The sequence below is a fragment of the Homo sapiens genome, chromosome 4, assembly GCF_000001405.40.
Source record: "Homo sapiens chromosome 4, GRCh38.p14 Primary Assembly".
Classification (NCBI taxonomy): Eukaryota; Metazoa; Chordata; class Mammalia; order Primates; family Hominidae; genus Homo; species Homo sapiens.
This window is the reverse complement of record NC_000004.12, coordinates 181,375,122-181,429,055: the sequence shown is the minus strand read 5'-3', so window position 1 is coordinate 181,429,055 and position 53,934 is coordinate 181,375,122. Positions and strand designations below refer to the sequence as shown.

At 37.8% G+C, this 53,934-nt stretch overlaps 2 long non-coding RNA genes across 2 annotated transcripts; both read left to right on the top strand.

The window, feature by feature from the left end:
• Positions 1-1,748: 1,748 nt before the first annotated feature.
• Positions 1,749-39,855, top strand: LOC124900822 (uncharacterized). The gene is made up of 4 exons (XR_007058402.1): positions 1,749-1,825; positions 34,482-34,550; positions 38,206-38,317; positions 39,779-39,855. It is a non-coding gene; the product is annotated as an uncharacterized LOC124900822 (long non-coding RNA).
• Positions 39,847-53,324, top strand: LOC107986205 (uncharacterized). The gene is made up of 5 exons (XR_001741489.2): positions 39,847-39,905; positions 41,643-41,764; positions 43,506-43,636; positions 51,115-51,155; positions 52,729-53,324. It is a non-coding gene; the product is annotated as an uncharacterized LOC107986205 (long non-coding RNA).
• The last annotated feature ends 610 nt before the right edge of the window (positions 53,325-53,934 follow it).

The following is a 53,934-nucleotide window of genomic DNA, read 5'->3' as shown; positions in this document are numbered from 1 at the left end:
TTTCTCAACATCCTCATGAGTTATCCAATTATTGGGACATTTCAGGCTTCTATACTTGGTTCTTTGCCTTTCTCAAATACCCTTCCTGGATGCCCTCATTTTATCCCATGACTTCAGCCTCATCAAATCCTGATGATTCTGTCTCTACCTTCAGGTATTAGCCCTCTTCTGAGATCCAGAGCTGCATTTCTGTTGCCAACTGGACATATCAAATCTGGATGCCTTTAAGTACTTGAAAGCTAAAATGTCATAAACTGGACTCCTTTCTTTCTTTCCACTCCACCCCTCACTTCCCTACCATGCCTGCCTAAGCTTGTTCTTGCTACTCTAGTCTTCACCTTGGTTAATGGGGCAATTTTCTGCCCAAAGTGTTTATCCTGTGGTCATTTTCAAAGCTCTCATCCTCTTCCCTAACATCCAGTGTCATAAGAGTCTGTTAATTCAACCTGAAACACATCTCTCTGATCTGGTATGGCCTCTCCTGTCACCTTGCTGCTACTCTCATCCTACCCATTGCCTTACCATCAATCATTTGCAATAACTCTGGTATCTGATTCCTCCATTTCATGGTACTCACCATGTGGTCCAAGAAGGGAAGCATTAGCATCACGTTTGCTAGAAATAGAAATCCCTAGGCCCCACGCACACCTGTTGAGTAAGAAACTGGGTGAGGGGCCTGGCAATATGTGTTTTTAACAAGTGCTCCAGATCATTCTGAGGAATGCTCAGTTCGTGAATCACTGATGCAGTTGATCTCTGCTCTGCTGGCTGAATAATTCCCTGTATAAGAAACCCAACTGTGTCATTCCTCTCATGCATAAATCTGCTTGTAACCAATAAAATTAGCCAGTGTCTTGTGAAAAGCTTGTGTGATGGCCAATAGTGCTGTTTACCAACCTTCAGGGCACATGCTCCCCTTCAAAGTTAGGAATGCCCATGTATATTGTTTTGGTTAATGAAATTTAAAGTAAGAGATTTCTTTCACTTTTGGTGAGTGGTTTGTTTGTTTGTCTTTTTGAGACAGAGTTTCACTGTGGTTGCCCAGGCTGGAGTGCCATGGCACGATCTCAGCTCACTGCAACCTCTGCCTCCCTGGTTCAAGCTATTCTCCTGCCTTGGCCTCCCGAGCAGCCGGGATTACAGGCATGTGCCACCATGCCCAGCTAATTTTGTGTTTTTAGTAGAGATGAGGTTTCTCCATGTTGGTCAGGCTGGTCTTGAACTATCGACTTCAGGTGATCCACCTGCCTCGGCCTCCCAAAGTGGTGGGATTACAGGCGTGAGCCACCGTGTCTGGCCGGTGAGTGTTTTTTAAATAACCAGTGCACAACTTGCCCCGTCTCTTTCTCCCTGTCATGGTCTCTAGCAGCATTCAGGTGGTGGAGGGTCTGTTAGCCTGGGCCCTAGAGAAAGGATGATGAGGAGCAGAAGTGTGAGCTGACTGTGATGGCTATGTATGGGAGTGAGAAATAAACCCTTGTTTCAAGTTACTGAGATGTGGGAGTGTCTGTTCCTGCTGCACAACCTAGCCTATTCACAATGATTCACTTTACTTTCTTGTTCTTGGCCCCCACTCAGTAATTCTCCTTTCCTATAGTTTGTGCACAAAGAATAATAAATTCACTGTTCAGTCAATCTGCCAAGCTTCTTTATGACATCACAGCTTTGCAGATCCTACTCTCTGTGCTTGGAAGACTTAACATACGTTTTTACCCAGAAAATTCCAGCTCATTCTTTGAGTCTCAACTCAGATATTTAATCTTCTGGTTGTTTTCTACTGACTTCCTGGGGCAAAGTCAATTGCTCCATCCTGTCGGCTATCACGGTAATCTTTGCATGCTTCTGGCATATTTTGTATCATGGTTTAGTATAATTTAATTGTCCAGGCTTTTGCTCTTCTTACTAAATAGTAATTTTCTCAATGATTGGGGCTGTGACTTACTCATTTTTAGTCCATCAGGGGAATTAGTTATTTTAAAGGAACTTTAAATATAAAACATATAAAATATAAATATAAAACATCTCTTATATTTTTCTAAAAATAGAGTAACCTAAATCTTCTACAGCTATCACAGTACATATGTGTGTGTCTGTGTGTGTGTGTGTATATATATATGTCTATATATGTACATATGTCTATATATGTCTATATATGTCTATATATATCTATATATATCTATATATGTATGTGTGTGTGTGTATATATATATACACATTCAGTAGTTCTTTAAACTTTTTTCTTGTATTCTTTAATTTTTTGGTTGTTTTACCCAATGTCATATTGGTTTAAGGTCTTCATGAAACCGTCAGCAATAATCCCCATGTCCTTTGCTTAGGTGGCAACAATGACTTGGTATAATTAACCCCTTGAATATTGAAACTACAAATTTATATAGCAGAAGTGACAGTTTTATGAGCGAACTCACCATGCTAAAATTACAGTTTTTATCTCTTTCACCTGAATGCATTATCTTATCTGACCATAGCATCATTCATCTGCCACTTTTTGCCCACTCCACAATTTTGTGAGGACTTCTCGTACTTTATTCGTGTCAGTTTCATATGTCACTGCCTCAAGCAGTTTAGTTCCATATGCTAACAAATATTTCATCATGGGTTTGCCCTTTGTACATCATAAGTAAGACTGCTTTGACACATATTCCTTGACCTGGACTTGCCAAAAAATGCTGCTTCGTCTGGATGCAGCCCATTCTGTTGATGATGGCATCATTGTTCTGAGACATCCAGGACACCATGTGACCCCTTCATCTTCTTCTTCTTTTTTTTTTTTTTTTTTTGAAATGGAGTCTCACTCTGTTACCCAGGCTGGAATGCTGTGGCTGGATCTTGGCTCACTGAAACCTCTGCCTCCTGGGTTCAAGCGATTCTCCTGCATCAGCCTTCTGAGTAGCTGGGATTACAGGCGCCGCCCCCCAACCACACCCAGCTCATTTTTGTATTTTAAGTAGAGATGGGGTTTCACCATGCTGTCCAGACTGGTCTCGAACTCCTGACCTCAAATGATCCACCCACCTCAGCCTTCCAGTGTGCTGGGATTACAGGTGTGAGCCACTGCGTCTGGCCCCCTTCGTCTTCCTGGCTCCCCATAGCTGATCTAGTATCCAATGCCCTTCACACTTATTTCTTTTCTCCCGTTCTATGTTTAAAAATTCATCTTTCTGAGTTCTTCTCTATTTATCCCCCTAAAAATTCTGAGAACAAAACAACAAAACTAGATTCTTAAAACAATACCAGCTCACTATTTCTTTGCCCTAAGGCCTTCAAAAACTCTTACCGTCAATATAAAGTCAATCTCCTTACTGAATTATATAAATAACTCCACAAATGGCCTTTACCTTCCATTCTACTTTCATCTTCCACGCATCTCCCAATTTAACCATCTTCATTTTAACACCTCTCTGTGGCATTTCACCAGCTGGACTTATTCATTCCGACTTCTGTTCGTTTGCTCATAGGCTGCCCCTCGACTAGAATTCTTTTACTTGTTCTTGTTGCCTTAATAACCATACTCATTTTTCAAGATAAAGCTCATTTCTCTCCTTCATTAAGCAAGACCTTTCTCGCCTATAAAACTCTTTCCTCATTTAAACTTAAGGCACCTACAAAATACATTATTCATTGAACAATTACGAAATAACATTCTTACTTTTTAGTCTCAGTTTAATTGTCTCCCTGATCATAAGTTTGCTTACTATTGGGATGCCTTATAATTTTTCCCCAGGAATTTTTCTCAAATACTTAATACTTAGGATGATTTCAACAACTTATTGAGCACATGTTGTATTGGACGGGCCAAGCAAGAAACTGTCTGTTACAGTTTTGTCTTTGCTTCAGGCCTCTGCCAAGGGCTTCCTTACCCTTGGTTCTCTCTGCTTTTTTCCATGTGACACTCCCTCCCTAGAGGTGTGCAAATGTCCAGAAGGCAGCCAATCTGTGGGCTGACCAGCAGCCTTAGATTGGTCCTGACCATAGAACTCGGTTTATCATGGTGTTGAATATTGGACCAGTGGAGTCAACCAGATCCTTCTTCTCTGTAATTTTGAACTTTAGAGATGAAAAACAAAAGCATTATTTAACACAATAGGCAGGCAAAGCAGAAATAGAGAATAGCCCATTTACTACAAAGGCAGAGCCCTAGAATTAGGAGATGGCCTTTGCAGAGAAGACAAGCCAGCTCGGCTGGTTGTGTCCTGATCTGTGCTCCAGGCTCTGACAGGCCTGCATGCAGGCTGAGCTATATGTCTCATGGGGCACTCTAAGCAGCTGACCTGGGGCCTGTAAGACTGTATGGGCCTACAAAAAATATACGAAACCTAAAAAAAGTCTAAAGGGCTAAAAAACACAAACATGAAACTAATACAATATGTATAAAACATCACAAGAGTTGGTACATTTGGTATTTGTAATAATTTTGTTACTTTTGAAAACAGTGTACAGGTTAGATTTTCTCATGTATGCATGATATATTTCTCCCTATGCTTGCTTGACATATGCAGCTTTGTGACTCATGTGACTCATGGACAAGTTATTTTAATAGTAGAATTATAATAATAACTTCAATTTTTATAAAAGTTTTTATTTACCACAGATTTTTAAATTCATTTTTATACCTTTGCTATGACATGAAATTGAGTATCCAAGTCAGAAGAGCTCAGGACTTTGTAAATTCATTAAAAAAAAATATTGTGCTCCTATAAGGAACTATTAACTGAGATAATTTTAGTTTGTCTTAATTTCCTTGCATGTAAGACCCTAATATACATACTATGAATCAAATGCTTTGCCCATATTACTGCCAATCCTTACCATAGGCCCATGAGAAACCTTTATTCATTTTGTAAGGGAGTATATAAAAAATAAAAAAATTCTCAAGACTTGGGGATTAAGTTTAGCTTCCTAAAGCTAGGACATGGCAGAAGCAGATTTATGCTCATCTGTGAGGCTCCAGAGTTCTCTCTCTACCATGCTGCTTCCTCATTGTTAGTTTCTCTCCACCATTATAAAACCTTTCTCTCTTTCTTTCCTTCTTTCTTTCTTTCTCTTTTTTTTTTTTTTTTTTTTTTTTTTTTTTGACAGAATCTTGCTCTATTGCCCAGACTGGAGTGCAGTGGTGCATTCTTGAATCACTGCAACCTCTGCTTACTGAGCTCAAGCCATCCTCCTGCCTCAGCCTCTCAAGTACTGGGACTACAGACCTGTGCCTCCATGCCCAGCTAAATTTTGTATTTTTTATAGAGGTGGAGTTTTGCCATGTTGGCCAAACTGGCCTTGAACTCCCAGGCTCAAGCAATAGACCTGCCTTGGCCTCTCAAAGCGCTGGGATTACAGGCGTGAGCCACCATGCCCGGCTGATATCTTTCCCTATATTTTCTTTTCCTTTATCAGTCAATTATCTAACAAACAATTAAAAAATAGGGACAGCAGAGGAGAATAAATCTGATTGATGCTGGATGGGCCTATCATAATAGGCTGTGGACTGACTTACCATTAGCTCACGCATTTAGTGTGTTCCTTTTACTTTTTGATACTGTGTTGTGTGAAACTCTTTTGTCCTTTGGTTTGGTTTTTTGTTTTTGTTTGGGGGGGTGTTTTCCCCTCCTTTGCCCAGACTTCTCCTTTAACACAGTTGTGTTAGCCTGTGGCTAGAACGCCCTCTTCCTACCTCAGCCTCCCCTCACTTGTCATATCCTCTGACACGCTAACATTTCTTTTGTTCATCTCTGTTGCCCTCACAGAAAGGTCCCAAAAAGAACCAGTCAGGGTTCCTCCCCAATGCCTAGGTTTCTGGGATAGGTTTCTGTTACATCTTCTTTAATCGCCTCTTAAAAATGTTTAGAAAATCTGGAGCTCAAAAATGCATTCGGCCATGTTGATAATTTAGTAAGTTAAGAACATCAAACATCATGACAGGGCTGCGTTAGAGGTTACTTACTTGTGGTAGCAGGACTGATTTGATTGAAATTGCTACCATGTGCATTGACACCACATAAATAATCAACCAGCCTACTGGGTTGCATTGCACTTTCTACCCGTGCATGAAATTTATGAGGTTTCTTCTTAGCTTTGTATCATGGCCAAAGAGGTACTATTGGGTTGCTTGATACGTGCAAAATAGAGGAAGAAGGCATTTGGTCTGGCAGGTGTGTCAGATGGGAGAATGATGGGGGCTGAACTGCTGGGAGAGGTCAGAAGATACCCATGCTAAAATGTGACTATCCTCATGTTTATCCCAAACCAATCTTGGGCTTTTCCATTCATTGGCTTTCTTTGTTTGACCCTTATTTCCCTTGAAGGTTTTATTAAGTTCAACTATATTCTGTCAACTTTTCCAGTTTCAGTAGACTCTTGTATTTCTGGTTCATTATAACGAATTCTTCCCTCAAATCCACCCAGGATTCTTTCTTTATTTGGGGCTCTTCAAAATGCTATGGCTACTTTAACAATGTCTTCATATACCCCTTGTATAGGTGAAAGAGTCTCCTTCTTCCTATTTGTATAAAAGTTCTGGAGAGAAAAAAAATATTTCCCCAATCCAACCATAAGTTACTATATGTCATTATGTGTAACTTGGTATTTTAAACCTTGGATTTTAGGAATGGTGTCAGGATCAGAGAAACTGAGATAAGGCAACAGTTGAAGGAGACACAACAGTGACCAGAGCAGCCCAGATCAAGGTTAAGAACACTCCAATCCCAGGCCTGGAGCCAAATGCACAGTGCTGTTAGGTCCCAGCCCTGCCTTCGGCCTAGAAGTCCATTAAATAGCATCTCACTATACAATCGGCCAGATCAAAATGAGTAGCAAGGTGTTCTCTTTTTTTTTTTTTTTTTCCTGAGACAGAGTCCCTCTCTGTTGCCCAGGCTGGAGTGCAATGGTGCGATCTTGGCTCACTGCAACCTCCGCCTCCCTGGTTCAAGTGATTCTCCTGCCTCATCTAATTTTTTGTATTTTTAGTAGAGACGGGGTTTCACCATGTTAGCCAGGATGGTCTTGATCTCCTGACCTCGTGATCCGCCCACCTTGGTCGGCCTCCCAAAGTGCTGGGATTACAGGTGTTCTCTTAAAAGGAAAAGTTGTAAAAGAGAAAGGCAGACCATGGGTGTGGGCAGGACAGAGGAAAGCTCGTCCCTCCTTGTGTGGTCTTGGTGAGAAATTGAAAAGAGAGAGGGTGGTAGACTGATTGTCTATGTAAGCCTCTGATATTTTTTGTTTGCTTGCTTAATTTAATATCTTAGTATTTCTTTTTTTTTTCAGCCTCCTTGAGGTTTAATTGACAAATAAAAGTGTATGTATTTAAAATGCACAATGTGATGATTTGACGTATGTGTAATCATAAAATGGTTACCACAATCAGCTAGTCAACAACATCTCACCTAGTTACCTTTTTTTGATTGTTTGTTTTATTTTTGTGGTGAGAACATTCAAAGGGTACAAACCTTCAGCTATAGCCTATGCTCCAGCTAAGTGCTCCCAATGACTGCACTGACTCTCATTCCTGGATAAAAAATTAGAATCCATTAGAAATATTTTTTAAACGTTTGCATTCAGCACTGCCCCTCCTTCCCTACCCCACCCAGGTCATGCCTTAGCTTTTGAAGGGTGAAACCCAGGCTTCAGTACTTTCAAAGCAAAAACCTCAATTACTTTTGCACCAGCCTAATAAAAGATAGGATCTGAGGATCTCATGTACAGCATAGTGACTCTAGTTAATAACACTGCTTTGTATACTGAATTTGCTAAGAGAGTAAATCTTAAATAGCCTCAGATCATTTGGTCATTGAGCTAGAGACTGCCTAGCTACTAAATCAGAGAATGTGGGACCAGTAAGGACTGGGGTTAGGGACAGCACCAGGAAGATGGTGGCATCAAGCATGTGGTCAGTCCAGATGAGAACCACAAGCTCATTTTGAAAGTCAGAATCACATCTGCATACTCAGCAATGACAGATTCTGAAAAGAAGGAGAAAACATCAAGTCAGAAGGGCAACTCAGACCCGGAATCCGTGAAGAAAAGTCAGGACAGGAAGTGTGAACAATGGTTCAGGAACTTAGAAAAAATGGGCCACAGAAATAGGCCTGCTGCAGTGGACAGGGCTTGTATCCTAAGCTACATTTCTGCGGCAGTCACAGAGTTTTATAGATTCCTGATGGGAAATTATAAGCAACATAGCTTACTAAGGATGCCAAGAGCATCCTCAACCATTGCTGCTTATAGAAGTCACTGAGAAATATTTAAATAGTACTGAAGCCTGGGACATACCCTACAAAAACGAAGTCATGACCAGGATGGAGTAGAAAAGGAGGGGTGGTGCTGAGTACAAACATTTAAAAATATTTCTAGTGAATTCTAATTTTTTGTCCAGGAATGAGAATCAATGCCGTCATTGGGAGCACTTAGCTGGAGCATAGACCGTAGGAAATGAGGAAACCCCAGCAGTTTCTGGTAGGTATACTCCTGTTTATTAATGTGACCTCAGATTACAAGGACAGAGATTACAGAAGTTATGTGGGAATCGCAGCACTATCTATACACTATACATTTATTCCCATGAGGTTAGGGACCATGCCTTCTTGTTCTCCCCATTATATTTTTAGCAACCAGCACAGTGCCTGGCCCATAATAGATGCTCAGTAAATAATATGTGGAATGAATGAATGGATTCCCAGCAGGAACTGGCACTTGTACTTCGAGTTTACTAATTTTATTGATGTCTACAGTGCATTTTTGGTAAGAGCATTGTGCTTATTTTTGCATTTAAACTTTCAGGTAATAATTTACATCAGTCTGGAGAAAGTTAGGGAAAGAACACAAACTGTTAGTCTGCATTTAGGGTTCAAATCATAGTTCTGTCTCTTCTAAACCAGGCAACACTTGACGATTCATTTAACCTCCCTGGCTCTGTTTTGGTTTTGCAAAATCAACTCATGACTTAGAAGGGCTGTTAGGAAGATTAAAGATAAGTACGTAGCCAGGTGTGGTTGCTTATGCATGTAGTCCCAGCTATGTGGGAGGCCGAGGCTGGAGGGTTGCTTGAGCACAAAAGTTTGAGACTAGACTGGACAACATAGTAAGACCCCATCTCTGAAAAATACTGTTTTAAATAAAAAAGATATAAGTACGCAAAGCACACAGAGAAGCACATGCTGATCAGGAAGTATTGTGAATAATGAATGATTATCATTATTAATAAATGCTCTTTCATTCAACAGACCTATATGTAGTAGCTCCACTTTTATCGGGTATGAAGTTGACAGGGATCGATACTAACAATAAATTAATGAAGTTATAAACCGAAGGAGCAAACACCCACTACTAAGAAAACTGTCACCTTTCAAATATATTTGAACATGAAGGAAATAAAATACTTTTTTATATTGGGATGCAAATATTATCTTTCCTTGTTGCTCACGGTATCAAGACAAACATTCTAAATAAGGAATAAGGAAGTTAAATGTAATAGTCAGAGAACTTAGAAATGTACCAAACCAGCTGGGCACGGTGGCTCATGCCTGTAATCCCAGCACTTTGGGAGGCCAAGGCAGGTGGATCACCTGAGGTCAGGAGTTCGAGACCAGCCTACCAACAGCGTGAAACCCCGTTTCTACTAAAAATACAAAAATTAGCTGGGCGTGGTGGCAGGCAGCTGTAATCCCAGCTACTTGGGAGGCTGAGTTGGGAGAATCGCTTGAACCCAGGAGGCAGAGGTTGCAGTGAGCCGAGATTGCACCCCTGCACTTCAGGCAAAAAAAAAAAAAAAGTAACGTACCAAACCAGAATATTCCTTGGGTGCTCTGAGAGGAAACATTCCACAATTCTGTTTGAAGAATTACAGTCAGGCAGTTTACAAAAGTGTAAGTATGTTCAAATTTCTGAAGCTTTGCCAGAGACCTAAATGTCATAAAAATGAGAATAAGGAGTTCAGTATAAATCTTATGAAAATATTATAAGGATTTTTTTCCCTCCAATTAGTCTTGTTTACCTGACACTGGTGACATTTTTAATTTTTCAAAATAATTTTAAGAAGTAACTAAATCTACACTTTGGGCTAGGACTATACCTTTAAAATAGTAAAGTATTTACAGGTATCTTAGGACTTGAATCTTTTCAAGCTTCAGAATAATTTCTGATTTAATCTTATCATCCACATTTTTGTAAAAGAATATACAGGTAGAATCTGCTCTGAAGTGGATTCTAGGGACCAGCGGCAAACAAGAAATTTCAGGGGCTGAGCAGTTGATCATTGTCCACGAGAGTCCACTTCACACATGAGTGAGTGAGTGAGAGCCCGATTAATGATGTGCTCAAACATAAGAAAAGCCCAGGCCTCCCCGGCTGCAATTGCCTAACTGAAATGAGGGTGAAAAAATAGCAGAGGGCAGACAGAGAGAAGCGTGTTTGTCTACTGGGGGAGCAGTCTTTCTAATGTCACTGTGCGTGGAGCTAGTCTTTTTCTCCGTATGCATTTATAAAGATCGATCAGCTTTAGAACAGGCTGAATATATTGGGCCAGTCTCACCAGTGAGATAAGATGGACAGGGAAATTAATACGAGGGAAAACTGGCCATTTTGGCTGGAACATAGCCAAGGAGGACTCCTGGAGGGTAGGCTAAGGTATGTCCTTAGAAGATTAAAGCAAATGTCCACACCGCCACCATCTTTCATAATGAAACATTAGAAAAATCATAAATATCAGTCAAAAAGTGTTTAAAATATGGTATTTCTGAATAGTAGATATTATGTAGCCTTAAAGATGGTATTTTAAATGGACACATTTTATTTTCACAAATTTTAAATGGACACATTTTATTTTCAGAAATAATAACATGCAAATGTTTCACAATTGTTACAAATGAAAAAGTGGACATAGAATTATTCTATTAAATATATATAATGAAAGACCTTTATTTAAATAAATGTGTGAGCATGTATAAACTGACATAAATAAGCACGCATTTATGCACACTATAGTAAACAAAACAGCAAAACAGAAATATCCTAGAAAATAGTTTTTTTCAGATTATGGAATTATAGGTAACCTTCACTTTTTTTTTTCCTTAAATATCTAACATCAAGGACTTGGAAGTTTAGTGGAGTTAGGGTCAAATTCCAGCTCCTGAGCTTTCTAGCTGTATAACCTTGAGGAATAGACTTAACTGCTGAATCTCATTTTTTTTTTCCCATTTATAAAATAAGAAACAACCTTTGCACCCAGGATTATTTTGGAAATATTTTAAGATCACGTTTGTAAAGTGCTTTCCACAGAGTCTTGTATGGAACAAATACTCTTTCAAAGTAAATTGGTATTATCTTTCATCCTACAGAAAATTTGAATTGTAATTAAGAATGTTTTTTTAAGTCTATTAAAGATGAAATAAAAAGACCGTAGGAACAACAGAATAAAAACACAGTGTGGGAAGAGAGCTGATAGGAAGGACACAAGACAGTGTCTGGGGTGTTTGACCAGGCAGAGTTTAGAGAAGAAAAAGCAAGTCCCGGTGACCCCTGACCAGAGAACAGAGGTGGGAGAAGCAAACACCTCCAGAGCACTTATTATTATTATTATTACTATTTACCCTTGAAATCCGATCAGACATCAGTGGCTTTCAGGGATCAAGAAATAGACAAAATAATCAAAGGGGAAGACAAAGGATTCAAGTGTAAGACCAAGAGTTGAGCTACTCCTGGGAGAGACACAATCACGGTCTTGTTGAAGAATCCACATTAGTTGCAACACTACTTTTATTGTTTAGTAAATCTTTATATAATTTATCTTAAGTGTAATTGCTTATTCCATAATAATTACTTTGTTCCCAGAGTTCCCAAATCAAGAGTCCCTTTCTGGGAGCATTCAGAGTGCACACAGAATGTTCTAAGCCACAACCTGGAGTCATGCCAGGCAAAATTTTTCCCTGGAAAATTTACAGCCTGGGCAGAGGCATTTTGTCTAACTGTGTCCTGACTTTATTCTTCCTGAGCAGAATCAACTAAAAAAGGTGCTGCTCTCATGAAGAAAAGCCTAGATTATTTTTTTTCCTTTATCTCTGCTTAGCAGGTAAGGATACCTCCCAGAATTAGTACCAAAAGTGGAGTGCTTCTGTTACATGAAGACTAAAAGTGGTGAACTGGTATAACTCAAATGAACAATCTGAAAACCTTGACTACAAATTTTCTGACACCTCCATCACCAAAAGCAGCTCCCTGTGAAGTTGAAACATCAAAGATCAAGTTTAGTGTGGTCAGATATTTATGAAATATTTTTCCTAGGGGAGTTTCCTTTCATAGATGTTCAGGAGACAGATTCTGCTCTGATAGGGTGAATACGAAAACAGAGCACATTATTTCAAGGTTATGAAGTGAACATATTCTTTAACCTTCAAGCAATAACATGTTACAGGTTCTGCACATTTTTCTTGGAACTTTAGTTAAAACAAATAAAATGTTATTATTGACGAGGAATAGTCAACTATGAAATAGACATCGCAATTTGGCAACTCTTCTTTCAGGCATTTTTCTGCCAGGATGGGGGGATCAGAAAAAGTAAAAAATAAAATTTAGCAAGATGACATAGATGCAGCAACTTATGGCCTCACAAAACAATCCAGAAAGTGCTCTGGCTTTGTATTTACTTTCATTAGCACAAGCAGATAACAAGCTACTGAATTCTTTATCCCTCCATTCCCACTGTTTTCATCTACCTACTGGTGAAACCATCCATAACTAAGCCAGTAAGACAAATTTTATTAGTGAGTTCTAAGAGTTAAAATATAGCTGAATCCCCCTTCTCATTTTAGCCCCTTGCTCAATTTCTTAAAACTTCATTCATTCATCAATGTGTTCAATAAACATAATAGAGGCTTGCCATGAGCTGAACATTGGCTAAGCAAAAAGACAATCTCTGATCTTCATCTCCAGGTGTATGTATTCACTGGGGATAAAGACACATACACAAAGCAATAGTTGACATGTGGTTTGGAAAGCATTAAGTTAGATTCAGGGATGCCCAGGATTCTCCACCATACAGAAGAGGATGAAGTGGAAGCGGGTGATGGCAGGAACGACCTACCAGAGAATTTGGCAGGTTAAACTTTCTTACAGTTATGTAGAAGCCATTCCGGTTTGGGATGGAGAATTAGCTACAGGCATTTACAACTGAAGTAAGAAAAATTGACTGTTTTGTTCATAAACTCACATAGATTGAGATAATTGGTAACTGACTTAGCAGACCTGGGAAGGCTGGATCTTCCATCAGCAGTGGAGAAAGCTTGGAAGTGGCCTGATTTATACCATGGAGTCACCAGAGGGCACATGTATTGGCCGCACCAAGTAGCCCTGGAGTTGGTACACAGAGCATTGGCTGAAATCTGCTTAAGTAGCAGTTAGGCCTGCAGATCCTGGCCTACAACCACGTTACTTCCTTTCATTTTTCTCTAGCACCCCAGGAATGGAGGTTTCATCTCCGGAGATGACAAAACGCTAGGGTGATTGAGAAAGGAGATCACATATTGGAAATACATGTCTACACGATGAATGTTGAGTGAAATTCCAATTTTTTAAACTCACTTAACTCAGTATGCTGGCAGCAAGACTTTAAATTTCCAGGCAGGACACTGAAAGAACCTTCTCTGGTGAATCTGGCCAGCCCTAGAGAAAATACACTGACTCTGGGGGTTCTCCCAAGGAACTGCTCAGTCAGGCCAACCCAGTGTGGGAACCACAGCAAACACACCTACCGAAGCACAGAGAGCTTGCATACAGTTCTTCCTTTCTACATTTGTAGGTATAAGTTGATGGCAAAGGTTTCTAGTCTTTGAGGAGAATATGTAAAATGAAAGGCAAAGACGAAAACAAGAAAGCCAGCATACTAGAAGTCATGCAAGAAAAAAAGAAAACAAGACCCATCAATTAACAACAGTAGCTTCAGAGGAACAAGAAAATATATGCACTTGTGACAAAAGAATAGAATATTATAAAAAAGAAAAACACAGACATTTTAAAATTGCTTTGAAATTGAATGTACAAGGTAGGAGGAGTCTTGGCAAACAAAATGTTATAAGAAAGTTGAAAAGACAAGAGATGGGAAAATGGAGACAAAATATAAATGATTAAAAAAAAAACATTTGAGGGAGGAGCCAAGATGGCCGAATAGGAACAGCTCCGGTCTACAGCTCCCAGCGTGAGCGATGCAGAAGACGGGTGATTTCTGCATTTCCATCTGAGGTACCGGGTTCATCTCACTAGGGAGTGCCAGACAGTGGGCGCAGGCCAGTGGGTGCGCGCACCGTGCGCGAGCCGAAGCAGGGCGAGGCATTGCCTCACCTGGGAAGCGCAAGGGGTCAGGGAGTTCCCTTTCCGAGTCAAAGAAAGGGGTGACGGACGCACCTGGAAAATCGGGTCACTCCCACCCGAATATTGCGCTTTTCAGACCGGCTTAAAAAACGGCGCACCACGAGACTATATCCCGCACCTGGCTGGGAGGGTCCTACGCCCACGGAGTCTCGCTGATTGCTAGCACAGCAGTCTGAGATCAAACTGCAAGGCGGCAGCGAGGCTGGGGGAGGGGCGCCCACCATTGCCCAGGCTTGCTTAGGTAAACAAAGCAGCCAGGAAGCTCGAACTGGGTGGAGCCCACCATAGCTCAAGGAGGCCTGCCTGCCTCTGTAGGCTCCACCTCTGGGGGCAGGGCACAGACAAACAAAAAGACAGCAGTAACCTCTGCAGACTTAAATGTCCCTGTCTGACAGCTTTGAAGAGAGCAGTGGTTCTCCCAGCACACAGCTGGAGATCTGAGAATGGGCAGACTGCCTCCTCAAGTGGGTCCCTGACCCCTGACCCCCGAGCAGCCTAACTGGGAGGCACCCCCCAGCAGGGGCACACTGACACCTCACACGGCAGGGTATTCCAACAGACCTGCAGCTGAGGGTCCTGTCTGTTAGAAGGAAAACTAACAAACAGAAAGGACATCCACACCGAAAACCCATCTGTACATCACCATCATCAAAGACCAAAAGTAGATAAAACCACACAGATGGGGAAAAAACGGAACAGAAAAACTGGAAACTCTAAAACGCAGAGCGCCTCTCCTCCTCCAAAGGAACGCAGTTCCTCACCAGCAACGGAACAAAGCTGGATGGAGAATGATTTTGACGAGCTGAGAGAAGAAGGCTTCAGATGATCAAATTACTCTGAGCTATGGGAGGACATTCAAACCAAAGGCAAAGAAGTTGAAAACTTTGAAAAAAATTTAGAAGAATGTATAACTAGAATAACCAATACAGAGAAGTGCTTAAAGGAGCTGATGGAGCTGAAAACCAAGGCTCGAGAACTACGTGAAGAATGCAGAAGCCTCAGGAGCCGATGCGATCAACTGGAAGAAAGGGTATCAGCAATGGAAGATGAAATGAATGAAATGAAGCGAGAAGGGAAGTTTAGAGAAAAAAGAATAAAAAGAAATGAGCAAAGCCTCCAAGAAATATGGGACTATGTGAAAAGACCAAATCTACGTCTGATTGGTGTACCTGAAAGTGATGCGGAGAATGGAACCAAGTTGGAAAACACTCTACAGGATATTATCCAGGAGAACTTCCCCAATCTAGCAAGGCAGGCCAACGTTCAGGTTCAGGAAATACAGAGAACGCCACAAAGATACTCCTCGAGAAGAGCAACTCCAAGACACATAATTGTCAGATTCACCAAAGTTGAAATGAAGGAAAAAATGTTAAGGGCAGCCAGAGAGAAAGGCCGGGTTACCCTCAAAGGGAAGCCCATCAGACTAACAGCGGATCTCTGGGCAGAAACCCTACAAGCCAGAAGAGAGTGGGGGCCAATATTCAACATTCTTAAAGAAAAGAATTTTCAACCCAGAATTTCATATCCAGCCAAACTAAGCTTCGTAAGTGAAGGAGAAATCAAATACTTTACAGACAAGCAAATGCTGAGAGATTTTGTCACCACCAGGCCTGCCCTAAAAGAGCTCCTGAAGGAAGCACTACACATGGAAAGGAACAACTAGTACCAGCTGCTGCAAAATCATGCCAAAATGTAAAGACCATCCAGACTAGGAAGAAACTGCATCAACTAACGAGCAAAATCACCAGCTAACATCATAATGACAGGATCAAATTCACACATAACAATATTAACTTTAAATGTAAATGGACAAAATTCTCCAATTAAAAGACACAGACTGGCAAGTTGGATAGAGTCAAGACCCATCAGTGTGCTGTATTCAGGAAACCCATCTCACATGCAGAGACACACATAGGCTCAAAATAAAAGGATGGAGGAAGATCTACCAAGCAAATGGAAAACAAAAAAAGGCAGGGGTTGCAATCCTAGTCTCTGATAAAACAGACTTTAAACCAACAAAGATCAAAAGAGACAAAGAAGGCCATTACATAATGGTAAAGGGATCAATTCAACAAGAGGAGCTAACTATCCTAAATATATATGCACCCAATACAGGAGCACCCAGATTCATAAAGCAAGTCCTGAGTGACCTACAAAGAGACTTAGACTCCCACACATTAATAATGGGAGACTTTAACACCCCACTGTCAACATTAGACAGATCAACGAGACAGAAAGTCAACAAGGATACCCAGGAATTGAACTCAGCTCTGCACCAAGCGGACCTAATAGACATCTACAGAACTCTCCACCCCAAATCAACAGAATATACATTTTTTTCAGCACCACACCACACCTATTCCAAAATTGACCATATAGTTGGAAGTAAAGCTCTCCTCAGCAAATGTAAAAGAACAGAAATTATCACAAACTATCTCTCAGACCACAGTGCAATCAAACTAGAACTCAGGATTAAGAATCTCACTCAAAGCTGCTCAACTACATGGAAACTGAACAACCTGCTCCTGAATGACTACTGGGTACATAACGAAATGAAGGCAGAAATAAAGATGTTCTTTGAAACCAACGAGAACAAACACACAACATACCAGAATCTCTGGGACGCATTCAAAGCAGTGTGTAGAGGGAAATTTGTAGCACTAAATGCCCACAAGAGAAAGCAGGAAAGATCCAAAATTGACACCCTAACATCACAATTAAAAGAACTAGAAAAGCAAGAGCAAACACATTCAAAAGCTAGCAGAAGGCAGGAAATAACTAAAATCAGAGCAGAACTGAAGGAAATAGAGACACAAAAAACCCTTCAAAAAATCAATGAATCCAGGAGCTGGTTTTTTGAAAGGATCAACAAAATTGATAGACCACTAGCAAGACTAATAAAGAAAAAAAGAGAGAAGAATCAAATAGACACAATAAAAAATGATAAAGGGGATATCACCACTGATCCCACAGAAATACAAACTACCATCAGAGAATACTACAAACACCTCTACGCAAATAAACTAGAAAATCTAGAAGAAATGGATACATTCCTCGACACATACACTCTCCCAAGACTAAACCAGGAAGAAGTTGAATCTCTGAATAGACCAATAATAGGAGCTGAAATTGTGGCAATAATCAATAGTTTACCAACCAAAAAGAGTCCAGGACCAGATGGATTCACAGCCGAATTCTACCAGAGGTACAAGGAGGAACTGGTACCATCCCTTCTGAAACTATTCCAATCAACAGAAAAAGAGGGAATGCTCCCTAACTCATTTTATGAGGCCAGCATCATTCTGATACCAAAGCCGGGCAGAGATACAATCAAAAAAGAGAATTTTAGACCAATATCCTTGATGAACATTGATGCAAAAATCCTCAATAAAATACTGGCAAACCGAATCCAGCAGCACATCAAAAAGCTTATCCACCATGATCAAGTGGGCTTCATCCCTGGGTTGCAAGGCTGGTTCAATATATGCAAATCAATAAACGTAATCCAGCATATAAACAGAGCTAAACACAAAAACCATATGATTATCTCAATAGATGCAGAAAAAGCCTTTGACAAAATTCAACAACCTTCATGCTAAAAACTCTCAATAAATTAGGTGTTGATGGGACGTATTTCAAAATAATAAGAGCTATCTATGACAAACCCACAGCCAATATCATACTGAATGGGCAAAAACTGGAAGCATTCCCTTTGAAAACTGGCACAAGACAGGGATGCCTTCTCTCACCGCTCCTATTCAACATAGTGTTGGAAGTTCTGGCCAGGGCAATCAGGCAGGAGAAGGAAATAAAGGGTATTCAATTAGGAAAAGAGGAAGTCAAATTGTCCCTGTTTGCAGATGACATGATTGTTTATCTAGAAAACCCCATCGTCTCAGCCCAAAATCTCCTTAAGCTGATAAGCAACTTCAGCAAAGTCTCAGGATACAAAATCAATGTACAAAAATCACAAGCATTCTTATACACCAACAACAGACAAACAGAGAGCCAAATAATGAGTGAATTCCCATTCACAATTGCTTCAAAGAGAATAAAATACCCAGGAATCCAACTTACAAGGGATGTGAAGGACCTCTTCAAGGAGAACTACAAACCACTGCTCAAGGAAATAAAAGAGGATACAAACAAATGAAAGAACATTCCATGCTCATGGGTAGGAAGAATCAATATCGTGAAAATGGCCATACTGCCCAAGGTAATTTACAGATTCAATGCCATCCCCATCAAGCTACCAATGACTTTCTTCACAGAATTGGAAAAGACTACTTTAAAGTTCATATGGAACCAAAAAAGAGGCCGCACTGCCAAGTGAATCCTAAGCCAAAAGAACAAAGCTGGAGGCATCACACTACCTGACTTCAAACTATACTACAAGGCTACAGTAACCAAAACAGCATGGTACTGGTACCAAAACAGAGATATAGATCAATGGAACAGAACAGAGCCCTCAGAAATAACACCGCATACCTACAACTATCTGATCTTTGTCAAACCTGAGGAAAACAAGCAATGGGGAAAGGATTCCCTATTTAATAAATGGTGCTGGGAAAACTGGCTAGCCATATGTAGAAAGCTGAAACTGGATCCCTTCCTTACACCTTATACAAAAATCAATTCAAGATGGATTAAAGACTTAAACGTTAGACCTAAAACCATAAAAACCCTAGAAGAAAACCTAGGCATTACCATTCAGGACATAGGCATGGGCAAGGACTTCATGTCTAAAACACCAAAAGCAATGGCAACAAAAGCCAAAATTGACAAATCGGATCTCATTAAACTAAAGAGCTTCTGCACAGCAAAAGAAACTACCAGCAGAGTGAACAGGCAACCTACAGAATGGGAGAAAATTTTTGCAACCTACTCATCTGACAAAGGGCTAATATCCAGAATCTACAATGAACTCAAACAAATTTACAAGAAAAAAACAAACAACCCCATCAAAAAGTGGGCGAAGGACATGAACAGACACTTCTCAAAAGAAGACATTTATGCAGCCAAAAAACACATGAAAAAATGCTCATCATCACTGGCCATCAGAGAAATGCAAATCAAAACCACTATGAGATATCATCTCACACCAGTTAGAATGGCAATCATTAAAAAGTCAGGAAACAACAGGTGCTGGAGAGGATGTGGAGAAATAGGAACACTTTTACACTGTTGCTGGGACTGTAAACTAGTTCAACCATTGTGGAAGTCAGTGTGGCGATTCCTCAGGGATCTAGAACTAGAAATACCATTTGACCCAGCCATCCCATTACTGGGTATATACCCAAATGACTATAAATCATGCTGCTATAAAGACACATGCACACGTATGTTTATTGCAGCATTATTCACAATAGCGAAGACTTGGAACCAACCCAAATGTCCAACAATGATAGACTGGATTAAGAAAATGTGGCACATATACACCATGGAATACTATGCAGCCATAAAAAATGATGAGTTCATGTCCTTTGTAGGGACATGGATGAAATTGGAAATCATCATTCTCAGTAAACTATCACAAGAACAAAAAACCAAACACCGTATATTCTCACTCATAGGTGGGAATTGAACAATGAGATCACATGGACACATGAAGGGGAATATCACACTCTGGGGACTGTGGTGGGGTGGGGGGAGGGGGGAGGGATAGCATTGGGAGATATACCTAAGGCTAGATGACGAGTTAGTGGGTGCAGCGCACCAGCATGGCACATGTATACATATGTAACTAACCTGCACAATGTGCACATGTACCCTAAAACTTAAAGTATAATAAAAAAAAAATAAAACCATTTAGAGGACTTATTTAGGAGGCACACCATCCAAAGAATAAGAATTTCATAAAGGAAGACTTAAGAAAATTGAGATGGGGGAGTTTTCAAAGGATAAATTCAAACAATTTCTATCAAACTAAAGAATGTGATTTTACAGACTGAAGTACCTTACGCATGCTCAACACAATGCATAGTAATAGATTCATGACCATTTGATTCATCATTATGAAATGTCAAAATTTCAGAAAACCAGGAAAAAACAAAGAAGGTCCTATAAACTTTCAAAGAGAATTAAAAAAAAAGATTGGAGCAAAATCTTGAAAGTTTTGGGGAAAAATATTATTTCTAACCCAGATTCTATACACACTCAAACTGTCAATCAGGTCTGAGAATGTGGTGAGATAGATTTCTTCAAGATGAAAGTGACAGAACATCTTATTATTAGAGCACAATGAGAGAAATTTACCCAGTGGGGGAGAGTTTGAGGTTGAATTAATGATATGTAAATAGAAAATTAACCAAATTTTTATATGGTTAGAGTATGTTTAGTTTTGTAAGAAACTGCAAACCATACTATTTTGCATTCCCACCAATAACAAATGAGACTTCCTGCCGCTCCACATCCTTGCCAGCATTTGGTGGTGTGAATGTTTGAATTTTAGTCATTCTACTACGTATGTAGTGGCATCTTCTTGCTGTTTTAACTCCCAATTCCCTCATGACCTATTATGTTAAGCTTGTCTTCAAATGGGTATTTGCCATCAGCGTATATCTTCTTTGGTGAGGTGTCTGTTCAGGTATTTTACCCATTTGTTAATTGGGTTGTTGTTTTCTTATTGTTAAGTTTTAAAAGGTTCTTTTGTGTGTGTACTTTGGATGCCAGTCCAATAACCTTTATCAGATATGTGTTTTGCTAACATTTTCTTGCAGCCTGCAGCAGGTACTTTCATGCTTTTAGCAGTTTTTTGTTCAGATAAATTTTTGATTGAATAAAACGAAATTTTTAAAAATGTGGAATAACTTTCCATTTCAAAAGAAAACCAAACTTTCTAGAAAAAAGAAAAATACTAATAATACATCTCTACTCTTAGTGTTTATATAGTTTAACTAACGTGAACAATATATGTATTTAACCAAATTATGATATAATTATATTAGAAGAATTGTGGAACAGGAATGTTTGTGCGTCTGTGTGATATTAATGCCAGTGAAAGACACTAAATCATCTTCTTCCATTTTGAAAACTGAAGAGACAATGCCCAAAATCAAATAATCAAGAAACAGCAGTATAATCATATGATTAAAAGTTATTGGCCGGGCATGGTGGCGGCTCACGCCTGTAATCCCAGCACTTTGGGAGGCCGAAGCGGGTGGATCATGAGGTCAGGAGTTCAAGACCAGCCTGACCAACATGGTAAAACCCCGTCTCTATTAAAAATACAAAAATTAGCCAGGTGTGGTGACGGACGCCTGTAATACTAGCTACTTGGGAGGCTTGAGGCAGGAGAATCGCTTGAACCCAGGAGGCAGAGGTTGCAGTGAGCCAAGATCATGCCACTGCACTCCAGTCTGGGCAACAGAGCGAAACTCCATCTCAAAAAAAAAAAAAAAAAAAAAGTTATTGCAACAAGTCCCAAAAGAATCTACTGCAAACATCAAAAATAGTTGCTTCTAAAAAGCAGGAGATTGGAGACGTGAAGGTGAACAATTTTTTTTAACAAGCTTTGTGGAATTATTCTTTATATACATACATAATATATAAAAAACTAAATGTTAAAAATGAAGATGAATATCTTCTCAGAGAGAGAATAGGGGGCGCGGGACTGTGTTCTTTGCAGATTGACTTGCATATGAGCAAATATGAAGATGAAACAGATCTTAGTCTTTCAGATTTGTGCCAACAGTCACCATGTCTGGTATAGAGATGGTTGTCTTAGATGGGTTTTTCTAGAAGCAAAATTTGACACAAGGATTTGAGTCCAAATAGTTTATATGGGAAATAGTGAGAACACTGGTAAGGCATTGCGGAAATCACACAGGGAAATAAAGCTTGCCAATAAGGGGAACTCATTAAATCAGCTACCACAGTGGATGACAACAGCTTAATCATGTGGGAGAAATTCTGGTAAATGGTGCAAAACTGTGCGTGATGTACTGAAAGATCAGAGGGATAGGGCAAGGCACCGACAGAGTCTGCTATGATTGTAACAGGAGGAGGTAGAAATTAAACAGGAATGGTGACTCCATATAATTTGGCTTCCTATTTCTGTGACTCTACACACTGAAGATATCAATCAAATCATAGAGTGCTATTTTAAATAGAAGGAAGCTCAATTTTCAATCACATATAACTGAAACCATAGTATAACTTTTTAAGTATTTTAATTCGTGCTGTTTGGGGTATTCAAATATATCCTGAATTTAAACTATAGTAACCCTGAACCCAGTATTCATTTGCAAAAACTATCAACATCTACATGATTAAATACTATTTTCCAGCAAACATTCCAAAAAGTTGCTTCTGTGAACAGTATGAATAGAAAAGTCTAGAGAAAGAGGTAAAACTTTTAAAAATAAACTATAGGCTGAATCCATAATATGAGACATTCTATTGTACAAGATATCTATGTCTTGAACATGTGAATATCATGAAAAAATAATCCATGACATTCAAAAAACAACATGAGAGAGGCTGAAAAACCAGTCTAGACTGAAAAAGATGTAACACCAAAATGCAATGCCTAGACAGTGACTGGATCCTTCTGTAAGAGATATTTGGGGACAATTAAGTAGTTATTAACATGGACTCACTCACAGCTGGTATTAAGAAATCTTTATTAACTTGGTGAGGTGTGATGATGGATTCGTGATGCCATTTTATATGATTTGACTATGTGTCCCCACCCAAGTCTCATCTTGAATTGTAATCCTCACTTGTCGAGGGAGGGACCTGGTGGGAGGGATTGGATCGTGGTGATGGTTCCCCATGCTGTTCTCATGATAGTGAGGAAGTTCTCATGAGAACTGATGATTTAAAGTGGCAGTTTCCCCTGCTGTCTCTCTCTCTATCTCTTCTCCCTCCCTCTCTCCCTCTCTCTCTCTCTCTCTCTCTCTCTCTCCGGCCACCTTGTGAAGAAGGCACCTGCTTCCCCTTTGCCTTCCACCATAATTGTAGCTTTCCTGAGGCCTCCCCAGCCATGCAGAACTGTGAGTCAATTAAACCTCTTTCCTTTATAAATTAACCAGTCTTAGGCAGTTCTTTATAGCAGTGTGAAAATGGACCAATACAGGAAATTGGTACTGAGATAACCTGAAAATGTGGAAGTGACTTTGGAACTGGGTAACGGGCAGAGGTTGGAACAATTTAGAGCGCTCAGAAAAAGAGAGAATGATGTAGGGCAGTTTAGAACTTCCTAGAGACTTTTGAATGGTTGTGACCAAAATGCTTATGGTGATATGGACAGTGAAGTCCAGACTGAGATGGTCCCAGATGGAGATGAGGAAATTTTTGGGAACTAGAGTAAAGGTCACTCATGTTATGATCTAGCAAAGAGCGTAGCAAAATTTTGCCCCTACCCTAGAGATCTGTAGAATTTTGAACTTGAGAGAGATGATTTAAGGTATCTGGTGGAAGAAATTTCTAAGCAGCAAATCATTCAAGATGTGACCTGGCTGTTTCTGAAAGTGTTCAGTCATATGTATTCACAAAGAGGTGGTTTGAATTTGGAACGTATGTTTAAAAGGGAAGCAGAGAATAAAAGTTTGGAAAATTTGAAGCCTGCTCATGTGGTAGAAAACAAAAACCCATTTTTCTGGGGAGAAATTCAAGCCAGCTGCAGAAATTTTCATAAGTAATGAGGAGACAAATGTTAACAGCCAAGACAATGAGGAAAATGTCCACAGCACATGTAAGAGATCTTTACAGCAGCTCCTACCATCACAGACCTGGAGGCCTAGGAGAAGAAAAATGGCTTCATGGGCTGGTCCAGGGACCAGCTGCTGTGTGTAGCCTTGCGACTTGGTGCCCTGTTTCCCAGGCGCTCCAGTTTCAGCTGTGGCTAAAAGGGTCCAAAATGCAGCTCTGCTGTTCCTTCAAAGGGTACAAGCCCCAAGCCTTGGTGGCTTTTATGTGGTATTGGGCCTGTGGGTGCCCAGAGGTCAGGAATTGAGGCTTGGAAGCCTCCACCTAGATTTCAGAGCATGTATGGAAATGCCTGGATATCCCTCCGCTAGGGCAGTGTGGAAGGAAAATGTGGGGTTGGAGCCCCTACACAGATTCCTTACTGGGGCACCACCTAATGGAGTTGTGAGAAGAGGGTCACTGTCCTCCAGACCCCGGAATGGTAGATCCACTGACAGCTTGCATTGTGCATGTAGAAAAGCCACAGGCACTCAATGCCAGCCTGTGAAAGTGACCCCAGGGGCTGTGCCCTGCAGAGCCACAGGAGTGGAGCTGCCTAATGCCTTGGGAGCCCATCCTTTGCATCAGCATGCCTTGGATGTGAGACATGGAGACAAAGGAAATCATTTTGGAATTTTAAGCTCTAATGATCGCCCTACTGGGTTGTGAACTTTCATGGGGCCCCTTTGTTTTGGTCAATTTCTCCCATGTGGAATGTGAACATTTACCCAATGCTTGTAACCCCCATTGTTTCTTGGAAGTAAGTAACTTGTTTTTTATTTTACCAGCTCATAGGCAGAAAGAACTTGCCTTGTCTCAGATGAGACTTTGTACTTAGACTTTTGAGTTAATGCTGGAATGAGTTAAGACTTTGGGGGACTGTTGAAAAGGCACAGTTGGTTTTGAAATGTGAAAAAGACATGAAACTTGGGAGGGGCCAGTGGCAGAATGATACGGTTTGGCCCTGTATCCCCACCCAAATTTCATCTTGAATTGTAATCCCCACATGTCAAGGGAGGGAGCTGGTGGGAGGTGACTGGATCATGGGGATGGTTTCCCCCGTGCTGTTCTCATGACAGTGAAGAGGTCTTCATGCGATCTGATGGTTTAAAAGTGGCAGCTTCCCCTGCCCTCTCTCTCTCTCTCTCTGTCCGGCCACCTTGTGAAGAAGATGCCTGTTTCCCCCTTGCCTTCTGCCATGATTGTAAGTTTCCTCAGGCCCCCCGAGCCATGCAGAACTATGAGTCAATTAAACGTCTTCCATTTATAAATTACCCAGTCTCAGGCAGTTCTTTATAGACTAACAAATAGCAGAATGATATGGTTTGGCTCTGTGTCCCCACCCAAATTTCATCTGGAATTGTAGTCCCCACATGTCAAGAGAGGGACTTGGTGGGAGGTGATTGGATTGTGGGGATGGTTTCCCCCATGCTGTTCTCATGACAGTGAGGAGGTCCTCATGAGATCTGATGGTTTAAAAGTGGCAGCTTCCCCTGCCCTCTCTCTGTCTCCAGCCACCTTGTGAAGAAGGTGCCTGCTTCCCCCTTGCCTTCTGCCATGATTGCAAGTTTCCTCAGGCCCCCACAACCATGCAGAACTATGAGTCAATTAAACATCTTCCATTTATAAATTACCCAGTCTCAGGCAGTTCTTTATAGACTAATACACCATTGCATAATGAAGTATTTAGGAGCGAAGTGTCATGATGTCTGTCGTTTACACAAAAATGTTTCAGGAAAAGAAACAATAGGTAGTACATCTAGCTTATCAGATATATGCTATTCATCATCCTATCCCCTGTATCTTTGTGTATATTTGAAAACCGTTCTATCGCAAAGTTTAAAAAGTTACATGGACCCAGAAAAACTTAGTGGAACTTTTTTTAGTTTTAAAAATATTTCTTACATATATATATATATATATATATATATATATATATATATATATATATATTTGCATTTATGAGATTCAAAAAATATCACAGAATCATAGAATTTGCAAACTCTAAGGACTCATACGTAGAGAAATCACGGATCACAGAATTGAAATGAGTTGCCTAAACTGACAATGCAATTTATTTGCAGAAACAATAGTGATTTGAATATATGTCCTTTTCTCCTGATGTCCAATATTTCCTTGAAAATGAGATTCATATCTAATTAATCTCTGTCATCTTTTCAGTCCCCAGAACATATCCATTGGATTTAAAATACATCAATATTTTGTTTATAGAATAATTTTATCTGTTTTCCAAATCATTGTCATAGAAAGTATCCAGTTTTCCTCAATGAAGAAAAATAAGGTCAAATAACTTTCAAATCAAACATTTGTAGTTTGCTAAAATTATTTTGCAATTCGTAACTGAAAACAGAACAGTAAACAGCAGGTGTAAAAAGTAGTAAAAAGTTAGCCATATGATTCCTGGGGTTTTTTTTGTTTGTTTGTTTAAATTGATGTACGTTACCTTCTCCATCTACTCTTTAACTTGAAAATACCAACATTTAAGTTCAGCAACACTCAGTTGCCAACCAAAAAAAAGATGTTAAATTTTCAAAGTATGATTCTTTAGAAGGAAGTTCAACCTCATCAATTAATCCTCATTTTTCATAATAAAAAATGTGGGCAGCTGCTGAATCAGGTACTTGGACAAACATCGCTGCCTATTTTGTAAAATCAGCTGTAGAACATTTGTGCATGGAAAGAGTAGCTGATTTTGCAAGATGTTGAAATATACAAACTACACATGGTTCAGTGTATTTCTCACTGTATTGTTATTTTCAACCAAGAAAACACATTAGGCATTTGTCTCAACCCTCTCTGACTAATGTTTTCTTTATGCAAATTATTGTCTTAAACATACAGCATTTGACTTATTTCTATAACAGAGAAAAAAGAACTACTTGGGCTGGGCGCAGTGGCTCATGCCTGTAATCCCAGCACTTTAGGAGGCTGAGGCTAGTGGATCACCTGAGGTCAGCAGCTCAAGACCAGCCTGGCCAACGTGGGGAAACTCCGTCTCTACTAAAAATACAAAAATTAGCAGGGCATGGTGGCAGGCACCTGTAATCCCAGCTACTCGGGAGGCTGAGGCAGGAGAATCACTTGAACCTGGGATGCAGAGGTTGCAGTGAGCCAACGTCACGCCATTGCACTCCAGCCTTGGCAACAAGAATGAAACTCTGTCTGAAAAAAAGAAAAAAAAAAAAAAAGAACTACTTATCCTCAAGATATGCATTGCTAAAGTTTTAGTGATAAGAAAAAAAAATTGGTATCAATAATTATATTTTTCATTTTACAAAACAAATAGAATTTGCTTATAAACAAGATACTTGCTGTCTATTGACTTATCCTATACATGTCTTACTGTCAAAAGGAAGTACTGCAAGATATCAATTTGCTGTCACTTTCATACCATGCATAGTGTTCTTATGGTATATTAGAAAATTAGTTTTTAAAGTTTTCTAGAAAATTTTCTATCCTAAAGTAGGGAAGAAAAAGGAAGTCAACACTAGATTCTCTTTTATAAAAAATAAAAAGGTAATTTTTATCTTACTTATTATTGTAACTTCTCCTTTAAAAAATGTTCTCTCTCCTCTAAATTAGAAATCAGAGTTATTTCTTTAATATTTAGATGTTTTAAATTCATCCATCTATATATATGTACTTAATATCTAGACTTCTTAGGGGAACATAGTGTTATTAAGAATGGCTTATTTCCTTAGAAAAATAGAGGTGATAAAGTTGAAGTTTTTGAACATTACAGTATTACATCACATCATAGAATAATTTTACACAGATATATGTGAATACCTAAAAGTTAATATACGATATTCTAAAGCACAGAATGTTAGGATCAATGGATGCAGACAGAGTATTAATAGATGAATGTAGTATGTAAATCTGAATACGCAATAAAATTGTAAAGTATAATTTTTACAAAAAGAAATAGTGGTTTTGAGAACAACAGTTTAAAACAATGATTGCTGTGGGACATAAAACATCCAAAACATTGAGATATTCTCCATAGATATTAAAACAGAGAACAAGAAATTTTTTATCCATTTAACTATTTTCTACAATGGGGAAAATGCTCAAATTAATCAATGGCTCTCGTACTTTTTCAGTTACTAATAATTGACAGAAAATAACATTTAAAATAGTAATAAGAAAATATGAAAATCCTCAGGAGGAAAGAGAGGGGATTATATTAAAGAATATCTTCATACTTAAAACACCCCTGTCTTTGCAGAGCATAATGCAATGTTGCTCAAAGAACTGGAGATACCAACTGAAGTATCCAATCTATTGATAGTCCTTGGATTTTTGATAAAATGTTCTTGATAAGGTAGAAATGGTTATTAATATTTTAAAATATACATATGTCTAGGGTCTTATATTTATTCCTGTATGTTTGGATTTTCCAAGCATGTGTGTTTAAACTAACACTCTTTTAGGCAATGCCTTTCCTCAGGTGTCTTGACTATATTTGTCACTTTAGTACTATGAAGGTAAAAAGAGTAAAGAAAGTAGGAAAGTATATTTCTAGGATAATAACAAGCTCCTGGGAGATGCTGGACTCTTGTTAATGGCAGCCTTTTTAAAACTTCTCTCCCAGATATGAGGTCATTGAGCCTCAAAGAGGACGGTAAGAACAACATAAAGTTACCAAGTGCTCCCGTCATGACTTGAGGGACTTCCCCAAGAAATCATGAAATGTCTTGGCAACAGTCACACTGATTGGTGGATTTGGCTACTTTATCAAAGTTTCTTAGTATTTAGGCTGTTCTTTTGGAGCAAAGAAATAGATTGTTAGCTCTACCTGTCCACTAGTGTGTATAACCCTTCATCTGTTTTGGATGGTAGTTTATCGTACAATGTTTTGATGGTTAGAACGTCGTAGAAATTTTCCAAGGCATTATACTTATATAGTGGGAATAATATATACTGGGGAACTCATGACAAAAAACCAAAGCAAAAACCAAAACAAAACATTACATAAAAATGATAAGAAGAGGCTTCAAGAACTGAGCACACACACGAATAAACTTTACAATAACAATATTTTTAGTAGTATAAATGTGTTTCTGCCCTGACATTTTTCTACATGTTGTCTATCAGCCTATCTTTACCTAACATTGTCTGTTTTTACACACACCTTTTGATGATGTCATGGAAATAAAGCAAAGTACTAAGATGGACACCTTTTTTAAAAACATGAAAACCTTTCACCTTTAATTACTTTCTACTTAAGCTTTTAGAAACACCTTCAAACATCTAGATATTGCAGCAGCCACTTTGCCTGCTACAAGCGCACATGGTCAGTGGGTCAGTGAAAAAGGATGCAGCAACATTAACCCCACTGTTCCAAGAAGTCAGATTGACTCCCTTCTTCCATGAAGTCCTCCCCAGCATCCCAGCCCAAGTTGATGTCCTCTTTTTTTGAATTCATCTTTCTTTCCTCTTCATGCAAATTTTTAGATACTTTGGTTTTTGGCATTTTTAAAATGCCATCACCGAAAGGACATTTAGCTGTCATTCAAATCCACCTGCTTCATTTTACCAATAATTAAACTGAGTCCAAGAGAATGTATGTTACTTACAGAGTTGTAGTGGAGCTGGGACTAACAAACTTTAGCTTCTGACTCCCATTTACACATTTTTTTATAGTACATTACAGACAATCTAAGATTTACTATGTTAATATTAAATTCTTCCTATATATGATTTTTTTCTACTGAGAGGACGGTCAGTTACTTAAGAGCAGGTATCACATTTCATAATTCTTTTGCATAATGTGCAGTACCTAAAATAGTAAAGTGCATACAATAGGTTTAATTGAAGTAAGTTGAATGAATTAAAACATCTTATTGCAAGGTAAATATACTGTGTTACAGTATAATGATGTCAAGGGAAATATTATTCTCTCATGAGTCACGCCCTGAAGCTTCTAAAAATTTTTTTCTCCATTATTCTAGAATACTAGTGAAAGTTCTCTGATTTTTATATGAACACTTACTCAACATAACTCAACATTAGGTATTATTAGCTATAATAATATTAGCATTATATAAGATATTGGGAGGCAGAATTTGAGTACTGTCTTGGAAATCAACATTGAGGGCTACAAAATATTCAGAATCCTTTAAGCAAGACAATGTAGTTACCTTTCAAAAGGGCAGTTCTAGGATTCCATTGTTCCCTGGAACAATTACAGCTTTAAACTAACTAGTAATGAAACTGATTATTTTCTTTTCTCTTTCAGATTCCTACAGTGTGTTGCTTATTATGCATTTCCATTTGTTCCTTTTATGACACTTGTACATTTCAAAATCAATTGAAAAACGCCATTGTCTTAGCTTGTGTTCCTGGGTCTTAAAATCAAACAAAGGGAATTACCAAACCTGAATACCAGTCTCCAAGCATTGCTCCTTTTGGGACATTATATCTTGTTTAAAAGTACCATAGAATAGTTTAAGAGAATATTTCTCCTGTTAATTTATGTATTTTTACTCCTGGAAAAAAATATAAATGTAATCATTAGTTTACCATACATAATAATTCAAAAAAAAAGATTCTGAAAACAACCCAGCCCACAACTGTCCTGCTGTTCGCCAAAATGTTTAGAAACTTCTAGAGCCTCCTTTCTTCTATCGATTCCTTGTAATGAAAAAGGCCAAGACATTAGAAGACTCAGAGGAATTTTTTCTTTTTTCTGCTTCTTTGGGAGAAGGAACTACATTTCTTATACCCAAAGTGACGGGTTAGAAAGCTGACAATATGGACCTCAGTTCATTATGAATAAAATGACCAACCTAAAGCCCAGAGAGAGGCTCCCCTGCAGCCCCGGGACTGATCTTGCTCATACTAGGGAAAACCTCAGGCTGCTCTAAGAACGGTGCTAAAAAATGCATAAGCGGAACTTCTCTATGTTCATATTCACGCAATTACTTTACAGTGGTGTTCTACCTTGTCTTCTGACATGAAGAGGATTAGATGAATTATGTTGCTGGTTTTTGTTTAGGAGGTAAACTGAAGTCTCTGGAGACTAGGGTGAAAAGTTACTTTTGTTGTTCTGGGGTTTTCTTAGATGGTTGAACTGAAGCATTGTTTTTTAGTGTCTAGAAAAGTTCCCTCACATCACAATTATTTAAAAGACTATGGGGATGTATATATTATAGGTAGAAATGCATTTTAAAATATATTAAATATATATATTTGAGGTAGAGGTAAAGGGGTCTGATATGGTTTCGCTGTGTTCCCACCCAAATCTCGTCTTGAATTGTAGTTTCCATAACCCCCATGTGCCATGGGAGGGACCCAGTGGGAGGTAGCTGAATCATGGGGGCAGCTACTCTCATGTTGTTCTCATGATAGCGAGTGAGTTCTCACGAGATCTGATGGCTTTATAAGGGGCTTTCCCCCATTTTGCTTAGCACTTCTCCTTCCTGCCGTCATGTGAAGAAGGATGTGTTTGCTTCCCCTTCTGCTGTGATTGTAAGTTTCCCGAGGCCTCCTCAGCCATGCTGAACCATGAGTCAATTAAACCTCTTTCCTTTATAAATTATCCAGTCTTGGGTACGTCTTTATTAGCAGCATGAGAGTGGACTAATACAGGTCAATATCTGTATTATTTCGTCCTTCAGCAAATCTTGCGGAGGCTTATTACAAAGAAGGATAAATGTTTTGTAGTGATTTGTGCAGATTTAAGCATATGATCAAAGTTTCTCCTTATGTGTGTGTCTGGCATTTCTAGGTCTTCTTTACAGATAAATGTGCAGGGCCAGCTGGAGACAGGTGCAATCAGTGTGCTAGCATCTGGCTTCCTGCTTTGGCTCCAATCATACAAGTAGCTTTACTTCAGCAAAGCAAATTAGTAAGGGATCACAGTTCTGATGCTCAACAAAACCAGACAAGCCTAAAGGAAACTAGGAAAAAACAAGAACAAAAGCCCACTGAAACGTGGGTCAGCGCAATGAGTGCCAGGAGCTCCCGGGTTCCGCTCCTGCTCTTCAGCTGTCCTCTCCCTTTGCCTGACCGAGTGATGGTCCTTGCCATTCCATTCTCTGTGATGTATCTTGTCTCCCTGACTCCTCAAGCCGCTTCTGTCTATGTCTACAAAGGCAATGGCATATATTTGTCCAGGGTGCTTGGGGCACGGGTGGGCTTGCCTTTCCATTTCTTTTGCAATGTTGGTGCTAATGACCTTATAATTGTCCTGACTTCTCAATGAAGGGTGAAGTACTCAGAGCATGTCAAAACACTGTCAAGTGCCATTTGAGATACTGCGGTAGTCTCTGTGCCTTGCATCTCTGGGTTTTGTATAACAAGAATTAGGGCTACTGTATGAAAAGGTAGGTTGTGGGAGGCACTCTTTGTGTAGAAAAGAACTGTTATAAACGGTTTTAAATAGATTTTTGAATGAAAATTTATGGCAAAATGAGGGGTGGAAGGGAGATTTCCCAGGATAAGCTTTTCATGAAAGTCCTAGTCTAGCATCTTATATACTGGGAATCCAGCAGTTTTGTGGGAACCCACAAAACTCTGGGACAGGAAGCCAGATTGAATACAGTGGTCGGAAGAACCATGGCTGTGGCCATGAGAGATGGACAAGGAGAGTAAAAGGAATTTTTTAATTTCTTTCTTGGTGTTGTTTTATAGGATGAATGCTGTGCAGCTTTGTTGGTTTGAAGGAACTAAGGAGGAAGTAGAAAACAAAAGAAATAAATGCAGTATCCATACATACTGTTGTTGTAAAAGTAATTTTGAATGAGAAGGAGCAACAACATTGTTTTATCAGTGACAAGTACTGACCAAAGACCTCTTTCTTGAAAGACAGTTGAGATAACCCACTCCAGTGCCAATCAACGTGCATGTGAAATAGAGCAGTACCCATAGCCAGTGCCCAGGCAGGGCTCCAGCCATGACTGTAACCATTGTTCACCTTGATGGAAACACGTTGAGCATCAGCTTTTTAATGGTGGTGGACTAGATGATTTGTAAGGACCTTTCAGCTCTATTGTAACTGAAGTTCATGAGTTCAGAAGTCAGTGGTGTGATTTTGATTATTCCTGCCTACTAGAAGAAATTCCTTGAGATATAGAAAAAGAAAGTAGGATTTCACACTCACCTTAAAAACCTTTTTAAAGAGACCTATATCATCTAAATCATTTCCAAAAAAATCCAAATTTTAAGAAGGTAAATAAAATAATTATGAAATTAACCATCTCATTATGGTTGATGTGTTGAAATATTTTATTTTAAATAGAAAAAAAAACCCATGAGTTTAACATACCCTGTCTCCTTTATAATCTTGGGCAAGTAATTTAAGCTCTCTGACCTCAGTTTTCTTATCTATAAAGCAACAACAAGATTTGTTTCATAGAAATTTTTGGAAGATTAAGTAAAATGGTATCTACAAAGTGGTCAGCAGAGTGATAAAAGCAGGTGATCGGTATTTTAATACTATATGTGGAATTTTAAAAACAGTTAAAATTGTACATTCATCCTACATTAGGTGACCTGGGGTATATTTTTATATTATAAACTCTTATTTTATCATCTCTAAGTTATCATTGATTTTATGATGCACTATTACTTTGTGTATCACTAAGAAAAATAATAACTGTCAAACTATGACACAATGCTCAGATGCCACCGTTTGTAAGATAAATCCAAATTTCAAAAGGGCTAGAATTTGAGAAGCACGCATCTTAAAATGATTACATATAGAGTTCTAGATTTCTTATTTTAAATTATATGTAGGATACATTTTAACATAGTTGACATTAAGTTCTTATTAAAGTTCTACATGAAGACATGTCCTGTTTTATATGTCTGAAATATTAAAAAGGATACATGATTATATTGTAATTTTTATAGAAATGGTTCAATCCCACTATGATGTTCATCAGGTCATAGATTTGCTTACTTCATCCTCCCAAGTAGAAGTAAATTCTTTAAGGGCAAGGATCTTATCACGAATTGCTATACAACATCTCTATCATTCAGCACCTAGACTTAATTTATAGTAGATATTCCATACATATTTTAATTGGTTTATGAAAGTGTCTTCATAGACACTAAAATTATAGTCATTTAACAGTGATTAAATTGTCTCATATTAGTGTTTTTGTTTTTGCTTGTTTGAATTTGTTCATTAAATATTGTACCATACATGAGACAATTGATATTTCTTCTTAGACTTGAACTTGGTGACAGACCCCAGACCCTATTGATTTCTATTTACTCAAATAAATGCAACACTTGGTGATTAGAGAAACACGGTAACTGTTTCTTTGTGGATGAACAAATGATTTTGACTTTAGAATGCCTCTGTGTCATTGAGAGCCAGACATGATATCAAGCATTGCCTAAGCATACCCCTGAAATGATGCCTAATCTCTTATTTTTATCTGGTTTCCTAGGAAGCGGTGGCTTTGTCTTCACATTTTGTGTAGCCATACTGTTAAAGCCTGCTGGATTTTCAGGGGCCAGTAAGTAGTCTTTAGTAATACTAGTTGTCATAATTATATTTTCAGCTTGATGGAAGGAATATATTCTTGTAATGCCAAATTATTGTGTTTGAAAATTATTCATATTGCCTTACCTGTGTTTCCCAATGCTAGAATTAAAAATTTGAAATTATAACCTAACCATAAGTCAGTAATAACAGAGGATAGTTTAGAGAGAAAAGGTTTGGTATTTGGGGTCACAAATCTTGAGTTTGATTTTCATCACCTTCCTCCGTTGTGACATGGACCAGGTCATTCAACTTGAGGTGAGACTCAAGTGAGATGCATGTACATTTGTTAGGTAAGCTGTAAGTTGTAACATACAACTATATATTTGGATTATAATAGTGGCAAACTGCTTATTTTTCTCTTAGACAGATATATAAATGATAATTTGAACATGGTTACAAAACGTAAAGTTACCTCTAATTTTGGTACAAACTCGACTTTTCCAACTGCAGTGAAACTCCAGTACAAACAGATTATGTCATTGAAGCTTCATATATAAATATAATTATGTTATGTACTTTAATGATTTCAAACGAATAAAGTCTTTCTAAGATGATCTTCTCAATGTAACATGATCCATGATATTTTTGAAACTCTTGAAAAGGAAAAAAAAATTGCCTGAGGAAGTGAAACAGTCAGTTTTCATATTGGCATGCTATTTCATGACCATCAGGTGAAAACTTTTCAGGTTTAATGCTTTATAATTCTCCCAGCTGAAGCTTTAGAACTTCAAAGCACTGTAGAACATTTCAAATTTCTCTTCTGCCCATGAGAAAACCCTTTGCATTGAAAGTTGCTTTCAACTGGAATCCTACATTTGGTATTACACAACAGTGACATATTTTTACGAGATTAAAATTACACACCAAGAATGCTAAGTTGCCCAAGCAAAACCATTTCTACTATTAAAAATGTTCCCACTATACACTATGAAGAGCTATGACCTTTTCTTGTCCGTAAATAATGCTTACTATAATAAATGTAAGAACCATTTATAAATTCCATATTTGCCTAAGAAATACCCATCTTCTAACCACCTGTAATTTACAAAGAGGATTTACTTAAGCATAATTATGTTTCCTTTAACTAGTAAACAATAAATCTACCACTGATTGTAAAGACAGGCGATCAGTGGGTATTATGAAGAAAATGACATGAAAATCAATATGTAATTCCTGGGAAAAGGGCACACTATACTTTTAATTTGAAATCTACCAACGGCTAAGTCATGAATATAAAACTTGCCTCTGTCAAAATAATTTGTTTGCTGTAAAACTAGGAATCATCCTTGGTTATCTAATACTTCAAGAAACAGTGTATTAGCCCCTCTCAGAATCTGTGTGACGCTGGCCCCCTTTGGCAACTAAAAGAGCTCTTTGAACCATAGAACAGATGTAATGAAAATTGGTTCCATTAAATGCAGCTGGTAAATTACAAACTGAGAAATTAATGCGCCATACCACGACTCTAGGGGCTAAAATGAATCAAGGTGTGGTTGCCAGATGCTCACGTTTCATCACCACCACCCCCAATAAAAACATCTCTGTTTATAGATTTGTTTACTAGAACATAAATTATTCATTTAGGCAATGCAAATTATGAGATCATGATGAGGATTAATCCACTAACACAATAATTGTGTTATATTCAAGTAATAAAATTTTAAAAGAAATAAAACCTACACCATGTAATTCTTAAACACTCCTTTAGCTTAGGAAATGCACTGGATTTCCAGGAATACTCACTATCCTATGATATGCTGTCTCTGAATTCCAGTGGGAAGGGAAAGCTGATTTGATACCATCCATAAACAGCATGCTCCTTTGTTGATCTCAATTCAATTTATTCCAACTTGATGTGCTGCTGATGGCTCTACTAGTAGAACCTGACAAAAGTCCATTTAGCATCTGTTTTTGAGGTGCTCTTCAATGGTTCTGAGTAGTCCTCTTGAGTCATTAGCTAAACATTGTTTCAAAGAACTACACTTGCAAGAACCCCCCTGTGAAGACTTGAGGGGAGGGAACTGAAAGCATATTCCTAGGTAATTCAGGCAACCCCTGGGATATTTCTCCCCTCCTTTCCCTTCTTAAAATAAATAAATAAACAAATAATTGCTGGAGGCTGGGTTTTGTTAGACTTCTATTGCATTGCAGGTGTACAAGTAAAACATTCTGGAACTAAGATGGTTCAACTTTGCTTATTTGAAAAAATCTAGATTTCTTATTAGCCATTTAATGTAGCTAGTTGGTTCATTATTTTCAAAGAAAATGAAATTTAGTCATTTAAAACATGTTTTTGTAGTAACTAATTCGGTTCCACAGTGGAAGATAGAGGAAATGAATAGAAAGGGTTCAAAAGGGGATAGAATTATTGGCAAAATTTGATTTTCTAAGCAGAATAATAGGTATATGGGTATTATTGCACTTTATTTTTTGTATGTCCCAAATGCTGCATAATAATATTAAAATTTAAAAATGTTTTAATGGGCTTATAGTAAAAAATGTTATGAAGAGAAAAATTTTTGGGGGGTGGGGGTCATTATTAATATCCTAATTTTCTCCCTCACTGAAGTAATTTTGAATTTTCTGGGATTCAAACAGAGAACAAAGATATACTGGATTATTTGGGTAAATGTTTGAGTGTTCTATTTTTCTTCACCTAAAATATGTGGCCACATACATATACACCCTGAGTGTTTTATTTACATATAATATGGAATTCATTTTCTTCATACCTTCATGATATAAAGCTATTTTGTAATCCACAAAAATAGCCTGGACAAGAATATGACATAGTTTGATTTAGGAATTGCAACAATAAATAATGATCTAATTGCGATAATAATGTAGTCCCATTTTCTTAAACTAAACTTTGTATACACAAATGATTTTGTATTGCATTAACATGTCCCTCTCGTATTCTTTTAAAGCAGCTGTTAGGCACACAATAAGTGAGTACCTTTAATTCGTATACACAAAGAAAAGTGTTATAGTAAAATGAAAAACATATACATTTTAAGCACACGTGATACACACCACACATTCTATAGTAACTAGTTACTGTGTGTAGGTTGGGGTGGCCTAGTTACTTTTCTGTCCAATACAACACTATTCTAATTAGAGCACTGCATCATACAGAATTACACTACTTCCAGATAAAGAACTTTTTGTAAAGTGCACAGATATTGCAATATGCATGCTGTATGCTTTATAGCTGTTATAAGCATGCAGCAGTGACAATTTTCCATTGTTTTATAGTAGCATTATTTCCACATACAGAGACATACACACTAAACGCATGCAATTGCCCGCATATTCGATATGCTTTACAATACCTATATTTCACCATTAGCAATTTGTCCTTTGAATCAAATTGAAATTCTTTTTGAAGTACAGATATGTTATTTTCATACTTCTACAAAAGGTCACGTTTCTAGATGAGTAAAAACAAGTTGGTCATATCTTGAAAGCTCTGAAAGAGTAAGTAAAAGTCTATGCATACCTAAGCATTCTTTCTTCCTTATAGGTATTCATTTGAGAATTTTTTAGAAGAGGTTTTGATGTGTGTGGTAATTAATTGAAATAAATGAAAAATCTGCCTTATATCCAGACTAAATTTGCTTCAACAGCTGCTGATCCTCAAGCTCTGAATGTCAGCCAATTAGTGGAGAAGTTTTCCATGGCTGCTGCCCTAACCAGGCTTCCTGTCTGACAGCCCCATTCTCAGCCTCAACCAGGGAGGTAAAACTTTAATTTTATTTTTTTTCATTTTACACAGAAGTCAAATCAGCAGATAAAAGATGTTGAGTTTTTTCAGATGATTGCTAACCCAAAACAACATGGCACAACATAACACATGACCAAAAATAAGAAAATAATATGTGGATTTTGAGGTTTAGCTAATCTTTGAATAAATGTCAGCTAACAGATTATTTTTTCCACTGGACATAATATAAAGAACTCCCCCCCCCGTTTTAATATAATAGATGAAGAAATGGGAGATGGGCAAATGTAAATGTAAAATTTAAGATCTGCACACTCTGAGGCACTTAGCAGTTCCTTTTAATCCCCTCCAAAATCTCTCTAAAAGTAAACGTAGAAACTCCCTTTTGGATTATATACAATTCAGAGTTAAACACAATTTTTTATAGATCAAATTATTATGTCTCATTTAGATTTTCATTTGTTAAAATCTGATGAAAAGAACTGACGTATGACCCCCTTTGTACAACCCAATTTCCTAAATTTTTATTTTACACTAATGCCTATACTTTGGCAAGTGGATCAGGTAGAATATCACAGATAAAGACCACACAGTAGTTTATATCATTGACAAAAGGCACAGTTAGAAAATTGCTGGTTTGCTACCCTTCTGTTGTACAGGAATAAGTCAATTCTGGTAACTAAAGTAATAGTCAACAAAATGCTAAATCCTGTTTCTACTGTCACTTTCAAGATGCAATATACTCATATCTAATACAGGGAGACGAGTCCGTTTGTGAACAGTCAGCCTATATGCAAAATGAGAGGTGAAATTTAGCCACATGGAGAAAGCAAATATGATTCCAAGCGCAATGAAGTTAATTGGAAATAAAATACATAACATTTATTGGACTTTAAAACAGTGAATTCCAAAATAATTAAGTTAATAAAAGTCTCACTCTTTCCTGAACTAAATTAAATGGCTCTAAAATTAATTTCATTGGTTTTTTAATTCACTGTTAACTCAATATAATGAGCTTTTAAAATTAACTTCTTTGTTTTTGAACTCACTGCAGAAGTCCATAAATGAACTTTTTTTTTTTGTTTAACTCATGAGTTAAACGAAACTTTTTCCAGATTTAGGAAGTAGTCATTTGATAGGTAGATAACAGAGGCATGTATAAGATCTAGGATATTTTACTTGGGGCATTCATCCTAGGATGTGAAAGGACCCATTTACTTATATAGTTGCCCCACAGTGTCCTCAGGGGAATTGATTGCAGAACACCTCCCCTGCATACCAAAATCCATACCCTATGTAAGTCCCTTTTATAAAACCTATGCATATCATCCTGTATACTTTAAATTATCTCTGGATTATTTATAATGTCAAAATACAATGTAAATGCTATGTAAATAATTGTCATATATATTGTTTTAAAATTTGAAGTATTTTTATTGTGGTTATTTTAATTTTTTTGCAATATTTTTGATCCATAGTTGATTAACTGTGGGATGAGGAACTTGCAGATACTGAGGGCCAACTGTTTTATATCTGCTATATGGACATGAGAAAGGCAAAGAATAACAAAAGTGAAATCAGTGATTTCAAATAATTATCTAAGAGGTAAATATACAGAAAACCAAAATGAACTTTCCAACTCCGGCAAATGGCATTTCAACAATGACCTAAGATATAAGTTAACAAAGTAATATGGATATTATATTTCTAAAATTCTATCCATTCAGTAGCCCAGATTAAAAGCTTTTTCTATATTTTCAAGATGGCAAGTAAGAATTGTACAATCTACAATTCATCCTTATGTGCATATTAAAATAAAGGCAAAGCTAGGCTCAGTGGCTTGCACCTGTAATCCTAGCTACCCGGGAGACTGAGGAGGGAGGATTACTTGAAACCAGGAGTTTGAGAGGAGCCTGGGCAACAAAGCAAGACCGTGTCTCTTAAAAAAAAAAATTAATTAATTAGCTAAATAAAGGCAAAAGAAAAGGCATTTTGCGTGTCTTTTATTGGTATATTTGGATAACAAATTATGAAGATTTATTTACATTTCAACTACTTAAATTTTAGTATCTGACTCTCTCTATATTTGGAACCTATTACTATAATGAAATACCTCTCATATTTGTATTTTACTTTCATTTTTTATTGCTACCAGTTTGTCCTACACGATTATCAGCCCAGGCTTGAATAATTATCATAGTGCCCTAGTTTATTTTCCTGCACTGACTCCCTTTCTCCTTGGAAATGTAGCATTTACGGTTATCCTCTCTGGAACACTCCCACATCAACCATCCTATGCATATCACCTGCCTTTCTTGGCTAATTCCAACTGTTCTGCTTTCAAAGCAAAGATCACTAACTCCTGGGAGCCTTCTCTTACCCTGCCTCCCAGGCTAGGTTAGGTGCTATTCCAAAATACTGGGTATTACATCTCTTTCTGACCACTGCTGGGCTGTGGGCCTTCCTTATGGTGAAAAATGGGTGTCTGCTTGTTTCATATTTGAATTTCCAGTGCTTGGCAGGGTGCATGACACATAATTTGCATCCAATAAATATTTGTTGAATGAATAAATCCTTAGCCACTGTCAGACTACTATTTCTGAAATATCGCATTCAATGTGTTACTTTTTGTTTAAGAAACTTCTCTTTTAGGTTGCTTTATAAAATCTAAACTCCTTTATTTCAGTTTATTTGTAATCCGGCTTGTTTCCTCAGAGTTCTAACATTCTCTTCAAAAGCCTTCCTATGTCTGTTCCCCTGCCTGGGACACTTTTCTCTCTCCTCAGCTCAAATTTCCTGATTCCGATCTCTTCAATTTTATGACAATTAACATTGATATTTTCATTGTTCTAAATGTATTTGCCATCCAGTGTAGCTCTTGATTATTGTATTAATTTTGTTCCCTAACTAGATGGTAATTCTTTGAAGGCAGCAACTATTTGGTAGTCCTGATAAGATTATAGGATCATAATCTAGGAAACAGGATTATAAAATCTTAACAAGTTGAGCTAAACACGTCACCTGATTCAGATCCCTACATTTAAACAAATAAGATACTGGGGCTAAGAAAGTGATTACATCCCATGCCAAGTCAGGTCCCAAGGGTGAGGTGAAGACGATGCACATAGCTTCTGTGTTACAGTATAGTCTGCCTTGCCATTGCCTGACCAACATAGCCATTTAATTGTAGTTAACTATCTTTCATTGAAAACCCTGTCTATAGCTTTTCCAGATATCCCACTCTGTAATCTTAGGTGAGCTACTATCTCTCTTATTTAGCATTATAGGGAATAAAATTCAAAACCTGGAAAATTTTTATTCACCAATTTCATACTACTTTAGGTGCTTAACAATAGCTTATTCCAACAAAGAGCTACACTCGAGGCTATTAATAGAGCAAGTATTTGGAACAATGAGATGCAGAGAGCACCCAGCTTCAGCTGATGGCTCTGAGGAAGACCTCGGTAGGTAACTGCAAAGGGTTGTGCCTTCGCCTGTGATGTGTGGCCCCTGGGTATTCATTCCTGGAACGCTGTCTCTGATCCTCAGCTGGACCCTCTGGCTGATAAAAAGTGCTGCAGCCAACCTCATGGCCACTGTGCCGGGGGCCCATGATCTCCAGTGTCATCACTACACTAAGAATGATTCTGGAAATTAGAGCCACTGTTCAAGTGGTTCAGAGGGATAAAAGAGATGGGCCTCCATTGTCACTGTAAATGTCCTTTTCAGTAAAGTTTAGGTAAGACTAAAAGAAGAGCGAAATAAGTCCTTTAACCTTCATCCCAAACTGCCCAGGTGGTTCCCACTAAGACTCCAAATCCTGGCTGTGTATTTTTTTTTTTAAATCATTGTTTTGGAATCCCTTTGGATGTTTTTTCCCCAAATAATCTGACTCATATATATCTGAGTATATGTATGCATTGACCCAGTTAGCCTCTTTTCGTGTTCATGCATTATTTGAAAACTTCCCCAAATTAATTCTAGTATGTAGTTCATCAAGAAGGTTACATAAAATCAATTGTACATGTATTTGAGCTATTTTGTTTACTTTCATTTATTGCTTAAGTTTTCTTTTTATTTCCTACTAACTAATCTGACATACCAATAAATTTATCTCCACTTAATATTTTTAAAACTTCTGGTATCAAAGTCCTACATATTCTAAATCATTTTTTTTTTTTTTAACATTTGAAATGTCTCCATAGTTCTGGCTCAAATGTTGATTCCTCATTCACATTTAACTTTCTCTAGCAATCTTTCCTAATGACCTAGGGATGAGAACAAGTTTTCTTTGATCTGGAGCCTAAGCAAGGACAGTTCCCAATAAAATTGACATACATCCTTTAAACATGCCTTAAAATGAAGAAACAGACAATATCTGCCTTGCTGCTTGTGGTGTAATGTCTCAAAAAGATTAGCAGTCACACAATTTGTGTGCATTTCATGACAGCTTCTAGCAGCATGCCACTATTAATATTTGCTCAGATGCAAACTTCAAAACTGCAAAATCTCCATTTTAATATCACACAAAATAGTAAGATATTTGCTACAGCAAAGATAAAGTAGAGCACAGTGATAGCCTTCTTTAATAATATGCACCTGCAAGATATTAGATCAGGTAATTAATATTTCCTTTAAGGTTAGCCAAATAGGTGGTCATTGGAGAGGTAATTAACGAGGCAAGCTAACATTTCTAAATTCAACACAAAGTTACAGTCAGGAATACAGGACTTAACTCTGGGAAAAGGAAGTGCATTTCTTGTGTTATTTTACTTGAGTAATTTTAAATCTTTAATGCTTTAAAAATTAATTACACCAATAGGATCATTGCTTTATTATGCTGTCAACATGAAAAGAACCTTTAGAGAAGTAATTCAGGTTTCTTAGCCCCTAGACTCTAATATTAAAACAGTACATTTACTATATTAAATGACCAGATTTGGGCAAAATAAGATGTGCATGTAAAACAACAGAAAAAATTTAGTGTGAGTCTAATTAATTTTTATATTTTCTTGCTTGGGGTTTTCCAAATGAACGAAGTCATTTCTATGTAAATGATTATGTCATCTGGTGGTTGTACTTTAACATGTTTAAGTTTTCTGACAATAAATATATTTGTTAAATTCTTGGTGGGATGTTTCTCTTAAATGGCATATTTTTAAAATATCAATTTTTATTCGTCTAAAAATCTCTTTATTATGGCAGATTTTTACAGGTGATACCATTTGTGCAGGGATACTTCCAATTATTTAATATTTTGTTTTAAGAGTAAAAGAAGAGACAAAGAAGGTATATGATTATAATAGCAAGAAAATAAGCATCACAGTGAACATAAGGTATGGAAAGGAATTTTTAACCCAGATATTTAATGCAAATATGAAAAACACTGTTTTACTGTTAGAGAAATCCAGTAATGGACAGGTACCTTTGAAAGTAGTGCAAACTGTACTCTCTATTATGTTCCACTTTTGCTTTGCAGAAATAAAGTGAATAACTGCTTGTGTAATTGTGAATTTGATTCACATTCACAAGAAAACTCAAGACACAAAAAACTGGGCCACACATGGTGGGTTGTGGCAGAATGAGTGAAGGAGGAATGCTACCTGACTTTTTTTGATATTACTCTTATATGTATTTCATATATGATCTATTGTCTCATGATTTCAGAGATAATTATACAGAAACAGTTGACTTGAAAGAAAAATTCTCGTAACACGGAAGCTTTAATTGTAATGCTTATATCATAGTACTAAAAATAAAAAACGAAGATACTGCCTGTACACTTATAATCAAGCTCTACATTTAATAAAAAGGGAAAAATTCATATGCTTGTGTTGTCAATAAACCATACTTCTGAAAACCCTAGGATCTGGCAATGATTTTCTGTGTTTAGGTATCAGAAATAAATAGCAAGAGAGGATAAAAATATGACTGTAATCCGAATCTTTACCACTTCAGTGTTTAAGTTTTGAAAGGTCAGTTAACAGTGCTTGACAAAAATAATTGATCCCAATTACACAAGTGCACGTTTGCTCCATAATACAATGCATTTTATCAAGTCAAATATGGATATATTATTATAAAACAAAATTGTCATTACTGATCATTTGAATATAAAATGTTTATTAAGTAATGTTTAATAAGAAAATTCGTATTTTTATTTATGCTGGGATATTAGTCCATATGAGATAATTAGATGTACATACTACATTAAGATGAGGCTTAATGACTAAAAATGTTAATAAAATATAAGAGGGACAGAGGCAAATAGAACAAAAGACTGTAAGCCACAGGGCAGAGACCTTGTCTGTTTTCCTCACTCTCATATCTTTTGACTACAACAGCTCCTGGCAACAGCTATTTGGGTTTGAATAGAAGAGAGCAAACACTAGATCCCATATGATAGAGTGATTTTGAAGTTCATTGAAAACAGTATTTAATTCATATAAATTAAGTAGTAGATAGAATCCATGAGAAAATGTAATTGGAGGTTTGCACTCAAGAAATATTTCTGAGCACCTATTTGCTGGACATTAGACATACAGAAATGAAAAAGAAGATAAAATTTGTGTCCTAGCAGGACTTTATGGCGGGTGGAGATAGAAGAATATTTTATAAATATGTAACATGTTGTTAGTTCAAACGTTGAGAGAAAAATAAATAAGAGAATAAGGGACAAGGCATCCCCAAAAGGTTTCTATTTTCATTTTGGCTATTTACAAAACGTGGTGGCCAGGGAAGACCTCACTAATGTGCAGATATTTGACTTGGGGTAAGAAGAAGGTGAGAAAACAAACCATGAGGACACATGAGGATTAAATAATAATACAGAGGCCTTGAGGTGGGAATGGTTTTAGACCATCCAAGAAAGAACCAAGAGATCCATGTGGCCCGAGCCAAGTGAGCAGGAGGAGGAAAGAAGATGCAGTGAAGACCCATCACCCAGGGCCTCAGAGGCCACGGTGAGGACTCGGCTTTTACACTGAACGAGATGGGAGTTATTGGTTGGTTGTGAGCAGAAGGATGACATGGCATCAATTCAGTTTTAACAGAGTCTGTGGCGTGATGCTGAAATCAGATTGTAAAGAGCAAGGATGGAATCAGGCATACAGTAAATAGGGCTTTATGATAATTGAGGTGGGAGACAATTGTGACTTGGGCTATGATGAGGGTTAGAAGTGGCAAGATTCTGGCTTTGCTTTGAAGGCAGAGTTGACAGGGTTTACTGGTAATTGGTTGTACAGACTGAGTTAGGCTAACAGAATAACTCCAAAAATTCTGACCTGAGCAACCACACCAAAAAGTAGTTTTTATTTACTGAATACTTTTGAAGAAGCAAGTTTGGGGGGTGGAAAATCAGTACATATCTTCAATTAATGTACTGAGAATATAGTCTCAAATGGGGTTCCATGATTACAGCTAAAAAAGTAAAGATTGATATTAATAGGTGGGAATGCTTTTGAATTTCCTTTCTGTGTGACTAAGTCCAGTAGATGACTAACGTAGGTCATTCCCGAGCAATACATCTTGTCAAGGCATGGACTGAAGGAGGCACCCACTACAGTGTGGCACTTGATTAAAATTAAATCATAAGTAATAGTGATAAAAATTTAACTTCAGCAATAAGTATCTATGAAGTTAAATTTTCATTAGCTGTATTAATAATGTGCCCATATCTACAGTGGAGGAAAAGCAAGTAAAATATGCTCTCCCTGACATAAAATAATCCCTAATTTGAAGCCAAATAATGCTTCTGTGGACTAGAACGTCATTCATCATTGCAGATGCTAAAACGAACTTTAACACGAAGACCCTAATCCAGGCCTTCTGGGGAGGTTGGTATTACTTATAGGGGCAAAAAATTGGTTTAAAAGGGGAAGGTTACCAAAAAAAAGTTCTTATATTACCATGGTTTTTGTTTCTCCAAATAGCACAGTACATATATCTTTGGTATGAAAATCTAATGGGTACATGGTAATTAGGAATAGAAAATATCTAAAAAGGCTCGTTTGGGGGACCATAATGATACAAGTTTAAGAAACACTGCCAATACTAGGTTTAGGTGCAAGGTTTATACAGATAAGTTTTCTTAAGCTATAAATTCAAAGTTGTACTTTTATCAAAACCAAACAAAACAATAGTTGGGAAGAAAAAAGCCAACAAAATGACAGGAGGCAACTTGAGCCTACTGCCACTGTCATCCTTGTGGCCCAAAGGGCCAAGGTTATTTACTTGCTTAGTCTAATAGACAGAATCACTAACTATCCTCACGTACACAAAGGGAGAAGAAAATCAGTCACTCAGAACCTTCTGGTCTATGGGGACCATGGGTCAGGTCTAACAGTGACAACCACAGATATTTATCATACTGGTCAGTTTGCTATAGAGTAAAATTATACCGCATTCTGGTCCACATGCTAGGACCCAAATAAAAAGCTAGAGAGAAATTAAAAGGTATGGAATCCAACTGACAGTTAATATTCAATGAATAAGCACTGGGTAAAGAAGATAGAGGTGAGGTTTTAGCAATACACAGATGTGATTTCTGATACCATTGTGAAATAGGCTGTTTATATTTGGCATCATCCTGAATTCACCTTTCCTCTGTTGCATTTCCTGGATTCCCCTCTTGTATGATCCATGTATTTCACATAATACATTATTTCTGGCTACCCCAAACTGAACACTCTTTTTCAGTCTCTCTTGATAGCTCCCCTCTTCTGCCATAATGCATTATATTAATGAAAGCAATGCCCTGTGATATTCTCTTTCATTTCTTTCTCATCCCACTTTGCTTACTTATTATCTCTCCTTAGTCAAACTTAAACACTCTCCTGACTTTACCTTCGATGAATGATAAGGAGTTACAAAAATCTCTCTTTCCAATCCTGACCTCTTTCTGGAGCTACAAACTAAACACTAGTATTCCAATCTTAATAGGTCCACAATAAAACACATTACATCCTCTCTTTCTTCATCTCTCTGTGCTTCTTTCTTTCTGTTTGCCTTCCTTCAATTAATGGTCCAACTCAACTTCTAGTCCTCAGTCTACAGAAATCTAAGGATCATTTCATATTTCATGTTCCACTGCTGTTGGAAAATAATAGCCCCCACCCCACCACAATATATTTATGTGTTCTAATATACGTGTTCTAGTTCCCAGAACCTGTGGATGTGACTTGGGAGAAAAGGTCTCCATAGATGTAACTAATTTAAGGATCTCAAGATGAGACCACTGGAGTGTGTTCTAAAGCCCATGGTAAGTGTCGTTACTAGAGGCATACAGAGAAGAGGATAAGATGCAGAGAAGAAGAAGAAGGCCAGGTGAAAATGGAGGCAGAAAGAGAAGTGATGTGGCCACAAGCCAAGGAAACTCCTGCAGCCACCAGAGGCTGAAAGTGGCAAAGGATTCCTTCCCACAGTCTTCGGAGGAAGTGTGGCCCTACTGATAAATTGATTTCAGACTTTTGGCCTCCAAAGGTGGGAGAGAATATTCTGTTGTTTTAAGCCAGCAGACTTTTGGTGATTTGTCAGGACATCCGAAGGAATGAATAACATCCGCCCACTACTGGCAGCCAATTAGTAAATCAATCTAGTTTGCAATGAGATATATGGATTCCAAGTCTGGTTGAGGCTATTATTCTCAGATAGGCTCTTGTGTACAATAGTTCATACCATATTGGAGCAGAGGTAAGAAACTTTAGAGAGAAAATAATAAACAAAATATAGTTCACTAGCTAATTTATCACAGACCTCTAATTACTTCATGGAAACACAATCTACTGAAGTTACTTTTTGTGATTGAATAGAAATATGTCTCCAATTTTATTTCAAGTTTCATAAAAATAAAAATTGGGAGATTTCTCAGCGATCATTTTATATAAGTGCCACTACAGAAATACGCCCTCAAATGCACCACCTTGACGGCTTCAAGAACATTCTCATCAAAATAGCCTAATGGGTTAAGACTTAGCTTCTGAAGCCAAATTAACTAAAATTATATTCATGGGTGACATTTGCCATGTGAACTTGGCAAATGTTACTTGCCTCTCTAGATCTTAGTTCCTTCACTTTTTTTTTTTTTTTTTTTTTTTGCTTTTTTTCTTTTTTTTGAGATGGAGTCTCTGTCACCCAGACTGGAGTGCAGTGGTGAGATCTCGGCTCACTGTAACCCCGCCTCCTGGGTTCAAGCGATTCTCCAGCCTCAGCCCCCCTAGTAGCTGGGATTACAGGCACCCACCATCATGCCCGGCTAATTTTTGTGTTTTTGTAGGGACAGGGTTTCACCATGTTGGCCAGGCTGGTCTTGAACTCCTGACCTCACGTGATCCACTGCCTCGGCCTCCCAAAGTGCTGGGATTACAGGCATGAGCCACCACACCTGGCAGTTTCCACACTTTTAAGATGAGGATATGAATAGTATTTCTTTTGTATGTTTGTTGACAGGATTAATTGAGATAACGTTTGTATAGTGCTTACCAAAATGCCCAGGACATATTAAGCACTCAATAAAAAGCTTTATGATCATTGCTTCGAACAACAATGTCCGTAGGTAGATCTGATGTCAAGGTCGATGAAAAACCCTGATGACGGTGGAGGATAACCAAGGTCTATGAAAGATTGACAAGAAATCTCTGCTGTTATTTTCTGGAATGTTATATCCATGGCTCCGAACAAAGATTCCAAGAGAAATGATGAGCAGATAGCTAAAATAGCAACCATTTTTCATAATAATTTGCTTTTAGGTAGTATTGATACTTTCAGAATAGATAAATCTTAGAAATAAGCTCTAGGTTCTATATTTATGGTGGTTAATAAAGCTCCTGGGTGTATCATTTCCCCTTATGCTTCTCAGATAAAATGAGGCAAGCTGAGAAAAATAACAACCTCTCCTCCATCTTCCAAGATTACCTGCAAATTTGAAATTTCAGAATTTTGTGAAATGCAAGATACAGTGAATGAAATACCTGCCAATACTTAGTTTTCAGTAATAATGTATAAATGGGTACTTGAACATTTTCAATATTTATGTATTTTTTAAGTGTCTGAAGGCAAAAAGAGATAATAGCCAATCTTTTATATCTGTAAAAGCCTTATGTTAGATTATCCTTCACTGGCTGAGAACAAATTCTGTTTCAACAGCATTAAAAGAGAAAAACAAATCAGAATGAAGTGTGTCGCAGTACAATTCCTTTGTAAACAGCTTGTAGGAAAAAAAAAAAATGTGCTGCTAGAAATGTATCACTGATTACAGTTACTAAAAGTTAAAAGGGTTTCCAAACCTATTAATTATATTTCTTCTTTCCAGACGCAGTTTGGTATGATTTTCAAATTCATAGTATGTCACAAATCATAACCCAGGATCAAATTTTTCACAAAAGTTAATATGATTTAGCCAGTTGGGTTAGGTTTATAACACACACACACACACACACACACACACACAAATAGGTTTATAATTTGTGCTTAGCTTCGCAGGCTTTGGATCTGAAATGTTGCTAATTAGCATGTTTGCAGGACTGTGACCCTGCAAACTTGCGAGATTATAAGGCAATTCTTCACATGTGGCTGGTGAAAATGTGGCACCAGACAGAAAGGCACCCAGTGGTCAGCATTTTGGGTTGGAAGGAAGTGTTAGCCCATAAAGAGATATTTATCTTTGAGTGCTTGACACTGATTCCTGACCTCAGCGTTGTTTGAATGTATAAAAAGCCCAAATATCCAAAGCTATGGAATGGATCTTCAAATTTTCCCCATAATGAGACTCAATTTTTGAAACTGACTCCTTTAATGGTATAAATATATACAAGCATGTCCATGCAGGACTTCGGAGCAGAAGCCCTCAGACCCAGATGTCTCCATTTGAATCTGGGCTCCACATTCATCACATGTGGATCCCAGTCAAAGTATCTGATTCTTCTGTGCCTCAGTTTCCTTGTCTGCCTAATGGGGATGATAATAATATTACCTATCAAAAATATTAAGATGAATTAATATAGGTAAAGATTTTTAAATAGAACTTAGAATATAGGAAATGCTTTGTGAATGTTTGCTATTATTTTTATATTACATAAACTGGAGTATTGTTTTGCAGATCGTTAATTAAGGGAAGTTGGAATAAAATTACATGCAAGATAAACTGGAATTTGGTATAAATAAGTACAGAAGGAAAAGAAGTCGAATTCTATCATGTAACCTGAATATTGCAGAAAGGGATAAAGGGAATAACTTTTGGAGGACCTCAATCATGGTTCAGACAACATCAGTTCATGTGAATAAGGAATTTCACATGGTCCTCTTAAGGAGGAAAACAGTATTAGTATCGTTTTAAATATGAGAAAGAGAAAATAGTAATCTCTATTATCTAGGACATGTAGTTTAACTTCAATGCTTCACCTATAAGTACTTCCACCTGTAAAATGCAGATAATAGTAATGACTATCTTAAAAGATATTTGAAGTGTAAAATAAGCTTGTGGAGAAAATAATGCTCAGAATATTGCCTGGTCAATAATAAGCACTCCGTAAGTGTTATTGAATGGACACACACAACTTTAGCTGTTTGTCTAGACATGGTCTTTCTTGTTTTTGTTTAGAATAACAGTTAAAGCTTTCTACATAAGCCATTTTTAATTTAGGTGCTATTTATGGGTAAATAACAAGAAGACATGTTGTTCAAATTTGGAGCCTATTTTATATACATATATATGTATAAAAGCTTATTTTATATATGTCTTATTATCTATTTTATATCTATTGCCAGAAATGTAAGCCCTATAAAGCCAAGGATCATTCACTGTTTATTTTGTTCACAGGAATCTCCCAAGTTCCAAGAAGTGTGTCTGGCATACAGTAGGTAATTTATTAATATGATAATTCATGAATTAAAACTTAAATGGTAATTTATTAATGGAAAAGGAATAAATGGAAATATTTTTATCCTCTTGTACAAGTTTGATCTGTAAACACTTTGTGTAAATCAATGCACAGTTGTGTCACTTTTAGAACAATTTTCCTAAAGTTGATGGTGATGAATTCTAGGGCTGTGTAAGAAGACAAATGATCTCTGCCCCAGCAGGAAAAGTCTAGCTCTCTTTTTGTACAGAAAGGAGAGAATGGAGCTCGTCAGTACTACTGGATAGTTTTGTTGCCACTCATTCTTTTCAAAAATGGTGTATTTATAAGTGACAATTTGTCCCAATTATTTCAAGATAGACTAAAAAAAAAAAAAATCTAACACTAAATGGCAAAACTTTCCAAACATTAAATCATAAGAACAGGCAGAGTGTGATGACAAGAATAAAAAAGAAGGGCCGGGTGCAGTGGCTCATGCCTGTAATCCCAGCACTTTGGGAGGCTGAGGCAGGCAGATCACCTGAGGTCAGAAGTTCGAGACCAGCCTGGCCAACATGGTGAAACCCTGTCTCTACTAAAAATATAAAAAAATTAGCCAGGCGTGGCGGTGGGCTACTCAGGAGGCTGAGGCAGGAGAATTGCTTGAGCCCAGGAAACAGGTTGCAGTGAGCCGATACAGTGCCACTGCACTCCAGCCTGGGTGACAGAGTAAGACTCTGTCTCAAAAAAAAAAAAAAAAAGAAGAAGAAGAAGAATAAAAAAGTCAAAGGAAAGAAGTAGAAATTAGGAGCAAGACTAAAGCAAGAGAATCCTAGTAAAGATATTGGTACTGGATTCTCCCTAAGAAAATCCCCTTATCAGGAGAGCTATTGGTAGACCCTACCCAAAACCTAAGTACTAATGAGATCCTTTAGGCCATTAATAATGTGGCCTATATAGTCTATTTATTTATTCATTTATTTTTAAGATGGACTCTCACTCTGTCGCCCAGGCTGGAGTGCAGTGGCTCAATCTCGGCTCACTGCAACCTCCACCTCCCAGGTTCAAGCGATTCTCCTGCCTCAGCCTCCAGCGTAGCTGGAATTACAGGTGCCCGCCACCATGCCTGCTAATTCTTCTGCATTTTTAGTAGAATCTGGGTTTCGCCATGTTGGCCACGGTGGTTTTGAACTCCTGACCTCAGGTGATCTGTCCACCTCGGCTTCCCAAAGTGCTAGGATTACAGGCATGAGTCACCACTCCCGGCCTATAGTCTTACCTATAATTCTTCTTTTGGGGCTGCTATCTTTGTTCTTTCATTTAATTTAGTCAAAATTATAAGTGAACCTTAATTTGGTAGTGAGAACCCCAAGTACAGTGTTCTTTGTGCTTTTTCCCTATAGAAAGATAGGAGAGAATACAGAAATAATTACAATTTGAGTCAAAATACTTGCATAGCCTCATTTTGAAATAAATTCAGTTCCTAAAACTAGTAGACTCTAAAGAAATATGGAATGAAAGTACCCATTAGAGTATCAAGTTCTGCTCCCAAGCGACACACAAACCATTTCAATTCTTCCTTTCCCTTCTGAAAGGCTTTGATTCTCTGCTGGATAAGAAGATCACCTCTGTGGCACCAGCTGCCGGCAAAGCTGCTTGTCGATGTCCCCACAGAAGCTGCACAGAGGAAACGACTTGGCAAGTGGCTGCAAGACCAGCAGAATCCCTGGTTGCCCAGTGTCTCCTGCCATGCGTGTTTTACTCTAAGCAGGCTGCCTTCCGCAACAACCACGTGGAGTGGCCCCTGAATGACACCTGGAGTGAAAACTTCATGGAAAGCAACGTCCACCCTCCCTTCTTCTCTCATTGCTTCTTTCTATTTGACGTGGCCTTAAGGAAGCTCACGTTATCCCATAACAGAAGGCAGTGGTGATGGTAGGGGTGAGGGTAGGGATACGCATGAGAATCAATATTTGTAAATGAAACAGCGTTGTCCTCTTAGTATTCTCAGTAATAGAATCCGCCTGTTCACCCGAGCTCCTACGCAAATATAGGATCATCTGAGCGTGGTTTCTCTGTATCTCTCAACTCTTGACTTGACTTGCTAATGTGGGATCAAATTCTTCAGCATCATCTATTTTGTAAGGATTTAATTTCATATGTGAAATCTGGGGAATGGTGTAATATGACAGTTAAAGGGAACGGAAGCTATTGTGCTTTCACAAAAGAGAAGAGAGATGCCACACTTTAGAAACCCTGAAAAGTGTAAAGAAAAAGGGAGGGTCCGACAGAGTGAAGTACATGCAGAAAAGGCAAGTCCTGTGGTGTGAGTTCAAAGCAGTTGTATCACTACGGAATGAAGTCCATTTATATGATTCTCATTCTCAGCCTTCAGACATTTACAAGTAAACTACTAAATATAATAGATTACAAGTTCGCTGAATCAGAAGAATCCCAGCTTTTGGTATGATTAAGTTTTAATTGTATTTCTCCTTCGGGATCACTAGTAGCTAATAAGCTCATGAAAATAGGTCTTTAAATAGCAGGAGTAGTAAAAGTCTCTCTGTGCAGTATATTTTGGTATGCTTGGTTGCCTCGGGCATTCTGCTGTCTGTAGTCTCAAGTGTTCCGTTTTCATATCAATGAAATATCTAAATAATACTCAAAAAATCCTCAGTTTTGAAACAAGATATCAGACACTCAGCTTATGAGTGGATTTTTCTTTCAAATTAATCAATAGGCAGTTTTTAAAAAGTACTACTATATTTTATTTACGAGAAAAGCCAGTGGGTAAGACATCT